A 72,089-nucleotide genomic window follows, 5' to 3' on the forward strand; every position below is an offset into this window, starting at 1 on the left:
AAATGCATATGACTTGGAGAGATAGAGTTTGAGATAGAAAGCATAGAGAGGTTAGGGTCCGATCACATTCACTTAGTTCAAAAGATTCAACCAGGAAGACATAGCTATAAGTGAATGCTGTAGAGGACAGAACATCAGTACATATATATCCATATAATCAACGCAGTGAAGATAATCATGAAGACATATTGAGAATGAAACCAAACCAATTGTGAAGACATTGAGAGGTAACACCATGAGAGAAACACTTCAAAATGGAACGTTTGGTGGTGGCGTTACCCACCGTATAGGAAGTATTAGACCCAGACACGGCGCACAATTATCGTGGCGCTCCGAAGTCAAATTCCACATTAATGTATTCACACTTAGAATGTATGTCTTCATTGTTTGAAGATATACGCTACTTCGTGTGTTGCACATCTAAGTCATCAATATGCTTAAGTGTTAGGATGTGTGCCTGATCACAGGACATTTGTGGATTCCAAGATATTTAGCTCACACCGTAACTTGCAAAATCTCTTCTCATCCAAGGGCTTTGTGAAGATATCTGCCAATTGCTCTTCAGTGTTGACGTGTATGATATCAATGTCTTCCTTCACAACATGATCTCTGAGAAAGTGATGACGAATTTCAATGTGCTTTGTCTTCGAGTGCTGAACTGGGTTGTTGGCAATCTTGATGGCGCTTTCGTTGTCGCAGTAAAGTGGCACTTGCTTCAGATGAATGCCATAATCCTTGAGTGTTTGCTTCATCCACAGAAGCTGAGCGCAGCAAGATCCAGCAGCAATGTATTCAGATTCAGCAGTGGAGAGTGATACACAGTTCTGCTTCTTTGAAGACCAACATACAAGTGATCGTCCCAGAAAGTGACATGTGCCTGATGTAGACTTGCGATCAACTTTGTCACCAGCATAATCAGCATCCGAAAATCCAACTAAATCAAACTCTGAGCCCTTTGGATACCATAATCCTAGAGTTGGGTTGTGAGCCAAATATCGAAGAATTCGCTTCACAGCTAAGTGATGCGACTCCTTTGGTGTCGCTTGAAATCGAGCACACATGCAAACACTAAGCATGATATCTGGCCTAGATGCACATAAATAAAGCAAAGACCCAATCATGGAGCGGTATACCTTTTGATCGAACTCTTTACCATTGTTGTCGGGACCCAGATGATGCTTGGCTGGCATTGGTGTTGTGAAGCCTTTGCAGTCTTGCATACCGAACTTCTTCAGGCACTCTTTAAGATATTTCTCTTGAGATATGAAGATGCCGTTGCGTTGTTGCCGTATTTGAAGACCGAGAAAGAACTTCAGCTCCCCCATCATGGACATCTGATATTGCTCTTGCATCATGTATCCAAACTCTTCACTATACTTCTGATTGGTGCAGCCGAAGATAATGTCATCCACATATATTTGGCACACAAACAGTTCATCATATGTCTTCGGGAAAAGAGTGGGATCCAGGGAACCAGGTATGAAGCCTTTGCTTTTCAGAAAGTACTTGAGTGTATCATACCAGGCCCTAGGGGCTTGTTTGAGGCCATACAGTGCCTTGTTGAGCTTGTATACCATATCAGGATGTTTTGGATTTTCAAAGCCAGGTGGTTGTGCAACATACACTTCTTCTTCAATCTTGCCATTGAGAAAGGCACTTTTCACATCCATCTGATAGAGAAGTATGTTATGATGATTTGCATAGGCCAGCAGTATGTGTATGGCTTCAAGCCTAGCCACAGGAGCAAATGTTTCATCGAAGTCAATGCCCTCCACTTGAGTATATCCTTGAGCAACTAGACGAGCTTTGTTTCTGACAACTTGACCATGCTCATCTTGCTTGGTGCGGTATATCCATTTGGTGCCTATTATGTTGTGCTTCCGTGGATCAGGACGCTTAACCAGTTCCCATACATTATTCAGCTCAAACTGTTGAAGCTCTTCTTGCATAGCTTGAATCCATTCAGGTTCCATGAAGGCTTCTTCAACTTTCTTGGGTTCTGATATTGAGACGAATGCGAAATGCCCACAGAAGTTTGTTAGCTGAGTTGCCCTTGACCGAGTGAGTGGACCAGGTGCATTGATGCTGTCCAGTATTTTGTCAATTTGTACTTCATTTGCAACACGAGGGTGTGTGGGGCGAAGACTTTGCTCTTGCTGATCTATGTGGTCATTTGAAGGTATATCTTCAGGCTGAGCATTGTCTTCATGTGGATCAGGTGCTGAGATGATAAGTTCTTCTTCAGGTTGAGCTTCAGAAGGTACAATTTCTCCAGTTCCCATAAGCTTGATTGATTCATTTGCTGGAACTTCATCTAGCACATTTGGCAATTGCTCTCTTTGTGATCCATTGGTTTCATCAAATCGCACATCCACTGTTTCAACCACTTTGTAGTGGAAGAGATTGAAGACTCTGTAGGAGTGCGAATCCTTTCCATATCCAAGCATGAAAACTTCATGTGCTTTTGGTGCAAACTTTGAGGTGTGGTGTGGGACCTTGATCCAGCATTTTGCGCCAAATACTCTGAAATAACTGACATTTGGCTTCTTGCCAGTTAGGAGTTCATAGGATGTCTTGTTCAGAAGCTTGTGAAGATAAACACGATTGATTGTATGGCATGCAGTATCAATGGCTTCAGTCCAGAATTTTCTTGGAGTCTTGTATTCATCTAGCATTGTTCTGGCCATCTCAATGAGTGTTCTGTTCTTGCGTTCGACGACGCCATTCTGCTGTGGCGTGTATGGAGCTGAGAATTCATGTGTGATGCCCAAGGTATCTAGATATGTATCAAGGCCAGTGTTCTTGAATTCAGTGCCATTGTCACTTCTGATGTGCTTTATCTTGGCGCCAAAATTGTTCATAGCTCGATTTGCGAAGCGTCTGAAGACATCCTGCACTTCAGTCTTGTAAAGGATTATGTGCACCCAAGTATATCTAGAATAATCATCAACAATTACGAAGCCATAGAGGCATGCAGAAGTAGTAAAAGTTGAGTAGTGAGTGGGACCGAAAAGATCCATGTGAAGCAGTTCGAAGGGTTGAGTAGTGGTCATGATTGTCTTCGAAGGATGTTTTGCCCTTGTCATCTTCCCTGCTTCACAGGCACCGCATAAGTGATCTTTCTTGAACTTGACGCCTTCGATGCCTATGACGTGCTTTTTCTTCGCAAGGGTGTGGAGGTTCCTCATGCCAGCATGCCCAAGCCTTCGATGCCAAAGCCAGCATTCTGAAGCTTTTGCAAGAAGACATACTGCAAGTTGTGGTCCTGCTGAGAAATCTACCACATACAAATCACCTTTCCTATACCCTTCAAACACTAGAGATTTGTCAGATTCCATTAGCACCAGGCAGCGATATTTGCCAAACATTACAATCATATTCAAATCGCAAAGCATTGAGACAGACATTAACTTGAAGCCAAGGGATTCAACAAGCATGACTTTATCCATGTGTTGATCCTTTGAGATTGCAACTCTACCTAGACCCAATACCTTACTTTTACCAGTGTCAGTGAATGTAATGTGGCTCTTGTCGGATGGACGTAAAGTTGAGTCCATAAGAAGGCTTCTTCTGCCAGTCATGTGATTTGTACACCCACTGTCAATAATCCATTCTGAAGACTTTGAAGTCGCTGGTATCGTACCCTACAGTGCAGTTAGGGGGATAGGCTTCACGAAGAGTGTTGTGAAGCATAAACATTTGACGAACCAGTGGGTTATGAAAACTTAGATCCAGATTAGGACTAATGGGGAGAGTAGCATGCGATTCAGGAACGAAGTACATAATGATGCCATTTGGGCAGTTTATCTTGCGCCCCACAAGATTTTTATGGTCCCCAGCAATAGCATCAGAAGATTTTGTTTTTGTGCTGGAGACCTTTCCCTGCAAAAAAAAGTTAAGCTTTCTTAACCACCCACATCTTCAAGGGTGGCTTAGAAGCTATGAGTCTAAGAGCAGCATCTGAGAATTTTGGCTTTGAAGCCTTAGCAAACAGTCTAGCAGGGGGACAATAATACTCATAGGCATAAGAAGAATAATTTTTGGTCATATGAATATGACGGTTCGATGAACCGCTCTCATATTCATATGCCTGAGTATGGTTTCCCTGCAAAACATTTGCGTTAGTGTGACTCAGGTGAGTCCTCTGTCTGTATGAAGCCTTTGGACCGAGGTTTGTCTTCTTCAAGTGAGGTGTCATGAAGACATTCACAGGAAGATTTTCCAGACATGTTTTCGGAACCCAGATCTTCTTCATAGCCGGTCCATTCCTGCAGTTAGTACCAATGTACCTGGCAAACACTTCACCATTCTGATTCTTAAATAGTTTATAGTTTGCATCAAAGGATTCATCAATGATAATTGGGTTAGCACAAGTGAAGCCAGATAAATTGGATGGATCTGCTGAAAGTTCCTTTGCAGCAACCCATGTAGTTTTGGGGTACTGCTCAGGTTTCCAGTAAGAGCCATCTGCATTGATTTTCCTCACAAACCCAACACCCTCTTTCCTAGGGTTTCGGTTCAGAATCTGCTTCTTAAGGACATCACATAATGTTTGATGCCCTTTCAGACTTTTGTACATCCCTGTTTCAAGCAATGTCTTCAACCTAGCATTCTCATCAGCAATAGCAGTGGTATCCTCAGCAGAGGGGTTAGTTGCCACATCAACAGTTGAAGATATTGGAACAGTAGTAGTAGTGGAACATTCAGCAACAAAATTAGCATTATTACGCTCAATGCATTTAAGACATGGTGGTTCAAATCCTTCCTGAGCGGGACTCATCTGTTCGGCGCGAAGTGACTCGTTTTCCTTTTGAAGATCTTCATGAGCCACCCTCAATTTCTCGAGTTCTTGCTTCCTTTGAAGATAGTCATAGGAAAGCTTTTCATGAGTTGTTGAGAGAGTATCATGACGATCTTCAAGTTCTTGATACTTAACGTGATGGTTTTTTATGTCTTCAATTAAGGATTCAGATCGAGTCATTTCAGCACCCAACAGATCATCGCTTCTGTCTAACAGTTTTTGAATATGTTCCATAGCTTTCTGTTGTTCAGTTGCAATTTTAGCAAGTGTTTTGTAGCTAGGTTTTGAATCACATTCAGAGTCATCGTCACTGGATGTTTCATAGCGAGTGGTGCGTGTGTTTACCTTGGCACCGCGTGCCATGAAGCAGTAGGTAGGAGTGGAGTCGTTCTTGTCATTTGCGTCGGTGTCGGTGATGCAATTATTGACTTCAGTGTTGAAGATGGACTTGGCGACGTATGCTGTAGCCAGACTCGCAGTGCCAGAATCAGACTCCTCCTCAGATTCCACCTCTGCCTCCTCAGATGCGGATTCCTCCTCTAAATCCATCTCCTTGCCTACAAACGCACGCGCCTTGCCAGATGAGCTCTTCTTGTGTGATGAAGACTTTGATGAAGACTTGGAAGAAGACTTTGAGTGTTTCTTCTTCTTCTTGTCGTCAGAATCATATTCCTTGCTCTTCTTCTTCCTTCTGTTCTCATTGTCCCACTGTGGACACTCAGAGATGAAGTGCCCAGTTTTCTTGCACTTGTGACATGTTTTCTTCTTGTAGTCATGAGCAGAAGCTTCATCATTCCTTGAGCTTGATCGTGAAGATTTTCTGAAGCCTTTCTTCTTGGTGAATTTTTGAAACTTCTTCACTAGCATTGCAAGTTCTCTTCCAATGTCTTCAGGATCATCAGAACTGCAGTCAGATTCTTCTTCAGATGAGGAGACAGCTTTTGCCTTCAAGGCACGAGTTCGCCCATAGTTTGGACCGTAGATATCTCTTTTCTCAGAAAGCTGAAACTCATGTGTGTTGAGCCTCTCAAGTATGTCAGACGGATCGAGTGTCTTGAAATCAGGACGTTCTTGAATCATCAGGGCCAGAATGTCAAACGAACTATCAAGTGATCTCAACAGCGTCTTGACGATTTCATGTTTGGTGATCTCAGTAGCGCCGAGGGCTTGAAGCTCATTTGTGATGTCAGTGAGCCGATCAAAGGTGTGCTGGACATTCTCATTGGCATTTCGTTTGAAGCGGTTGAAGAGATTGCGAAGGACACTGATTCTTTGATCTCTCTGGGTTGATATGCCTTCATTAACTTTGGAGAGCCAATCCCAGACCAGTTTGGATGTCTTCAAGGCACTCACACGGCCATACTGTCCTTTGGTCAGATGACCACAGATGATATTCTTGGCAGTAGAGTCCAGTTGAACGAACTTCTTGACATCAGCAGCAGTGACACCTTCTCCAGCCTTGGGAACGCCGTTTTCGACGACATACCATAGGTCGACGTCAATGGCTTCAAGATGCATGCGCATCTTATTCTTCCAGTAGGGATATTCAGTTCCATCGAAGACGGGACAAGCAGCGGAGACTTTGATTATCCCTGCAGTCGACATAGCTAAAACTCCAGGTGGTTAAACCGAATCACACAGAACAAGGGAGCACCTCGCTCTGATACCAATTGAAAGTGCGTTATATTGACTAGAGGGGGGTGAATAGGCGATTTTTATGAAAGTCTTCAAAACGTGAGAGTTGTGAAGACAAACAGTGAAGATCATGCCTATTACTATGCAGCGGAAGTTAGATTACACTAGGCCAGCCATGGTCATGTATTCAATAGAGTGAAAGCGCAATGACAAACAGCTTCAGTGTAATAAGGATCAGGTAGGAAGAAGTTATGAAGCCGAACGGATCATACATTCATGTTGTGAAGACAAAAGATAAAGCAAGCATGCAATGGCTTCACAATGAATAACTGTAAGTGAAAGGAAGTGAAGATCAAACCAGTGACACGTTGAAGACAATGATTTGTTGGACCAGTTCCAGTTGTTGTGACAACTGTACGTCTGGTTGGAGCGGCTAGGTATTTAAACCAAAGGACACACAGTCCCGGACACCCAGTCAAGGACACTTAGTCCAAGACACCCAGTCCTCACCGTTTTCTCCTTGAGCTAAGGTCACACAGACCTCGCCCAATCACTCAGGTAAGTCTTCAAGGTAGACTCCCAAACCTTCACAGACTTCGTTCACTGACAATCCACAATTTCTCTTGGATGCTCAGAACGCGACGCCTAACCGTCTGGAGGATGCACAGTCCTCAAGTGTAATAAGTCTTCAAATCACACAGACACGAAGACTTAAGTGATGCCCAATTTACTCCGGCTCTGGGTGGTTAGGGCTTTTCTCCTCACTGGGAATTTTTCTTTCAAAGGCTTCGAGGTGGGTTGCTCTCAAACGACAAAAGCCGTGCACTGAAATCTGTGCAGCCAACCGTTTATGGTTGTGGGGGGTGGACTATTTATAGCCACTTGGCAACCCGACCTGATCTGTCCGAAATGACCCTGGGTCACTAAGGAACTGACACGTGTACCAACGGTCGAATTTTGAACTCACACGGCAACTTTACTTGGGCGACAAGTAAAGCTGACTTGTCTGACTCTGGACAAGATTTTCTCTCAAAGTCTTCGCTCGAAGACATAGGATTTGAATTAGGCATCACTTCAGTCATTCTGACTGGTTCTCTTCGACCCCACTTAACAGTACGGTGGTTCCTATGACACAACATGAATGAAATAAAACTACGAAGGATCTAGGTCTTCGAGTTCCAAAAGCTTCATAGGGAGTCTTCTCATGTCATTGTCTTCAATATGAATATCTTCATAAACCACCATTGTCTTCAATGTCTTCGTACATTTTTAGGGGTCATCTCTGGTAGTAAAACCGAATCAATGAGGGACTTCTACCTGTGTTTTCCTGCAATTCTCACAAACACATTAGTCCCTCAGCTAGGTTTGCCGTCAATACTCCAAAACCAACTAGGGGTGGCACTAGATGCACTTACAATGACAAATGATCTACAATCTGGCTAGAAGGCATTATAAATGTCAATTAAATTACATAGTCATTTTGACTGATTGTATTCCTCTTCAATACCATCTAACAGGCTGTCTAATTTACAGTCCTGCTGGGAATACTTTGTGGCCAACTCTACTTGGCCGTATACTAAGCTTACATGGATCTCCTTCCCATCGGGCCCTACAGGACCGACCTCGGCCATGTGGTTGGGGTCAGCCTTTGCATACCGCGTCTTCACCATGGCCTAGGCCTCCCTTGCGCCTTGACGGCAGGCCGATATCTTTCACAATCGGAAGCACCGCCGTGCTCCCTTTAGCTTCTCCGCAAGCTCTCCAAGACCTTCGGGCATGGAGACAGATGGCCACAGGGCCTGGGCGACGCCTTGCATCGCCTGCCGAACTTGATCGAGCAGTTGCGAGAGCTCGGGAAGAAGGTCACCCATAGAACCGGGCATCTCCTCTGTAGGACGACCTGTTAGCACATCTACAGACATTTCTCTGTTAGTCGACTTCCCCGCCGAACTTTCTTTCAAAGGTTCGTTCAAGCACTTACTAAATATGTCGCGCCGAAGCCGCTGATTCTCCTTCACGGAGCTTGACTGCTGGGCATGAACATCTTTCAGCTCGACGCCCAGCTTGGTATTGGCATCTTGGAGATCGTTCTTCTCCCGCCTCACCTTTGTCAGCACCTTCTCACCAGCCTTTAGCTGGCGTAGGAGGTGTTGCCTTTCCGGATTCAATCCGGCGCCATCTGCAATTTCATTTGTCAGATTCGCACCCATGCCGTTCTTTGCAAAATACTTATCTTTCGAAGTGTATATTACCAGAGGGGGTCTCCTTGGGCTCCCCTGCCGCGGCTAGTGTGGCCTCAAGTTGGGCTTTGCACTCTCCCAGCTCCTTGGACAGTAGGGAATTCTTTTTTTGTAAGAACCTGCATAACAAATGATCCTTAAATCAGTTATTCTAACTGTTTCAAGTCTCGGGGGCTACTGGTATATATATATAATTACCAAAATTTTCTTACCCGTATGTCTTTTACATATTGCTCCGTGGCTCTGGCTAGACCATTTTGAGCGGCTTGAAGGCATCTCCACCTCAAAGTAACACCCCTTGGTACGCATCTCCTGACTTGAAGGCATCTAACACCCCTTGGGAGAAACAAGCGTCGCGAAGAATTGTCCGGCGACGCCTGTGGTTCATGGCACTCTCCACCTCAGAGTTGGTGGCAGATAACCCGTCCACATCCTCTGTCGGAGGAGCGTCTGGAGCACGCCTTGCGTTCGCCTCCGCCTTCGGACCAGGCTTTGGAGCTTGGCTGGTGGAGTCGCGATTGGCAGCCTCTCCGGATATAGTCCGGTGAGGTCTCTTTGTCCTGAAGAGAGCACGCATGTCAATGTGCCTCAAAGGTATAAAACATGGGATAAGGGGGCACGCCATACCTTTGCGCTGACGCCTCGGTCCGGACTACACTTCTTTTCTTCCCACGGTGCCCTGCGACCCCTCATTGGCTTGTCGCCGCAGGTTCGGCCTTCCGCCTTAAAAACCTCCCCTGCAAAGTTCGGTTGTAATCAGGAAACTGAAAACACGAGAGGGCGGACACCTATTCGGGGTACTGGGACTTTGATCTCAGTTACCTGGGGGGCCGGGATTAGCCCTGGGTAATCGGCCGTAATGGCCACTGAGGGAGTCCTGGATTAGGGGGTGTTCGGATAGCCGGACTATACCTTCAGCCGGACTCCTGCACTATGAAGATATAAGATAAAAGACTCCGTCCCGTGTCCGGAAGGGACTTTCCTTGGCGTGGAAGGCAAGCTTGGCGATACGGATATGTAGATCTCCTACCATTGTAACCGACTTTGTGTAACCCTAACCCTCTCCGGTGTCTATATAAACTGGAGGGTTTTAGTCCGTAGGACAACATACACAACAACAATCATACCATAGGCTAGCTTCTAGGGTTTAGCCTCTCCGATCTCGTGGTAGATCTACTCTTGTACTACCCATATCATCAATATTAATCAAGCAGGACGTAGGGTTTTACCTCCATCAAGAGGGCCCGAACCTGGGTAAAACTTCGTGTCCCTTGCCTCCTGTTACCATCCGGCCTAGACGCACAGTTCGGGACCCCCTACCCGAGATCCGCCAGTTTTGACACCGACATTGGTGCTTTCATTGAGAGTTCCTTTGTGTCATCGCCGTCAGGCTCGATGGCTCCTACGATCATCAATAGCAATGCAGTCCAGGGTGAGACCTTCCTCCCCAGACAGATCTTCGTCTTCGGCGGCTTCGCATTGCAGGCCAATTCACTTGGCCGTCTGGAGCAGATCGAAAGCTACGCCCCTGGCTGTCAGGTCAGATTTGGAAGTTTAAACTACAGGGCTGACATCCGCGAGGACTTGATCTTCGATGGATTCGAGCCACTTCCGAACGCGCCGCACTGTGCCGACGAGCATGATCTAGCTCTGCCGCCGAACAGTGCCCTGGAGGCCGCACCCGCATCAGATTCGACCCTTAATTCGGAGCCAACTACACCGATCGAGGATGGGCGGTTGGACGCCACCTCGGGGGCTGAGATCCCAACGGCGATTGAGCCGAACACTAGCCCCGTACTCTGCGAGACTCGTGACTCCAAGGAGTCGGACTCCTCTCCGAACTCCGAACCCTCCGCACCCCTGCCGATCGAATCCGATTGGGCACCGATCATGGAGTTTACTGCCGCGGACATCTTTCAGCACTCGCCTTTCGGCGATATCCTGAAGACACTGAAGTCTCTCTCTTTATCAGGAGAGCCCTGGCCGGACTACGGTCAGCAAGGTTGGGATACGGACGTTGAAGAAATTCAAAGCCCACCCACCACCCACTTTGTAGCCACTATCAACGACTTAACCGACATGCTCGACTTCGACTCCGAAGATATCGACGGTATGGACACCGATGAAGGAGATGATGAAGAACCAGCGCCTACCAGGCCCTGGAAAGCCACCTCGTCATATGACACTTACATGGTGGACACCCCAAAAGAAGGAGATGGCGATGGAACAGCGGAGGATGACCCCTCCAAGAAACAGCCTAAGCGCTGGCGTCAGCGGCGCCGCTCAAAATCCCGCCAAAACAAATACGGTGATTCCAGCACGGGAGATAATAATACTCCGAAAAGTGCCGAAGAAAACCCCCTCCAGCCAGATTTAGCACAGGAGGATGGAGAAACCAGCCCTCATGAGAGAGCGGCAGACAGAGAGGTCGAGGACGATAATTATATGCCTCCCTCCGAAGACGAGGCAAGCCTCGACGACGACGAATTCGTCGTGCCAGAGGATCCCGTCGAGCAAGAGCGTTTTCAACGCAGGCTTATGGCCATGACAAGAAGCCTCAAGAAAAAATAGCAACAACTTAGAGCTGATCAAGATTTGCTAGTCGACAGATGGACTGAAGTCCTTACGGCCGAAGAGCATAAACTGGAACGCCCCTCCAAGAGCTACCCAAAGCGCAGGTTGCTACCCCGATTAGAGGAGGAAGCACTTGATGCGGCCGACCGGCCACCTCGTGGCCGCAACAGAGAGGCCTCTCGGCCCTCCACTCAAGCCGCACCACGTACCAAGGCACGTGAATATGCGCCGGACTTACGAGATATGTTGGAGGACAAGGCAAGGCAAACAAGATCGATCTACGGATCGCGGCGGTGCCCCACGGCTCGAGACGGTAACCGTCACGCCGGCCACAAATTCGGCAGGGCCAAACATAGTAGACAAAGCTCATTGGAGCTACGTCATGATATAGCACAGTACAGAGGCGCCGCACACCCACGATGCTTCACAGACGAAATAATGGATCATCAAGTCCCCGAGGGTTTCAAACCCGTAAACATCGAATCATATGATGGCACAACAGATCCTGCGGTATGGATCGAGGATTATCTCCTTCATATCCACATGGCCCGCGGCGATGATTTCCACGCCATCAAATATATACCTCCCACTCAAGCTTAAAGGACCAGCTCGGCATTGGCTTAACAGCTTGCCAACAGGATCAATCAGTTATTGGGAGGACCTAGAAGCCGCATTCCTCAACAATTTCCAGGGCACTTATGTGTGACCCCCAGACGCCGATGACCTAAGTCACGTAATTCAGCAGCCAGAGGAATCGTCCAGGCAATTCTGGACACGGTTCCTAAGAAAGAAAAATCAAATAGTCGACTGTCCGGACGCTGAGGCCCTAGCAGCCTTCAAGCACAATATCCGTGACGAGTGGCTGGCCCGGCACCTTGGACAAGAAAAGCCGAAATCTATGGCAGCACTCACGACACTCATGACCCGCTTTTGCGTGGGAGAAGACAGCTGGCTTGCTCGTAGCAATAGTATGACCAAGAACCCTGGTAATTCGGACACCAGGGACAGTAGTGGCAGGTCGCGTCGCAACAAGCAGAAGCGCCGCATTAACAGCGACAATGCTGAGGATACGATAGTTAATGCCGGATTCAGAGGCTCTAAATCCGGTCAGCGGAAAAAGCCATTCAAAAGGAATCCTAGGGGCCCATCCAGTTTGGACCGAATACTCGACCGCTTGTGCCAGATACATGGCACCCCCGAAAACCGGCCAATCACACCAACAGGGATTGTTGGGTGTTCAAGCAGGCAGGCAAGTTAAACGCCGAAAATGAAGACAAGGGGCTGCATAGCGATGACGACGAGGAGCCTCGGCCGCCGAACAACAGTGGACAGAAGGGTTTTCCCCCACAAGTGCGGACGGTGAACATGATATACGCAACGCACGTCCCCAAAAGGGAGCGGAAGCGCGCGTTAAGGGAAGTACACGCGGTAGAGCCAGTCGCCCCAAAGTTCAACCCATGGTCCTCCTGCCCGATCACCTTTGATCGAAGGGACCATCCCACTAGCATCCGTCATGGCGGATTCGCCGCATTGGTTCTAGACCCAATTATTGACGGATTTCATCTCACTAGAGTCCTTATGGACGGCGGCATCAGCCTGAACCTGCTTTACCAGGATACAGTGCGGAAAATGGGCATAGATCCCTCGAGGATTAAGGCCACCAAAACGACCTTTAAAGGCGTAATACCAGGTGTAGAGGCCAACTGTACAGGCTCAGTCACACTTGAAGTGGTCTTCGGATCTCCGGATAATTTCCGAAGCGAGGAGTTAATCTTCGACATAGTCCCGTTCCACAGTGGTTATCACGCACTGCTCGGGCGAACCACATTCTCCAAGTTCAATGCAGTACCGCACTACGCATACCTTAAGCTCAAGATGCCAGGCCCTCGAGGACTAATTACGGTCAATGGAAACACTGAATGCTCCCTCCGAATGGAGGAGCACACGGCGGCCCTTGCAGCGGAAGTACAAAGCAGCCTCTCCAAGCAGTTCTCCAGTCCGGCCACTAAACGACCGAACACCGTCAAGCGCGCCTGGAGTAACCTAGAACAAGACCGCCTGGCACGATCCGAGCAGGCGTAGCAATGCGGCCCCAACCCCAACCCTCGCAAAAAGGCGACGCCAGTACTTCGCGTACATAACTACGCTCTAGAGATACCATGGGTAGAGGGGGAGGGGCACCATCATGGCACGCCCGAAACACGGCTTAAACCGTACCAGGGGCTGCCGATTTTTTAATTTTCTCTTACTTTCAGGACTCCATCCTTCGGAAGGCTTGTTTGGCAGTTCAATTGTCGCACAAACGATGCAAGAACCAAGGAAGCAGACAAGCCACGCCGCATTATGGAACTCCCAGGTGGTCTCTATCACGAGCAGTATACCTGTTCCACATACTATTCCGCAGCTTGCCCCTGGAACGGACATGTTAACTAGTCCAACCTTTCACATATCACATTATTTGTATCGTTCTGCTTTGATCGTAGCCCTTTTTAATAAACAATGCAAAGCTTTCGTCTAATTTTTCATTACCTTTTTTCTTTATATATGTTCCTTAATGACATGTTGCACCCGTACACGTTGGTACGGCCAAAATACGCCAGGGGCTTTAGTACCCCTCAATATGGTGTGAGAAGTCCGAACACTTTAACAAGTGCGGCACCCCAAACTTATAGCATTATATGCATTGGCTCCGAATCATGTGTTGGGTCAATAGTTGGGTTTGCCCGGCTCCTATGTTTTGGTGCCTTACGTTCCACTATATCGGCTAAGGTAGCACTAGGAGAACCACTACGATTGTGCCCCAGTTGAGCTGGGCTGAGCACCTCAGTGGAGAAAGCTAAAACTGACTGTCATGATGAAGCAAGAGCTGGTCGATGTTCGAGAGGTTGTTCGAGTCCCTAAAGACTTATGCCGCTTGGGGCGAGGAGCCGGCTCTGTCCGGCCAAGGCGTGGATAGCGCCCCGAACTCAGTCTTCCGAATACCAGGGGCTTCGCTGAAATTTAAAATTATAGAACTCTATGGCTAGGTGAGAGGTATCACGCATTATAGTCCGATTGCCTTGTTCGTTGGGCTGAGCGCCTCCCTCGAAGGACCCAAACATGGGGAAAAGAGCACTCAGGTTTATCCCCGAACACCCCAGCACTAGCGGCACGGGGGTAGAAGCCGACGACTTGCCATCTCTCAGAATTGATAAGCAGCCGCACAGAAGTTAATATTTTAAATTCAACAGCATTGCTTAGCGCATATGAACAAGTTTTCAGCGCACAAGACAAAACGAGCAAGTTTCACTCAAAAATTACATCCCTAGAACATTCATCCGCCACAAGGGAGGCACCCTTCAGAACATCCTTATAGTAATTCTCGGGCTTGCGATGCTCTTTCCCCGGCGGTGGCTCGTCCTTCACAAGCTTCTCAGCATCCAGCTTGCCCCAGTGCACCTTAGCACGGGCAAGGGCCCGACGGGCACCTTCAATGCAGACGGAGCACTTGATGACTTCGAGCCTTGGACAGGCCTCCACCAGCCGCCGCACCATCCCGAAATAGCTCCCAGGCAGAGCCCCTCCAGGCCACAGCTGAACAATGATGCCCTTCATGGCCTGTTCGGCCGCCTTGTGAAGCTTGACCAGTTGCTTCAGCTGGTCGCTCAGGGGCACGGGGTGTCCGGCCTTAGCATACTGAGACCATAACACCTTCTCTGTCGAGATGCCCTCCTCGGCTCGATACAATGCGGCGGCATCGGACACACTTCGGGGAAGATCTGCGAACGCTCCTGGAGAGCTCCGGATTCGGGTAAGTAACAAGTAACTCACGTTTATGTGTTTGCTTTGCATAAAGAATGCCTTACCCGCCGCTATCTTCTTCACCTCATCCAACTCCTGGAGGGTCTTCTGGGATTCGGCCTTGGCAGACTTGGCATTTTCAATAGCCACCGCGAGCTCGGACGCTCGCGTCTTTGAATCAAGCTCCAAATTCTCATGTTTTTCCATGAGAGCCTGGAGCTCTTGCCGTACCTTGCCAACCTTGGCCTCATACTTATCCCGCTCAGTGCGCTCCGAGGCCGCCCTCTTCTCGGCCTCGACCAGCGCTTGCTTAAGGGTCGCCACCTCAGACGTGGCCCCTACAATAGCCACGATAATCCTGTCATTCTTTGCAATTGCACCTTTTTATATATATTTAAAAAACAAGGTATTTCTTACCTTCATTGTCCTCGAGCTACTTCTTGGCACGCCCGGGCTCTTGCTCGGACCGCTCGAGGTTCTGCTTTAGCGTGTCCACTTCCGCAGTCAGTGCGGCAGACGTAAGCAGAGAAGCCTGCATACACATATTGACTCATTTTTGTTAGACTCCTGCGAATTTTATTTGATCCTCTATTCGGCTTTTCTTTCCGAATGCCAAACAGAGCATCAGGGGCTACTGTCTATGCGGTAATATTATTTACTCATTCTTTACTTACCTCAAAGCCTGTTAAAAGGCTAGTACAAGCTTCAGTCAGTCCGCTGTTGGCAGAAAGGAACCTTCTGGACCACCGCACTCATAATGGTGCGGTGCTCCTCGTCGATGGAGGCGCCTTGGAGCGCCTCCAACATATTGTCCGGCGCCTCTGGTTGGACGGGGGCCACCGGCATGGTAGGCTTGCTCCTCTTGGAAGGAGGTCCCCCGCCGGACTCTGGAACCTTTGAAGGTTCCGGAGCAGTGTCCGGCCTAGAGCCAGACTTGGAGCCCTGGGGGGTCTCATCCCCTTTACTCCCGGAGTCCGGGAGGTCGCCTTGCGGCACCTCCAGGACCACCTCCTCCCAGCTTGGAACCTATTGGGACAACACTTCGGTGTCGTCCGTAGGGCGGGGGGAGGAAGCCGCCGGAAGCGAGTTCACATCCGACGAGTCCAGTGAACCGCTCGACGACACGTCGAGCCGGTCTTTGGGTGGGCTGCATAAACATATTCGACGTAAGGGAAAGCTGTGCAATAAATGAATACTATGAATTACTCAGGTATCCGGATACTTATGATTTTGCCAGGGGCTTGGCCCTGGGCTGCCACCGCTCTCTGCCGTCGTCGGCGTCGGTGGAGTAGTCCGGAGGAAGGGTTTTCCCCTTCTTGGACCCTCCGGCCTCTCCAGAGAGGGCGGCCTTCCTTTTCTTCTCTCCTCCCGCTGGAGGGGGATAGGTCTCTTCTTCTTCCTCCTCGTCTTCACGGGAGGAATGCGCCTCGGAACCGTCGGATGATGGATCCGACACTTCCTGGCGCCGGGCACTCTTTTGAGTCCCTGTGGCCTTTTTCGCGGCCTTCTTCTCCGGCACCACGGAGGGTGCCGGAACCAGTAGCTTCGCCAAGCGAGCGTCCGCTGGGCCTTCGGGCAAAGTAGCCGGACAGTTGATCTGTCCAGACGTCACCTGCCAGTCCTGTCAGAGGTAAGGGAGCTTAGATCATGCATGGAGTCAGACTATGAAAAACTGATACCCTATAAAAGGAAAAAACACCTTACCGCATGAGCGTGACGCTGCATACTGAATCTGCGATCCTCGGTAGCGGATGCGGGGGCCTCGGCGCCCTTGAAAAGCACCTTCCAGGCATCTTCGTATGTCGTGTCGAAGAGCCTGCTCAGAGTTTGGTGCCGCGCCGGGTCGAACTCCCACAGGTTGAAAGCCCGTTGTTGACATGGGAGGATTAGGCGGATGAGCATAACCTAGACTACGTTGACAAGTTTGAGCTTCTTGTCCACCAGGGTTTGGATGCATGTTTGGAGTCCGGTCAGCTCTCCTTTCTTACCCCACGACAGGCCCGTCTCCTTCTAGGAGGTGAGCCGCGTAGGGGGTCCGGACCGAAACTTGGGGAGTGCGGACTTGGGCGCTGGAGCTCGAGTGCGCAAGAATGGATAGGCGAAGGAGGAAGAAGGCGTAGGTGAAAAGGTGGATCCTTATCCCCTTATATGGGTGGACGCAACTACATGTCCCCACCAGCTTGGTAAAAATCGCTTATCTCCAAGCACCGTAATCAATGGTGCGGTTGGGTTACCCACGCCCGTATTGATGAGAATCCCGGGATAAGGGGACACGATCTCAGCTTTAACAAGACGTGCCAAGGAAACCGCCTCGCATGACGCGCTAAGGTGGGATAATGAAACGACTCAGATAAAGGCCTGGCCGTGGTGTGTCACGCTACAGAATACGTCAGCAGATTAGATTGGTGTAAATATTATTCTCTCTATAGCAATATGTGGAAACTTATTTTTGCAGAGCCGGACACTATGTTTGTGTTCAAAATCTTCTATGAAGTATTTGGAGGAGGAACCCGCCTTGCAATGCCGAAGACAATCTGCACGCCGGACTCGTCGTCATTGAAGCCTGGTTCAGGGGCTACTGAGGGAGTCCTGGATTAGGGGGTGTGCGGATAGCCAGACTATACCTTCAGCCGGACTCCTGGACTATGAAGATATAAGATAAAAGACTCCGTCCCGTGTCCGGAAGGGACTTTCCTTGGCGTGGAAGGCAAGCTTGGCGATACGGATATGTAGATCTCCAACCATTGTAACCGACTTTGTGTAACCCTAACCCTCTCCGGTGTCTATATGAACCAGAGGGTTTTAGTTCGTAGGACAACATACACAACAACAATCATACCATAGGATAGCTTCTAGGGTTTAGCCTCTCCGATCTCGTGGTAGATCTACTCTTGTACTACCCATATCATCAATATTAATCAAGCAGGACGTAGGGTTTTACCTCCATCGAGAGGGCCCGAACCTGGGTAAAACTTCGTGTCCCTTGCCTCTTGTTACCATCCGGCCTAGACGCACAGTTCGGTACCCCCTACCCGAGATCCGCCGGTTTTGACACCGACAGCCACCAAGGCGTTGTCCTTGCTCAATTGATGGAACACTCCATCAATCAGCTCCACAGATATGTCCGGATCCTCTTGAGAGGCCGAGTCGAGGGACCGTCCTGGGTCCTCGGGTTGTGGAGGAGGGCTGCTTATTTCCTTAACAGCCCAGCGCAGTTCCTGCGTTGAAGTTGTCAGACTGAATATTTAACAATGGGAATATAAAACGGATGGGCAAGTAAATACGACCGCTTACCCAGCTTGGGGGATTGTGCATGGAGAATGCACCATGTGGGTTGACGCGGAGAAATTCCTCCTCTTCTCCCTTATACAAGGTGGACAAGATCTTTAGTAGAGCGGCAGCTGAATCCAGCCCCTTATGGCCGTAGCGGGTGGCGTCGTCCTCCCCGTTGAACTCCCACATGGGGTGGCTTCTATACTGAAGCGGTTGCACCCCCCGCATAATAAATTCGGCCGTAACCCCAATCATGGTTAGTCCGGAATGGGCTAACAATCTTATTCGGCCCATCAGATAAATGATGTCCCTTTCACTTTCCCTCTGAGGGCTCCGCGGACGCCAGCTTAGGCGCTTCTTTAAGGGAGCATTGTCGAATTCAGGGAGGCCGATCCGGACAGGATCCGGCAGCGGGACGTCTTCTATATAAAACCATTCTGAGGGCCAGTCTTCGGACGCCTTCTTTGGGGTTCCGGACAGATATCCGGTCCCGGCGATGCACCTCACTTCGGCTCCGCCCGCTTGATACATTGACCCCTCCTTAGAGCGGGGCACAAGGCAGAATAACCTTTTCCATAGCCCGAAATGAGCCTCGATACCCAAAAACAGCTCGCAGAGGGCTACGAAGCCCGCGATATGCAATACGGAGGCAGGCGTGAGATTGTGTAGCTGGAGGCCATAGAACTCCAGGAGCCCCCGGAGAAATGGATGGATTGGAAATCCAAGACCCCTTATTAAATAAGGGACGAGGCACACCCGCTCTCCTTTGGAGGGATTAGGGGCACTCTCCGCTTGCTCTCCGCCATTATAGATGGCAAGGCCAGCTCGAACCGGGACCATATAGGCCGGGGGGAGAAATCCCTTGGTCTGGAGCGTCACTAGCTCGCTATGCGGGATGGAGCATCTCTCCCAATATCCAGGCTCAGGGTTGGAAGGGCGAGGGGAGGAGTCGTGACGGCTGGCCATGGTGGAATGGACCTTTGTCGGATGCGCTCTGATGAACACTCGCGAAGGGGGAAAGATGTGGTTTGGATCTAAATCCTCGTCCCCTTAATAGGTCAGCTCGTTTACGCGGCTAGGGGTGTGAATGTAAAAATGCTTAGACTTTTCTTATTCGTTTGACACGTGGGAAGCGACCATTATTGGGCGTAGAAGCCAAGGAGCGCAACATCTACAAGAAACCGGACTTTATTCAATAGGTACACGGAATTTGGAGGAGAACCCGCCTTGCAATGCCGAAGACAAACTGCGCACTGGACTCATCGTCATTGAAGCCTGGTTCGGGGGCTACTGAGGGAGTCATGGATTAGGGGGTGTCCGGATGGCCGGACTATACCTTTGGCCGGACTCCTGGACTATGAAGATACAAGATTGAAGACTCCGTCCCGTGTCCGGAAGGGACTTTCCTTGGTGTGGAAGGCAAGCTTGGCGATACGGATATGTAGATCTCCTACCATTGTAACCGACTTTGTGTAACCCTAGCCCTCTCCGGTGTCTATATAAACCGGAGGGTTTTAGTCCGTAGAACAACATATAGAACAACAATCATACCATAGGCTAGCTTCTAGGGTTTAGCCTCCCCGATCTAGTGGTAGATCTACTCTTGTACTACCCATATCATCAATATTAATGAAGCAGGACGTAGGGTTTTACCTCCATCGAGAGGCCCGAACCTGGGTAAAACTTCGTGTCCCTTGCCTCCTGTTACCATCCGGCCTAGACGCACAGTTCAGGACCCCCTACCCGAGATCCGCCGGTTTTGACACCGACAATGACCACGTAGTAGTCTTGTAATAAAACACTACCGAGTCCATGTGGGGAACCATCATCGAGGATATAGAAGTCGTTATATAAGCCCTGGGTCTTAAGAAGGAGCTTCTTTTGCTTGAACAAATCAATCAGTGGCTTGGGGTACTAGGAGATGCACATGGAATGGAGGTAGCGAGCCTGTCAAACCATAGCATACTTCGCACGTGTATGACTGACTTGGGATGATTCCAGAGGAAGCAACATTGACTTTCTCGAATTCATGGCGGCAACTTGCGTCAAATGCACATGTATTCTAGGAGGTCACTTCTTTCATCCGAACATATTCTTCATGAACGGAACATGAAGATAATGCTTATAAAAGTTTCCAATACTACTTAGATGTTCGACATGAATCATGGACAAGATAAGAATGTTGTCGATGGGCTCAACAACAGTTCATCCAGGTTCCCATGAACATGGAATTCCACGACTATGTGAACAAGGTGATAGCATTGGTCAGACCAAAGAATGTAATGGTGTATGCCCGAGGAATCAACCTCGAGTAAGACAACATTACGAACATCGTTGGTTCTGATTTGATTTGAGGATAGCCCACACTCAAATCAAAGTTTGGACAAGACAATAGATCCAACAACTCATGACGAGGACCAATCGATGAAGATATGATCTTTCTTCAACACACACACACACAAAAGATAACCCTTAACACGAACTAAGTCAGACAAGCTTTTATCTTCCAACTCTCCAAGTTGTTGTTTGGCTTAACCAACTAGCTCAGGGGGTATCCCACATAGATCTTGGAGAATGGGCGGTTTGGAGGAAAACCAACATGATCATGAACTCAACATAGCGGTCAGGTGACAACCTGGTAATACTTCCGAGAAGATAACCGGAACGTCACGAACCACCGATATGTTACTAAGCTCAAGATCAATCTTGCATTTCAGGGCAAGACGATATGATCAAGGGAGCGAGGGATTGACACAATCCTAACACATTGATCGAAGAGTGCACTAGGAAATATGGACTAGGTAGCAAGATCAATCTTAGAATGGTAGTTCAATAACCAACACACTAAGAATGAGAATATTGTCCATTTACTACCAAGCAACGAGTTGCTCGGAGTATTGATTTCACACATCACGATTCACTTGTCGGCATTCCGGTTACAATAAAACAGGAACCGAGAAATGGATAATGATGGCGAGAAGTATCACTTCGTCAAGAATTCATAAGAGGTGGTGCAATTCTCATGGCAATCCTGACATAAAGGGGGTAATACTCCGAGGTAGAGTAGAACAAAAGTTGGATTGGCATTTTGATCTACGGAATACAACTACATTGACCAATCCAAGAAATGGATGAGGTTCTGGAGTTTGTTTCTCCTAGTCATTCCAGAATAGAATGGCTTGACGGACCACAGGAATAATAGGCATCAATGAACACGAATGCACAACTATTCCTGACTATCAATTGATAGACTAGGGTCGGAATACAGCTGAGGAGGGTCAACTCAAGGAACATATAACTTTCTGAGTTGTGGATGCATGGATTAGTATGTCGAACCAAGTTCAACATGTTTCTTCCGGATAACCCATGCAGAGAGGTAGAACTGGCAGAGTCACAATTATGAATGGAGAACTCCTCAAGAGTACTCTGATTGTGATCTTTTGGCTCAAATAACTTCTGCCATATTGGCTTATGGTATTGGAAGAACGATATACCACATACCTCGAGGGCTATCACAAGGTTACTAATATCTTAAGGGAACTAGCAAATACTAACAACATGAAGTAGGGTGAATCTCGGGTTCAAAACCCAGGAGTAGAGTACCTACTAACTAAATAACATCACGAGATGCTTTCGAGAATGGTGGCTAGAATCATCACACTGGTAACACCAAACATGGCTAGATTACTAACTCTAAGATACCCTAGTGTCATAATAACAACTCCAACATATATGTCGAGGCAATAGAGTACCTCAACTCACCGATTAGTGTGCTTAATCTGGCCCAAAAGGACATCAGGAACGGAAGGAAGGGATTTGCAGATGCATCAGACTATTTAGAAACCCGGGATGACTCGGACAGCATAACGGTTGTAAATGCTCAAAATGATTTGAGACATCATGCAAAATGGTGGCATAACCACTCAACATCACGATATCAAGGCTCTGAGGCCAGCTATGAACATATGGAAGTAGTAGGAACTGAACTGAGGCTTGAACTCAACAATCCTAGGTAACTACGGTTTAGTAACACGTCATCCTGAGAGATAGAAGAGAATCCTAGTTCTTAATCCCCGTAGAAAAGAAGAGGTTGACTCAGATCAGAAGGGCATAAGGTAAAGGAGTAAAAAGAGCCTTACGTTCCCATCCACAATCAATTCCCTTATATAACTAAAGCATTTCTAGACACGACTTCGACCAGCTTGGCTTGGTAATCCTACAGGGAGTCAGGCTCTGATACCAAAGCTGTTAGGACCCCGATTCCAAGTCACATTGATCTAGCCGGTAACACCTCATATCACTTTGCGGCCTCACGCACGGTATTCCCACGGGTGTCGCCTTACCATGGCCCGGGACCGTTTGCGCCTTTTGGCTCACGTATATGATGGTGTCGCTAGCATCCATATGACGGAGAACTTAGGCCGACATGACTAGTCGTGAACCCAAAGTGGCACTAACTTACGAGCATGTCGGTCAGCAGCGTGCGAATCCGGGCTGTAGCACTGGGCTAACAGGACTCCGGTGAACCGGGCTGTAGCAGGCTAGGAAGGACTCCGGATGTCACCGCGTGACATTTCCCCGAAGGGACAGACACAGGAATGAAGTGAATCACATGCCGGCCAGTCAAGTGTTCCGGAGCAGTAGTGCTGGGCTAGCAGGACTCCGGTGAACTGGGCTGTAGCGGACTACTATGACTCATGGAAGCACAAGACTACATTTCTCCATAAGAGAGGCTACCAAGGATGAACAACTAGATTGTCGGATCCCACACATACCAAGCATTTCAATCATACACACAATATGCTCGATATGTGTAAATACAACATGGCATCACAACATAACTCTACGACTCAAAGTATTTATTCATTAGGCTCCGAGGAGCGAGATATTACAAACATGGGTCTCATGACCCAACATTCAGAGCATACAAGTCAAAGCACACGCGGAAGCTTGACATGTCTGAGTACAGACATCTACAAATGAAAAAGACTGAGAAACCTGACTATCTACAAGATCCTGTCGAGGGCACAAGATAGTAACTGAGGTATCAAGCTAAACGTCGAAGTCCACATAGAACTACTAGCGAGACTGAAGTCTCTCTGCAAAAACATAAAATAAGCAAACGTGAGTACAAATGTACCCAGTCAGACTTACATCATAACTAACTACATATGTATCGGTATCAACAAAGGGGTGGTGGAGTTTGACTGCAGCAAGCCAGCTTTGACTCAGTGCCTATCCTGAACTACGACTGCAAGTAACTCTTTTGAGGTGGCGCACACGAGTCCACATATTCACCATATCAATACACCACTATGGATCCGCTCCCGTCTCCCTACGAGAAGGCCATCCATAGCACTCACGCTTATCTGGCGTATGTTAGAGTATCCACTTTCACTTGTCTATGAACTATGAAAGGGGTACAAGTTTCCATATCCGAGGAATCCGGCTATTCGAATAGATAATGATAACCCTGCAGGGGTGTACTTCTTCACACACGCTCTTGCCACTTACCACCATGTACACATCGTGTATCTCGGCAACCTTCAAGCGGAAGCCTAGCGAGGGAGTCGGCCATGACCTGACTAACCAACAAGTCTCTAGTCCAGGTTTATCGCCTATTCGGGTTCCATCCGCAAGGAGATCCGGCCGGGGTGTCGCTCACGGCCCCAAATGATGTGTGCAGGGTTCCCAAGCCCACCATCTGGGTGCCACTTGGTACACCGTGCCACTGTGCCTAGTCTGTCCCAAGCCCACCTGAACCGGGTGCCACTTGGTAGACTACTAACACTACCTATAAACACCAGAAACTAGTTGCAACTCCTGGACAGAGGTCGAGTTGATTAATAAGTCGAGAGGGGTCGAGTTACCGGAACCCAATGTGTGGTACTAACTGTTCATGGATCACAAACACAGAACTCAGTTCCTGAGGACGGCTGCAATGAGACAACCCACCATGTACTCCTACATGGCCTCTCACCGCTACCTTTACCAAATCGTGTTCACACACTTAGATCTCAACAGTAGGACATGTTCACCACGTTCCAATTCATTCCCGATGAATCTAACCTGACTCAACTCTAAGCAGTAGCAGGCATGACAACAAGCATGAATGAGTAGGCACATCAGGGCTCAAACAAATCCTACTCATGCTAGTGGGTTTCATCTATTTACTGTGGCAATGACAGGTCATGCAGAGGGAAGGGGTTCAGCTACCTCAACATGTAATAGTTGAATCATTGTTGTCCTAGTGCAGTAAAAGAGAGCAGGAGCGAGAGAGTGGGATTGTATCGGAATGAACAAGGGGGTTTTGCTTGCCTGGCACTTCTGAAGATGATATAACTCTTCATCGGTGTCATCGAACTCATCGTCGGAATGAACGTCTACCGAGAGGGAACAACCACCGGCAAACACAAAATGAACCGCAATCAATGCAATTCACATACATATGAATGATATGTCATATTAAGGTACTGAATTGACCTAGTGCAATAGTTAGTCATATTCATTGAAGTGGAATTCAAACCTATAGCAAATTCCAACTCCAAAACCAATTACCACTTATTCCATAATCATGATTTTTCCTATTCAGTGAGGTTAACTTGTTCAAACATGCATGAAAATACCATATTCAGATTCTTTGGATTTTTCTGATAATTTTTCATATATAACTTATTTCATTTGGAGTTACGGTTGATTTTATATGATTTTTAGAAGTTTAAAACATTTTCTGGAATTTCCTGGATTAAATTAAACCCAAAAAATAGCTTATTGCGTCAGCACTGCGTGATGCTGACCTCAGCAGGTCAACAGAACGGGTCCAGGTCAAACCTAACCAGTGGGTCCCACTGGTCAGTCTCACAGTGCTGGCTCGAGTCATAGATAGGTGGGACCAGTCAACGGTGACGTCAGCGGGTCAACTGACGTGTGGGGTCCACATTGGTTAGGTTAAAGTTTAACAGGGGTTTACCCCGAGGTTAACTAGGGGTGGGTGGGGCCGGTCTGTCAGTGGCACAGGGCGAGATTAACACGCTAATTAGCCTCAAGCTAATGACGACCACGTCAGCTGCTGATGTTTAGCCGCCGGCGACCAAATCCGCGGTGGAGGAAGTTGAGATTTCACTGCAGGGCCCTAGTTGGCGCGCGGGGAGCATCTACATGAAGCTGGGGGGCTGCCGCGTCGAGTAGTGGTGGTGTTTGGGCTCGGGATGGTCGGAAAAGACACCGGCGACGACGTTGGCCGCTGCCGGAGCTCGGGCGAGCTCGGGGTCGTCGCTAGGAGGCACGGCAGGAGGTGCGGAGCGGTGCTGCGGGATCCTGGATACGCGGCGAGTGCGGTGAAGCGCTCGGTTGCGAGCTCGCGCGGCTGTGGCCACGCCATGGCCGGCGGCGAGATGCTTCGATCATGGTTGGGGATCGGGGCTAGAGAACGTGCGGAGGTGAGGGGACAGGGGAAAAAGAAGGAGGAGCTCACGGCGGATCCGTAGGGATGGTTAGCGGGCTCGGGGATGCACCGGAGCGAGCGCAGCGGCGAGGGGGATCTCCGGCGACCGACGACGAAGATGATGAAGATGACGACGATGCAGGGCCTCCGGCGAGGCGCGGATCGGTGGGGAGGAAGACGGAGTCGAGGCGAAGCTCGTGGGCACGTCGGAGAAGCGAGGGGGAGGCGGTGGCTGCGGCAGCAACAAGCGGCGGCGGCGGACGTGCTCGGGCAAACGGGAGAGGGAGCACCAGGGGAGAGGAGAGAGCTCGAGGGATAGTGAGAGAGGGTCCAGGGTCGCGTGGCGTCGAGGAGGGGCTTCGAGGCATCCGGTGAGGCAGGCGAGCAGGGAGGAGGCGTGGCACCTCGCGCGTGCGTGCGCTGTCTCCCTCCTCTGCCTACTGGCAGAGGTAGGTGATGACTGGCACGGCCAGATGGGCCGGCCCAGTCCAGGTAAGTGGCCTCTGGCCATTCTCTCTCTCCCTTTTATATTTAGTTTCTGTTTTCTATTTATTTTGCTCTGTTTTGATTTAGTAATAATACTAAACCATTTTTGTTGCTTCTGAAATTATTTGTGGATGCAATATGGACTAGCCCAAAGCCCCACAAAAAGTTTCAGAATTATTGGAGCAATAAAAATATTTATAGGATTTATTTGCTCCAACTCAAATACATTAGTGGATTAATTCAAAGCCCAAATAATTCCCTAAAAATGTTCACTATTTTTGGCTTGGATCAAAGCCCTTGCCAAAATTATCAAACATTAATTATGGCATTTTTGGGTTCATTGAAAAATATTCTTTTGGTTGATCCTAGTTTTCAAAGGAGTGCTAGGGTTTGTTAATCCCCATTTCAGGTTTAAGGAAAGATTTCCATGATGCATCGATGCAAATCCAACTATTGCACACAATTAATCTAGGTCTGTGACATAACTTTCACAATAATATACATATTGTAGGAGTACTAGCAAGATGCCCGTGCGTTGCACGGAAGAACAAGATCTTGTGGGACAAAAGGATGAACGAGGGAAATCCTTATCTGCAAATGTGGAGAGGAGTGCGGGTAAATTTTCATAGTTTCCTTCCTATCCGTTAAATATAGATTGGACGGCCTATATTGTAGGATTGGACACATATTTCTACATCTACGGGAACCTACGAAAGGGTTAACGTAAATTGCCTCTCTCTCTCCTCCCCTGATTTTCATGGTGGTGGGCCCCTCCCTCCCCCCAATCTACAATCAACAGCTCACACATTTCACATTGTGTTAATTACGTAACTGGGATTACATAGGTGTTGCATTACTCGTCCTAAAAAACCGAACTAAGCCAACCTCCTAGCATATCGCGCGGGAAAAGACCCGGCCGCGCCGTTTTAGTCGGGATTACCGGATTACTAGCAGTAGTATCGATGGATCGCGCGAAGCAACAAATTTTTTTTGAGGGGGCGAAGCACCTAGTTTAAAAGGAAAAAATGTGGTACACTCACAGCACTCCTGTCGCGGTCGCATTGCACCCCACACACGTTCGGTCTTACACATGGCTCACGCAAACGGAACGCGCTTCGGCTTGCCTCTTCACTGACACGTGGGACTGCACTTGGAGAAACCGACCATGCGCCAAACTTCCCCCGCCCACCGCGCGAAAATCCTCCCCCCCCCACACCCAAAAATTCCCCCCAAATCCGATTCAACCGCCCTTCGGCCAACTAGCCAATAATATTCCCCAAACACCCTCCCCCCTGTCCCCCTCCACTACATTCGCTCCGCCAAAGACGCCCTCCCTGCCGCGCCGATACGTCGGCGCCGCGGTTCGACGATCCTCTCGCTCCCATAGTACGCTCTCGTAGGCTGCCGTCCTCTAGCCGCGCCGCCACCTCTGGCTACGTTCTTGTGGAGGTGCACGGCGGTCAGCGTCGCCACCTCTAGCGACGTTCGTGTGGAGATGCACGGCGGTCAGATTCTCCCACGGTACGCGCATTCTAGACTGAGGCCCCGTTTATGTCGGTGTAGCGTTGAATGTTAGCTGATAGACGCTGTTAATCTCACTGTTTGCCGAAGTAGTTTACTGTCAATATGCTCTGCTTATGAAGCTTCCTTGCCCTGTTCTGCACTCAATCTGCTTAGCTGAGATGGCATGCCAAGGCCGAGTAGTTGATAAAATATCCTGCCATATATTTATTGTGACGTAGATTGCCATGGTCTAGTAGCCAATCTGTTAGCTGAAATAGCTCTACACCATTTTATACACAATATTTGTTGCTGTGATGGCCTTCGATAGTTCGATGGCTGTGTGCTCGGCCTCATTGACTGCTGAAACAGCCTGCCATAATTTGGCACTCAAATCTATTTGCTGAATTAGCTTTACATATATTTCGTTACTTAGATCTGCTCGTCCAAATATCTTACCATAGCTTTAGATATCGACCTAGGTATTTTTTTTCTGGACTTCATAAAAAAACATATATGTTTTTCATGTAATGTCTAGTAGAAGAACTAATTTGTATGTCTAACAGATGGACAGGACTTGGATAACTTCTGCTCGAAGATTCTCCGCTGCATATGTCGAGGAGGTTGAAAACTTCATGAACTTTATCAGAGCTGAGTACGGTGGTCCGAAATCAGATGTGCTCTGCCCGTGTAGCAGTTGTATGAATTCAGTTACAAGACCCCAGTCAACTGTGCAAAATCATCTACACTTGTATGGGATGTCGGTCACATATACTAGGTGGGTTCATCATGGTGAAGCTATGAACGTCAATGTTATTGACTACGTGGAAGCAGCAGATCACCATCTTGATCTGCCTGATGCTCAGGTGGAAGAGGAGGAGGAGGTGGTGGTGGCGGAGCCAGTGAGTTTGACCAACATTGAAACAATGCTACGAAATGCTCGTGCATTCCGTGAACTTTCACCTGCAGAAGAAAAACGGTGGGCCCGCATGTTGGAACAATGCAACGTTGTTGTCACCCCAGGAAATAAGCTGTCAGTATTCTCAGCTATGGTCACCTTTCTTCAGGTGAAGACATCTGAGCGAATGACCAACAAATCATTCGATGCGATGTTGGCTGCTTTCAGCGAATCTTTCCCAGATGCGTCTGAGCTGCCACACACCTACAGTAAAATGAAGAATTTCCTTCGTGCAGTTGGAATTGGATATGATATGATCCATGTTTGTAAGAATAATTGTGTTCTATTCCGGAAGGATTATGCCAACGTAAGTGAATGCCCGAAATGCAAATCATCAAGATGGATAGATGGCGATGCTGTGAAGAGGATTCCTCATAATGTTCTGAGACATTTTCCAATTACACCAAGATTGCAGAGGTTGTTTCATGATGTTGAAACAAGAGAGGATGTACCGTGGCATTCTAGGAACCAGGAGTACAGAGATCAGAATGTAATGAGCCATCCATCTCATGGTAGTGAGTGGAAAAGCTTCAATGAGAAACACAAAGAGTTTGCTGCTGACCCGAGAAACATTAGACTTGGCTTAGCTTCAGATGGATTTAACCCATTTGGCCACCAGAGCGCCACATATAGCATGTGGCCAGTGCTTGTTATCCCTTACAACATGCCTCCAAATGTCTGCACCGAAGAATCAAACTACATGATGGCCTTGCTCATCCCAGGTCCAAAAAGTCCTGGAAAGGATTTTGATTTGTTCATGGAGCCTCTTGTGGAGGAACTTCAACAGCTATGGAAGGGTGTTCTCACTCGAGACCTATATAGCAGCCCACCAGCTGATTTCTTTCTGCGTGCTGTTATAATTTGGTGCATCCATGATTATCCGGCTTTGGGCACTATGTCAGGGCGAACGACACATGGTTACAATGCATGTGTTTGCTGTGACGGGAATCCGCTGTCATACGCAATACTTAGCAAGATCTGTTACATTGGACACCGCCGTTTCCTTGCCAAGGACAAGCCGCATCCTAGAAAATACCGAAGACATGTGTTCAATGCAAAGCATGAAAACCGTGATGCGCCAAAGAGGCTCACCGTCGATGAGTTGCAAGTGGAATTAGAGAAGGTCAGACATATTACACTAGGAAACCATCCTGGTATAGCGGGAAAAGGAAGCGTGGCAGGGTAGAAGAGAGATTATTGTTTACCCGCAGGTCCACTTTGTGGGACTTGGAGTATTGGAAAGATTTGGATCGAAGGCATAATCTTGATGTGATGCACATCGAGAAAAATATATGTGACAGCATTATCGGCACACTTCTTAATATTGAAGGCAAGACGAAAGATACCTTAAAATCTAGGATTGATTTGACACACCTGGGTATCAGAAAGGATTTGCAGGTGCAAGATGAAGGTAAAACACGGGATATGGCACCAGTTGTGTACGTCTTGGACAAGGTAAAAAGAAAAGAATTCTGTGAGGTCCTGTCACGTGTGAGATTCCCACATGGATTTGCTTCCAACCCTGAAAGGAGAGTCAGTGCAGATGGAAACAAGGTACAAGGGTTGAAAACTCATGACTGCCACGTCCTACTTTAAAGGGTTTTACCTATTATCCTTAGAGGATTGGGCCGCCCTGACTTATATAGAGCAGTTGCAGAGTTGGGACAATTCTTCAGGGAACTCTGTAGTAGGAATATCAGGATAGATGCTTTGGAGCGTCTTAGAGACAATATACCAACTATCCTATGCGACCTTGAGAAGATATATCCTCCAGCCTTCTTTGATGTGATGGTGCATTTGGCTGTTCATCTACCTGATGAGGCACTACTTAGAGGTCCAGTACAGTATGGATGGATGTACCCTATTGAAAGGCGGCTAGGCCCTTTCAAGGGCTATGTTAGGAACAGAGCTAGACCCAAGGGTTCCATTGCAGAGGCCTACATTGCTACAGAAGCATTGACATTCTGCTCAAAATACATTGAAACAGCTGATCAGCTTAGCAAAGAGGTGGGTGAAGACAATCCCGGGCTCAATGTTTTTAATTATTCTGTTCGAGTTACAGGGAAGAGTCGACAAGAGGACAAACCTAAAGATTTGGACAAAATGGTTTGGTATGTGTTGAATAACTGTCCTGAGATACTACCTTATCTCAAGTAAGTGCAGTACTACAGCTTATACATCGTAATCTACTAAACTTGCAGCACATTCTTATATATTTAGATGTTTGACGCGATCAGTATGTTGTGCAGCATCTACAAAGAGGAATTACTGCCGCAAAATCCAAGAAACATTGACAAACTGGTTATGGAAGGATTTGCGAAATGGTTCAAGAACCATGTAAGCTTTTGAAGTACACTGTCAGTTTTTTAATATATTGAGCACATAAGATGATCAGCTTGTCTATTTTCTAACCATAGGTTAAGATGTGGGAGGATGGGCAGGCAGTTGATGATGCCCTTTACTCACTAGAAATGGGTCCTGATACTCGGGTAGGACATTATGAATCTTGCGTTGTTGGAGATGTGCGCTACAGCACCCTTGCACGAGGCGAAGGCAGGAAGACACAAAACAGTGCCATTATGAGCACGGATACATACGACAAAGAGACAACTGAAATGTATGCTAACATAACAGACATTATTCAGTTGTAGTATATCTCCAGTTTCAAGGATCATCGGTGTGTGGTTTTGTTGTGCTGTCATTGGTATAACCTGTTTTCCAGGATCACAAAACCCAGAGCTGATGATTATTTCAAATCCATCAATGTCAACACTACACCACAACACTGATGCAATGGCATGTAATCTGCCGGGAGAAATCACTTTAAAGGGCAGGCAAACTGCCGGGAGAACATTTCTCCCGGCAGATAGAACTGCCACGAGAACGGCTGCCGGGGATTACTTCTCCCGGCAGATAAACTCTTCCTGGCAGTTTTTCTGCCCTTGCCCTTCTATTTCCCGGCAGTATGTTTTCTCCCGGCAGATTTGTCAAAACACATGAAATTTCAATTACCGGCAGTCCATTTGCCTGCAGAAGCCTTTTCACCTGGCAGCATTTATGCCAGCAGGTACATTTCACTACCAAATTAATCTAGGCATCCCAAATATAATATCCATTCATTATCTTCAAACAATCATGAAATATTACATAATTTATACATACACATTAATCACAGTAGCACATACATCTCATCCATACACTTCAATCAGAGTAACATATAGGCCTCGTCCAGAAAACCTTAAACATCATCAGATAAACATAATATCCATATATACATAAGGAGGTTCTGCCACAAAAGGTACAGTACATATATGTTAAATGTGCCACAACCAAACTGAAGTATTGCCACAAAAGGAGAAAGTACATATGTTTCTGGGGGTGCCACAACCAAAATGAGCATATAGTGGCTTAACCAGCAAAATGAGCAGAGCAAGTGTCCAGGTTCAACAAACAAAGCATATTACATAACCACTCAGCAACTTAATCATAGGTTTTCCAAATCATCAGCGTCTTCAAGATCTTCCTAATCTCCGTCAACATCTATAGTAAACCTGCAACAGATAGGAAATTCGAAATGTAGCTCTCGTTTCAGATTTTTTAAGTAACAACATGCGGCAGTTTAACTACTCGACAAAAATAGAATTATTGTAAATGTACAGCACTTCATCATCACATCAAGCAATGATCAAGCAGGAATTGTTTGAAGTGCACATACAGAAATCTTCCATGCGCAAATAAGCAAAACAAGAACTTGTACAATGAGTGGTGAAGCCACGTACAAGCTGGGTAGTCCCAACTTTTTGGTGAAACTAGCATGTATGTTTAGAAATGTTAAACAAATTTGCACAAATTCATATACTTAGCAGTTTTGCACCGCTAGTGCAAAACCTGCTCAGTTCAAAACAAATTAGAACTTAATAGTGAAAGCTATGACTAAAACTCTATACAGTACTATATACAACAGATTGTTGGACTCTGTACAAATAGGCAAAACTCTATGCAGTACTATATATTGAACAAATAGGCAAAACTCCATACAAATAGGCATGAATGTATACTGTACGTACATAGTACACTGAGAAGTACAAATAGGCAGGGGAGGGGACACGTCAATCCAAATACTTCAGGAAATGCAGCAGCAATACCCATCATAAAGAATCTGTTTTGTCACACGAAAAAAAACGCAACCAGGAAAAATTTGCCAGAGTAGGAAGAGCAAGGAGCTGCCAGTATAGCTAGATATTAACAAATTAGAATCTGCCAAAAATCAGTACTGTACAGAGTTGAGGGCATGAAAATTTTCATTTTGTAAACTTCGGTACTTTCCAGAGTACAGGTTGCTTCAGTACTGTAACAGTAGTGGAGTTTAGAATCTGGTTGTCATTTAAACTCGTAAGTACTAAAATATTTCCTATAGTACAATACTGAAATACATTTATATAGTACTGAAAAACATCAGTACTGTACTATTTCCTATATGAAATATTTCATAAAAGGTACGCAACCAGGAACAATATTTTGTAAACTTCAGTACTGTACTATAGGAAATATTTACAGAGTTGAGGGCATGAAAAATTCTTGGAAACATGGATATTACCTCCTCAGCTTGCTTGTGGTTGCATTCCTGCTTTCGCCATGGGCTTGTCCACTTCCAACTGCATATATAGGATAGGATAGAAAGAAGGCTTTTTAAGCAACTAGCCATGATAGTCATTGGTAAATTCAATCTGAAGAACAAAAGCTCACATGCTTCATATCCACCCCCATATTCCCCTTCATGTCCACATCCACCTTCATGTCCATCTTCATGCCGATATCCCCGTCAATATATGCTTGTGTGTTTCTAGCTTTATCCATCCAACTCTTGTCCATTCTTGACCAGTTTCACTATAATTGCCTAACATACGAAAGAAAGTGTACGTCTATTAATGGTGAATATCTAGTAGCAAAATGCATACCATTCTTATCTAGTACATGTAAAGGGATATACAATATAGACCAAGAATAAAATCTAGCATAGTAGAAATAGTGAATTGAAACATCTCATTTCATGAAATGCCAACACTAAAATAGTAGTAGGAATATCATGGGAATAGCAAATAAAAATCACGGTTGATTAAGAAGCAGAGGATGTGGTGCTGCTCTGGCGATGAAGCAAAGGACCTACATGGCACTACTTGGGCAAGGAAGTAGAGGTGAGCAGGGGCGGAGCTGGAGCAAATGTTACCCTGATGCACCACTTTAACATGGTGTAAGATTTCAAGTAACGACAATAGTAAATAAAAGTGTGTTTTATAACTTATACCTGACATAATAGAAGACTAATTAAATACAAAACATAGCCCTCAAATGCTTAGAATAACAAGGAAACAACGAATAAAATTACTTGAAAATGATGCCTTCCATTTCGAAACTCCAAAATACGTCATCACATACTAAGATTGAATATCCTACAATATAAAAAGAATAAAATTAAATTTTTCAGTGGAACAAAGAAGAATGGTGAAATGAAAATATTTAAGTAGCTAAATTCAAGCCGGGCTCTTAATTCTTGAAACCAATATTTTTAGTCCCAAACTCTCAAATATTTAAAGATTATTTTCTCTTAGCTGGCAATGTTCATTAGCCAAGTACTTTCTTCTTACCGAATATTTCAAATTAGGATGTTCATGTTTTATCAATTTCCTTTTGCCCTTATCAAAATGGATCTCCTCTTCCCAATTCAATTCTTTCGGAGATCTTGTGATAATGCTTTACTTTTGAATAAGGACATGCCCATGGTATATGTAAATTTGACTAGCAAACTTCCACGTGGGACATGAAAATTTTGACAACTACAAATTCCAATGCCTATGTTCGGCCAAAACCCATTGATTTAAATGGAGTCGTAGCAGCCAAATGTGGGATGCCCAGAACATTTACTATGCAAAGGAAAACGAAAGGACAAATGTATATATGCCAGGCAGTGAATATATCCTTTGCCTTTTTTGGAATCTATTGACTGCAAATTCATACAAATAATTACAAGGATTGAGAATAATTATTGAAAAGAATTAGACAAGAGGCAAGGGCGTTACCCAGACAGAACTAGAATTGGCTGCAATCTGAAGTGTAGACGAACGATTGGACAAAGTAGATCATGTTCTTGCCGAGATCGATTCATGAAGCCGGCGTAGTCGCATCGATCGACACGGCCACTCCTGCGCATGGCGTCGCCTCGATCGGCCGCTCCCACTTTTCGGCGAGGAGTGGGGATTGGAAACCGCTGCGTGGCTGCGCACAGATAATGGATAGCCAGGCGTGGAGAGGCCATACTAAGCGTACGACCCAATTGTGGGCTGTGGGCTGCGGACGTGTGCGCGCGTAGGCCGTCATGCGGCTGCGATCGTGGACCCTGATGCACCACTTCACCTCAACCCTGATGCCCAAGCCTTTTTCAGTATGACATGTACTAGTAAATATGAAATTATACCCGTATTCTTGTGCCTCGGGGTCGGCCCATTGGGCTCCGCCCCTGGATGTGAGGCAGCACTGCTTCAAGCTAGGAGGTAGATGAGGCGCTACCTAGAGGAGACAACATTCTGGAGGCGCCTTGCCTGAAGGAGAGGAGGACCAAATACATTAATAAGATACAAATCGAAGGACAAAATCAAGGGTGCAACCATGATAAACTAAATAATGCAAGCAACATGCTAATGCTTTTACACAGTTTGATGTGACATTAATATGAACAATGAGCAAACATCAAATCTACAACAGACTGCAGTTGACACGACCACATATATTTTAACTACTGTGGTTACTAATGTTCCAGTAGATACCGATGATATAAGGGCGCTCTTGGTCCGTGGGTTGTCTCATGGTGTTGTTTCTTCACTAATAATGCAAAATGCTTATTTGAGTAACTATAAAGTACATAAACACTCCCAACGGATCAGTACAAGCAAAAAATTAGCAAGATAAATTGCATCTATTTTAAGTACAAGAGGACTCCCAACAGATTGATACAAGGAAAAATTAGCAACAAAAACTTGCTTGAACAGTATACCAATCTCTAGTGGAGGTGTCACCGATGGAGAAGGTGCAGCTGCAAAGGAGCTCAATAAGGAGGCGGTGCCACTTGAGGACCTCCTTGGTGCTCGGTTGAGCTTGTGCGGAGGGCCTGCTCAGGGGAGGAGGTCTGCAGAGGAGGATGGTGGTGAGGGACGACAGCGGAGGAGGATGGTCGCTGGCTGAGTGCTTGGGGTTGACGGCACGGCTCTGAAGCGATAGTCGCCGATGAAGTGCTTGGGGGCGATGGCTCGAGCTCTGACTTTGTTGGGTGCTCATGGGGGTCCTGGTGGAGGGCACAACAGTGGGGTGTGGTTGGGGCGACGGAGGAGTTGCGATGGTGTGGGGCGACGGCGTGCTCCGGGTAGAGGTCGCCGTAGTGTGATGGGGACTATGGCGGCGGCGGTGGTTGGGGACGTTGGCGGCGGTGGCCGCGGTGGTTGGGGACGGCGGTGGCGGTTGGGGGCGGCGGAGGCAGCAGCTATGGGATCTGATGCTTGGGGCGGCGGCGGCTGCAATGGGTTAGGGTTCGTGGATTTGGGGGAAGGAGTGGTCTAGTGGTTTTTTAGGGAAAGGAGTGGTCTGGTGTGGTGAAGTCGTGAAGGGCCGGCGTGCGCGTTAACTTCTTTGTCAGGCCAAAATGTTAGTCATTCTCGCGCGCTTTTTTCTCGCTAGCGTGGGCTTCAGGCCCGCCTCGTGCCAAAGACGGTCCCCGGCAGTATATGGGCCGGGTTCTGGGTGTCCCGGCAGACTGTGTGCCCTAAATTATACCGGCAGTTTGAGCGCTGTTGTCGCTCAAGTTCTCCCGGCAGTTTGCCTGCCCTAACATACTTGTACCGGCAGACACTAATGTCCCGGCAGTTTATTTGCCCTTAAACTGGTATTTCTCCCAGCGGTTAATTGCCCCTAAACAAGTGTTGTGGTGTAGTGCAAGGCGGCGTACCAGACCAATGAGCCTTTTATTTTGGCAAATCAAGCAACACAGATATTTTTCCTGGAAGACACATTTGCACGTAGCGATGACTGGAGAGTATTGCAAAGGTTTGAGCAGAGGAATTCGTTTAATGAAGTTGCACAACAAGATGATGCTTACACTGCTCTTGATGTACAAGATAACACAGATGTTCCTAATATCTTTGAGAACCATCACGTCAATGACGCCAGCAAAAAGATTGCCTGTCGTGCTATGGACATACAAGAGTTGATCAAGAAGAAGCCAACGTTCTAGGACGTTGAGGACGAAGAAGAAGATGGCACCATGGGGAATTACGATTCAGACTGATACACATGGCGAAGATGTTGACGCTGCTATTGTGGATGATGATTACATTGCTTTTGTCGTATTTGCCTGTCAGAAGACGTTTTTTATCTACTATGTGAATTTGTGTTTGCTATGACAACTGAAACCTGATGAACATGTTGTTTAGTATTTCTCTGTGAGAACATCACTTGTTATGTATGCTGATTTGTGTTTGGTGATTGTATGACAACTAAAACATGATGACATTGTTGTTTAGTTGTACTCATATCTGGATGTGAAACTTGAATTTGATGACATAGTTTGTTGTTGGACTGCAATTTGCTCGACGTCTTCGAATGAGAACAAAGCTGACCCGACAGGGCCTCTGCTATTTATTTATTTATATGAGCAAAAGGGGATACCCCCTGATTTCCGTTAATAGAAATCATTAGATGTTCACAACACTACGCCCAGCCTGCTCCACATGTTTCATTCATTACTAGTTTCAGCAAAGTGCTCATGTCGTAGCCACTGAATACATCACGAGTGCTACATACACTGCTAATAAAGAGATAATCATCCTATAGAGCACATCGATTTTGCCCATTATCTTCACAAGCTCTTTCATCTCCTCATTGTTGTCAAGGCCGTTCAGCAGCTGTTGCTTGGCCATGATCAGAGGAACTGCATCTTTAAGCTTCTGCTCTGCATCTTCCTCTTCTGTCGTTCCTTCAGTTACTTGTCCAACACCCCAACCTGCTGGTATTGGGATTCCTCGGCTAACCAAATAATCAGCGTAGTTGCATTCCCCCACATAAGCAACTTCCCAGAGATACAAATCACACGAATCTTCCCTTTTCTGCACGAATCAAATTGGTAGATCATCAACCAAACTATTAAAAAAACAGCAACTAAAAGCAGCAGAACAACACTTAAACATATTATTACCCCATGATTCGGGCATTTGTAGAAGACTCGGCCAGGGTTGCGGATTGTGGTTGAGACGCGACGGATGACTCTGCGTGATTTGCAGCAATGGCACCACACCAACGGCAACGGGTTGCGATGAGCAATCGGCTGCGGTGCACATGCCGGCGAGGGTGTGATGAGACCCACAGACGATGGTACGGGTTGCGACTTGGCGCATATCTGGTTGTTGCCTGCTGAAGAGCAGGTGGACGAGCAGCTAGCAGACATGGTTACTGCGGCCAGAGCTTCTGATGCTAGGCAGAGTAAGTAGAGAAGAGGAGAAGCGAACGTTGGATATGTCAGTTTCATTACTTGCAGAGTAGCATAGCACCATATATAGTCATAGTCTAGGTTTGGATTCGAACCAGCTACAGGAGCATGTCTTTCTTTTTTCTAAAACTCGGCAACGTCTCATTACTGGTACACTAGCTTGTTCTGTACGCCTTCCCAAGTCTTTGATTTTCTTTCCCTTTTTGTGCGAGGAAGGAAGGAGGATAAAATTGAGAGTTCTTGGGACTCGAACCCAAGACCCCTCGGTTGAAAACCAAGGGTGCTAGTCACTTATGTGGCGAACGTTCCCTGTGAGGAGGATGGTAGACGAACGCATTTTCCTCGCAGTTTTCTTCCTATATATAAAAAAGTATGCTACTTGGTGTCCGCTTAGTCAACAAAACGATTGTGCCAACCTTGACCGTTGGATTGACATTCAACGTCTGTCGCGTTTCTTCAGTCTCTTCTTCCTCGAGCCGCCAAAGCCAAACCAGCGCCGGCGGGACCGCTTGCTCCCGCCTCCCACGGCTGGCTGTGATCTGCCCCGGCTCCTGTTCGTTCCGGTCCAAGGCCTCACCATCGTCCTCCGCCTTGGTTCGCTCGCCGCGGCGCCGCCCTCCGGTGTTGTCAACATGGTCAACAACCGAGAGGAATAAGGAGATGACTGTACATGGTGAGGATGACAGTAGGGACCCAGCAGCGCGCGTAGTAATTTTGTTTTTTCGGGACGGAGAAGGGTATCAACTGGGTTGTGCGGGACCCGTGGCCCGTCTAGCCCAGGCTTTTATTTCATATGTTTAGCACATGGCCATCCCAGTTTGTTTTTTTTCCTTTCTGAAAATTGCTAGCCAGCTATTTTGTTTTTTGCAGAATAACCAACGTAGGCCTACTTGCTTTTCTACGCCCTGGTGGGCCGGAAATCTTTCAAGACGAGGAGGGATGCATTTTGCCCAGAAAATGGGCTATAAGTAATAATAAATGGGCTGTAAAATGAAAAAATACAGCAAACAGACAATTAGTTCCAAAATATTGTTTTCTTTCGGATTATGATATTTTAAATTTCATTGTTTTTGTGCGGGTAAAATTTCATTGAATTTAAATTAAGGTATATTTAGATTTAAAATTAATTTGAATCTGGCTAGAAATTTCGGCTGTATGCTGTTTGGGACAGATTTGGGGGCTGACTTGTGGGTCTACTAGGTTGACGTGTACTTTGGCTTTGTCAACTTAGTGCACAAACGATTCTAGCAGCAGTGACCGTTGGATGTTAATCCAACGGCCGTGCTGCTTCTTCAATATCTTATCTTCTTGCTCCAGCCGCCCAAACCAACTCCGGGGGGACTGCCTGCTCCCGCCTCCCGTGGCCGGCTGTGCTGTCGCACAGGTCGCACCGCCCCACCCTACTTCATTGCTGGCCAGGCCATTCCTCTACTCACCCACACCTCCTGTTATTTTCCAGCGACGGCAGCCGGACCAGTAAACCCTCGTACTCCCCACCGCGTGGGCAACCATTGCCGAGTCTTCCCCGTCTCTGTGTCATTGCCTTCCTAGGCCTTGCCGTCGTCCATCGCCATGCTGCTCTCGGCGCGGCCTCGTCAACTTGGTCAACGAACGACATCCATCGGTCGTGGACTGTACGCGCAAAATAATGATTCCTCCACCTGACAACTGGGACCCACCGGAAGGGCCTCTGTATTTCACGAAAAAAACGTTCGCCCCGCTGACATGTCGGACCCACCAGCTATATCTTCGCACGCACGGAAGTGCCTCCTTATTACGCACAAAAAAATGAATACCCCCTGCTAGCAGGGACCCACCATAGTGGGAGGATGACTTGTGGGCCAACAAAGTTGACGGGGACGGAGGGCTTTGTCAACTTAGTCAATATGAACGATTCTAGCTCTAGTGACCGTACGATGTCCATCCAACGGCCATAGTGCTTCTTGAACCTCTGGTCTTCTTGCTCCAGCCGCCCAAAGCAGCGCCGGTCGTGCCGCATGCTCCTGCCTCCCGTGGCCGGCTGTGCTGCCGCGGAGGCCTCACCGCCCCCTACTATTCCCATCGCTGGCCAGGCCCTGCGGCGATGACAGCCTCACACCGCAGCCGAACCAGTGAACCCTCGTACCCCTCTCCGCGCGGGCTTCCATTGCCGCGTCTTCCCCGGCTCCGCGCCGTCCCCTTCCTAGGCCTCGCCGTCGTCCATCGCCGTGGTGCTCTCCGTGCAGCATGGTCAACGTGGTCAAGGAACGACTTCCATCGGAAGAGTACTGTACGTGGAGAGGCTGCCAGCTGGGTCCACGGCCACAGCCCAGTGTTTTTGTGATTTGCCAAGTAAGTCGCTATGTCAGGCCTGTTGCGCTGCAAATCTTTCAAGACGAGGAGAGCTTTCATTCGGCTGGCCGAGAAAATGGCCCATCAGTAATGAGAAATGGGTTGTACATTTTTAAAACACATCAAACCGGCAATTATTTTCAAATATCTTTTTTCATTTCAAGATTTTAAATTACATTAATTTTTATGCGTGGAGAATTTGTTGGATTTTATATTGGTATACATTTATTTTTAAAATCAGTTTGAATGTGAGTCGAAATTTCGGGATTAAAAATAGTTCGGACCGCACCGAAATATGCAAAATTTCTTATAATTTTTTAACCGTGGCCACAATTTGGGCTGTAATGCTAACATAAAGAATATGGGCTCCAAAAAAACCTTAAGAATTAGCAAATGGGCTGAAAATTATTAGAAATAATGGCAGATGGGCTGTATGCTGTTTTCCACATATTTGAGGCTTTCCTAAAAAAAGGTTGACGCACAAGCAGTGACTGTTGGATGTCCATCCAATGGCCATCGTGCTTCTTCAATCTCTGCTCTTCCTTCTCCAGTCGCTCAAACAAGCGCCGGCGGTACTGCCTGCTCCCTCCTCCCCGCGGCCGGCTGTGCTGCCGCGCAGGCCTCACCGCCCCGCTGTACTCCCATCGCTGGCCTAGCCATCCCTCTACTCACCCACACCTGCTGTTATTCCCCGGCGACGGCAGACAAACCAGTAAACCCTTGTACAGTCATACTCCCCTCCGCGTGGGAAACAACTGCCGAGTCTTCCCTGCCTCTATATCGTTCCCTTCCTAGGCCTCGCCGTCGTCCACTGCCCTGGTGCTCTCGGCGCGGCCTGGTCAACGTGGTCAACGACCGACATGCATCTGAAGTGGACTGTACGTGGAGAGGCCGACAGCTGGGTCCACGGCCGCAAGCAAGGAAATGCCTCCTTATTACGCGCAAAATAATGATTCATCCACCTTACATCAGGGACCCACCGAAAGGGCCTCTGTATTTCGTGAAAAAAACGTTACCGCCGCTGACAGCTCGGACCCACCAGCTATATCTTCGCACGCAAGGAAGTGCCTCCTTATTACGCACAAAAAAATACTCCCCCTGTTACCCGGGACCCAGTATAGTGGCAGGCTGACTTGTGGGCCTACTAAGTTGACAGGGACGGAGGGCTTTGTCCACTTAGTCAATATGCACGATTCCAACTCCAGTGACCGTACGATGTCCATCAAATGGCCGTAGTGCTTCTTCAACCTCTGGGCTTCTTGCTCCAGCCGCCCAAACCAGCGCCGGTCGTGCCTCGTGCTCCTGCCTCCCGTGGCCGGCTGCGATGCGGCGGAGGCCTCACCGCACCCTACTACTCCCACCGCTGGCCAAGCCATCCCTCTACTCACCCACACCCCCTGTTACTCTACGGCGAAGGCAGCCTCACACCGCACACTACTAGGGAAAAGCCTAGCAGCAGCGCGGGTTTTCGGCCTTTTAGTAGCGTGGGGGCCGGCGCTACTAATAAGGCGCTACAGCTAACGTATAGCAGTAGCGCTGGTCCACCCGCGCTACTGCTACACAAGTGTTGCAGCAGTGCGCTTAAAGGAACCTCGCTGCTGCTAATAGCTATAGCGCGCTTCCCCTGTGCGCGCTACTGCTACAACCGCGCTGCTACTAACTTTTCTCCACTCGCTACTGCTAATTTTAGTAGTTTTTTTGTTTTTTCGGCATATTTGTTTTGTATTTGAACAGGCTTTATAGAAGAATCTTTAGCACATACAAATGTCATCATGATACACATACAAATGCCTGCGAGACCACAAATGTAATCATAGCATATACATACAAATAGCCTCGTCATAATCATCATCCAACACAAAGTGGTATCTTGTCATCATCTCGAAAATAGTGATACATGCAAGTCTCGAATACTTGCAACTACAACGTCATCCATCTAAACAAAGGTATACGCGAGAAGAGCTATCACTATGAGTGAGAGCGGAACTATGCAGTACATGAGATGGCGGTTACGAGTCCTCTCTCGCGCTAGCGTGAACCTCAAGTAACTAGCTTCTCCTTCTTGTCTGCTTTTGAAGCTTTATGGCTGGCGTCCAAGAACCCATTCACTTGCGCCTGACACTCATGCCACTCGTTGTACACCCCCGAAACCTTCCCTTTGTACACGACATAGCAGTTCCATCTCGCCATCAAGAAACTAGGTACCTGTTAGAGATGCATGTTCATGAAGAGGATGTACAATCATATATATGCAACAAAATATACTAGAGAACACCGAAAAAGAAAGGGTTAGCAACTAGATGCAACATACAGTACGCACATTAATTAACTAGAGGTACGCAGGTCATCGTACGCAAACTAACAAAGTAGCGTTACACAAGTTCGGCAGGGATCGTGGACATCACAAAGTTGCATCGCTACAAATAGTATACAAGTTCAACCGACACATATCATCATCATCGGCATCATAAATCACTAGAAGTTCCATCCTTCCATATCATCGAGGATGGACCCTAGCTTCTTGAATGGCGTGAGGTCTAGACGTTGCATGCCTATGCGAGTTCGTACGTCAGCTCGCGATATAGTGCCGTGGTGGAACATCCCCTTCTCATCGACGACTTCTTTTCATGATGATCGTCGCAATGTCGCTTTGGATGCGAAAGAAGTCATCTCTAAGTTTATAATCCGCTTCTCCATGACATTCTAGCCACTTGTGGATATGATCATCATTTCTGCTTCTCATGCGAAGCTTTTGGTGATCCGTGTTGAACTGAATCATGAGATGGAGGATGTACAATCCATCCTTCTTGCTTGGTTTTGGGACTTGGATGCAGGAGAAGTTAGTTTTATGCGCGAAACCCATCTTCTTGTTCCTTTGTTTCCTGATCTGCATGTGGCCACCTCTAAAGCTGAAGCCTTGGAGAGCATCATCTAGAATATTCATTATGTGGGTGTAGTCTTTTTTCTCGTAGTCTTTGGAAGGGTCAAAATACACAGTGTGGGAGACTTGCGGATAAAGAACGATAAGGACGGCGCGCCCATTGCTGCGGGGAAAAGACACCTCAAATTATTCCCCATAGAGAGAGAAGGAATGATTGAAATGTATGAAAGGGTTGTTCGAAACTGACTTACTTTGGATGATAATTTCCCGGTCCTTATTCTGTACCATGAAGTTTTGGAGGTAGTCCCTAGCAGTTTCACGCTCAAAGTCGCCGAGACTCAAGAAATACTCGTGCATGTAGTACGAATCCGCCACACAGATTTGCGAGACTTCTTCACTCTTCATGACAGAGCTCATATGTAGCGCAAAAAGGCGGACGATTGTAAAATCGAGCCGCCTGGTCAGAATCATCTCAAAGATATGGTCAAACCGCAGGAAGAATACCTCCGCGGGCCGTGTCTCGACGTAGCACTTCCCCTCAGGCACACGAGCCGTGTATGTCGGATATCCTGGATCCTTTGAGGCTAGTAGGCTTTCCTCAGTCGACAGCACATGGTCGTGTAGTCTCCTGAGATCCCCTGATAGTGCCTCCAGCAGTTTCGGCGGTAGCATCGGCTCGCCCGTGAGATGGAACATGGCCGCACCTTTCACGGGTACACGCTCTTCAGAATGCATCGTTTGGCTGCTATGTGCTCTGGCTTGTTTGGAGGCCGCTATCTTCCCCAATCTCTTTCTCTCCTTTTTCTTGGGCACACCTTCTAGACCCTTCCTTAACCCCTGCCCCAGTGTTCCCGGGCTAAGTACTATACGACCCTCGCGCTGGGATAGTTGAGCCTGTGTTGAGGCGGCATCTTCAGGCGTGTCCTGTGAGGATTTCATGAAGAGAGACTTTTTGCAATCCCTGCTATAACCTTCCTGCCCGGGCATATCATCCATATCCTCATTAGCAAGCTGATAGCCCGATTCGTCATATGGTTGACTCATCAATTCTATGTCACAGTCATACGCGTTTGTATTGAGGAAATCCATAGGGTCGACCTCCGTCTCATCATCCATTCTCTGTTCTACAGGACAAATTACATCAGCCAGCACTATTGCACCCCCTTCATCATGTCGTCCGCCGCTCTCACCCGGCACTACATGAGCTGGTAATTGCGTAGGCAGGGTGGTGGTCTCCACACATGCTTGTTGATGTGTGGTTATTGGTGTGCTCTTGGCCGGCTCCAGACGAATAAGATTCTTCGGCCATAGCAGCACCCAACCCTTGCAGCTTCCAATCCGCGGCGGGGTCTTGTCATCCGCTCCCACATGCTGTACTGGAGGAGGCAAATCCTCGTGCCCCGATTTCACACTGGACAAGCTAACCCTGAAGTGCCCAGCAGGGATCAGCTGGTTGTGGAATGTGGGTTGCAAGGGGTCCATTATCATCCCCTTTCCCACGTCCACCTTCTGGCCTTTGATCAAGTAGAGTATGGTGCACAGGGTTTCTTTCGCCTGCAAACACATATGTCTGTGGCGTAAAACATCCGAAAGGCAACAAAAATGGAATATTATATGTATATGGTGGTGGGACATGTAATTACCGTGATGGTGTCGAGCTCAGCCAAAGACGAAGGCCCACCGAGCACGCCAGAGACTGAGGACGGGCTGCTATGAGCGGGAGCGGCTGCGAGAGGAGGCCCGGTTGCGTGGGCAAGTGATGGTGCGGTGATGTTGTTGTTCATGGAGTTGCTCCCGTTGAAACTGGGCAACGGGAAATCATGTACCGTCTTGTCTGGATTTTCCTTCGTCCAGTTGATGATAACTGGAACCAAGTTAGTAGCGAAATCATTTCTGCAGGCAGTTACAGCTACATTGACTGCCTGCTGTAACAACTCATATTTGTCCTCGGCTGCTTTTTTCGCGTCCTCAGCTACTTTTTTCTCGACCGCAAGCTTCACCTTCGCGTCGATGTCCGCCTGACTAAAGTTCTTTTTCTGCTTCTTGGCCTCCGGTCCCTCGTTGTAAAACACCTTCAACGTGGCGCCATCTCCAGCGCCGTGCACATGACCATATTGCGGCCGCTGGCCCAAAGGGAGTCCCTTAAGTTCGTTCAAGGCCCGGTTGAGAGGGGTGTCCCACTTGGGCCTCATCGGAGAAGTAGGGTTTTCGGCTGCAAGCTGGTGTTGCTTCTCCAGTAGTCTAATCAATTTCCTCATGATCTTGTCCATGTAAAAAACCTTTTTCTCCTTGTCCCACTTGTAGCGGGCCCTGATGAAGTCATGCTCCAAGGGGTTGGTGAACTTCGCGAAGGGGTCTGGGAGACCCGCGGCTTCACGTTCCGCGTCCTCCTTATCCCATATGGGCCTTTTACCGAGGTAGCCACGGCTTCTGAGGCGATGCTTCCCCGTGTTCCTTTGCTGAAGGCTCTTGAATTTCGCAGCCTTAGCCTTGGCGTCCTCGGTAGCGCAAGTGTCCTTGAACTTTTCGAACTCCTCTTCCGGAAGTGTCGGATTTTCCTTCAGAATCTTGGACAGGGGTTCCTCAGCCTCAATAGCTCGTTTCACCCTCGATTTCCAGGAGGCCAAATCATTGCTGAACATGCCCATGGCGTGATTGTTAATCTTTTTCATCTTCGGATCATCCCATGGTTGTTCTATGTTATCATCCCGATCAGGGAACTTGAATCTCTTGTGCAACTTCGTTAGGAGCAACTGCGTCAAATGTTCTTTACTCCTTAAGTCATCGTCATTGATGCTCGCGCATTCCCGTAGGATGCATCCTACTTGGTTCCCATAGCACTTGCGAGGTTCTTCCGGCTCTAACGGCTCAAACTTGCCAGGTGCCATCTTTGTGATCACAAGTCGTCCAATCCCTAGTTTGTTAGGTTTTCGTATCCTCTGCTTCTTATGCCTCTTTTTGGTACCGGCATCGGCGCCGGTATCTTCCCCGACGGTACCTTCCCCACCGATCTCGGCGCCGCCATCGGTGCCGGCGCCGTCGGTGTCGGTGCCGGCGTCAGTACCATCATCGAGGCGGACCTGCAAACCTTGCTTAGCAGTCAAAAAGTCAAGGTAGTCTTGTTCACCCTCATAGTCCATCTCGTCTGCATCTTGGACAGAAGGCCCAGTTTCTTCGTTGTTCGACATGTTTCCTATGATTAAGTGTCCTCATTTATTTCTAAAAGTATGAATAAATGAGAAATGAGATAAAAAAGAAATCTATGTGCCAGCACTCGATATGCCAACTATGTAGCACAAATCATGCCTTTATTCACGGGAAATTTCGGCATGACCTTTGCTAAAAAATGGACATATCGAGCGCCTGAAATTCACCGGAACGGAAATGAATCAACATTCCGGCGTAACATAGGCAACTCGGATCATTTACCAAAACATGACATGTCCAAAACATGACATATCCACATATCACATGTCCAATTCAAATTTGCATATAAATTTAGCAAATTTTGAAACCTATCTAAATTCATAACTAAGTAGACAACCTAATTAACATAACTAAAACCTAAGTAAATTAACCCTAGCTAGCAGAGAGAGAGGGGGGGTGGTTTACAGAGGGTGCAGGGCGAGGAGGTAGGCCGACGACGGCCGAGGTTGGGCGGGGAGAAAGCAGAGGAGGGAGGCGAGGGCCGACGGGTCGGGGGCGAGCGCCGGCGCCGGGGGCGAGCGCGCCTGGGTCGGGGGTGGCGGGGTCGGGGGCGAGCGCGCCGGGGTCGGGCGCGGCGGGGTCGGGGGCGGCGGGGTCGGGGGCGAGCGCGCCGAGGTCGGGGGCGGGCGCGGCGGTGCGACGGGGCCGGGGAAGAGAGAGTGGGGATTTGGGGGAAAAGAGGCGGGATGAAGCAGGGAGAGGGAGAATTTTGGGTTAAGTTGACGTAGCAGTAGCGTATTTACACGAAACGCGCTACTACTATATATTACGAGCAGCTATAGCGATTTTCTGCAGCAACCGCTACTGCTACTTTGACTAGCTGTAGCTCTTTTTCACTAAAGCGCTACTGCTATAACCAGTTTCCCGTTTTTCTTTTCCTCAGCATAATAGGAACATATATATTACATCATTGGACCCTTGCATAATAATGGCTAAGTGTGTATACAAAATAGGAACACATATATATTACATCATTGGACCCATGCATAATAATGGCTAATTAAGTGTGTATACAAAATAGGAACATATATTTCCATTTTGCAAAAGCATGAAATATTAATCACACCTCTATCTCGAGATCGAGCACACGGTGGAGATGATGATGTAGGGAGGTCAAAAGTACACAAAGCTCTTCTTGACAAACAAAGATCTAGTTAGGGGGCAAATAGGTCACTTAACTAAATGCTACATCTACCTAGCTAGCTAATTTGGGAGGAGAAAACTTCAACTAGTGGAGGGGGGAGGAAAAAGAGAAAGGAGATGAATTAATGGAGGTGGTGTAGTTATAGCTACGAGTAATGAAGAGAGAGAAAGGTAGGTAGAAGAGGGAGAGTAATGGGGGGGAAGTATTGAGGAAGAAGAAGAGTGAGAGAGGGAGGATGTGGGAGGTAGGGGAAAGGGAGGAGAGGAGATGGGGAGGGGAGGTGGAAAAGGTGGTGGGTGCTGCGTCTTAGCAGTAGCGCGGGAGAGAAAGCACGCTGCTGCTAAGAGCGTAGCAACAACGCGCTTTCCTGTCATGCGCTACTGCTAAACGGGCCAACCCTGTGCACAATTTCAAAATTAGCAGCAGTGAGGTGACAAAAAAGCACGCTGCTACTATGGCATTAGCAGCAGCGCGCTCACTAGCGCCGCGCTACTGGTAAACTTATGTCGTTGTGTACTGTCGGTGGATTTTTGTAGCAGCATGGTTTAAGAGTCATGCGCTACTGCTAAGTTTGCACCAGTAGCGAGCTTTCCGTAGCCGCACTGCTACTACTTAGCAGCAGCGCCTGTTTTTATGCCGCGCTGTTGCTAAGATTCTGTGTATAAGGTTTTCCCTAGTAGTGGCAGCGAACTAGTGCCCTCATACTCCTCTACGCATGGGCATCCACTGCCGCATCTTCCCCGGCTCCGCGTCGTCCCCTTCCTAGGCCTCGTCGTCGTCCACCGCCCTGGTGCTCTCGGCGCGACGTGGTCAACGTGTTCAAGGAACGGCTTCCATCAGACGTGGACTGTACGTGGAGAGGCTGACAGCTGGGTCCACGACCGCAGCAAGGAAGTGCCTCCTTATTACGTGCAAAATAATTATTCCTCCACCTGACAGCGGGGACCCACCAGACGGGCCACCATATTTCGCCCCCCTGTCTGCTGGGACCCACCAGCTACATCTTCACAGGCAAAGAAGTGCCTGACAGTCGGGACCCGCCTGGTCAAAGCATACGTAGCATTGTCATTCTGGTCGCGAACGTGTACGTACATACTGATCGATGTAGAGGTGCGCATGTGTCGTAGTATAGGAGTGCATGTAGCATGTACACGTACGTACAGCGGCCAGGGTGCAAGAAACAAAATACGACCACGTATGTGTACATACGGGCGGGGTCTCGAACGCCTACTCGCGCATACGTATGGCCAGGGCTCGTGTACATTGCTGGGTCGGAATGGAGAAACAGCGTCGTCATCGTGTTCATGGGGAGGCAACGGAATGCATCGTGTTCATGGGGAGGCAACGGAATGCGTCGTGTTCATCGGGAGGTCTTGGACGGAACAGGCGACGGAAACGAGGCCTGGCGTACCGCAGAACGAAGGAAACGGCCTTGTGTTCGCCCGGCCACGTTCGAAACGGGATCCTGTTCATCAGGAGGGGTATGGCATACCGCAAAACGGAGGAAACGGACCTCCTACGGTCGAAACGGGGGTCCTGTTAATCGGGAGGGGTGTGGCGTACCGCAAAACGGACGATACGGACTTGTGTTGGAGCGCTACGGTCGAAACGGGGGTCCTGTTCATCGGGAGGGGTGTGGCGTACCGAAAAACGGAACTCCATGGGATACTGTTCATCTCCACCGTCGACCCACTCCAGCCTCCACGAGCTACTGTTCATCCACCGTCGACCTCCTCCAGCCTCCACCTGCGACTGTTCATCCACGGGCTCCTGTTCATCCAGCCTCCACCGCGCGCTACTCCACCGGCTACTGTTCAACCAGCCCTCTCCACGGGCTCCTGTTCAACCACCCCTCCACGGGCTACTGGTCATCCTACCCTCCACCGTCTACTGTTCATCCAGCCCTCCACGGGGTCCTGTTCATCCATCCCCAACCGGCTCGATCGATCGGGGTCCTGTTCATCCAGAGGCAACACCACGGGGTCCTGTTCATCTACCCCCACCGGGAACTGTTCATCCAACCCCCCTGCAATGCTCACTGTTCATCCAGAGGCAACATCGATCGGCTTCAGTTAGCAGCAGTAGCAAAGGAATCGCTCGATCAGGTTCAGTTAACAGCCATCGATCGATCGCTCGGGTTCAGTAACGCGTAGCCTGCAGTGCAATCGCTCGGGTTCAGTTAGAGCCCAACGCCTCGCTCGGGTTCAGTTAGAGCCAATGCCTCGCACACACCTACGTACGTGTACGAGAGAAGAGCGCATCACTCGGCCCCTGACCTCCCGCCGTAACCGGGAACTCCCCGAAATTTTCCTCCCCTCGCTTCTACTATGGTTTTTTCCATCATGGACGGCCCAAAGAATGTCATGCAGCTGCCTCCGGCCCGCCAAGGACGAAAAGCCCATTTTCTGTCATGATTTTTTGTCATAGAAGTAGGAGCCCACCACATCTATGATGATACCAGGTTTTGTCACAATTATCATCATAGAAGTGTCATATGTATGATAGAAAAAAAATTGTTCGGCCCAAAATGTCACGGATGTGTCTTTTTTTTGTAGTGAATATCATATTCCTACTGGAGTTATGAAGACTAAGCAGCGTGAATTTCTCGCGCTCGTCCAAGGAAATCAGTCGGTGGCCGAATATCTGCAAAAATTCAATCATTTGGCTCGTTACTCTCTTTATGACGTGGCCACCGAAGAAAGGAGAATTGACAGATTTCTTGGAGGTCTAAATCCACAACTCCGGTGTACTCTCAGTATGCTTGATTTCACAGACTTCCAAACACTGGTGAACAAGGCTTTCATTGCTGAACGGGAGCACAAGCTTATAGCAGATAATAGGCGTGTTAACAACGACAAAAAGCGAAAGTTTGAGCCAAAGAAGGATGGGCAACCAGTGTAAAAGGCTCATACCTGGCAATAGACTCAGGTGGAATACAAGCCAAATTGGCAGCAGAATGTTAATAAGACCACCACTCAAGTCAAGAATATTGTGACCAATCCAATACATGAGGAGCGTCAGCGCAATAATTCTTGTTTCAATTGCGGGCAGCACGGACATTATGCCAAACAGTGCCCCAAGAACAACAAGATGAATGCCCTAAGTAGGCCACAAGTCAACTTTATGGAGTCGTGGCCAACCCAGCAAAACTTCACCGGGCACGTGCATCATATCTCCGCCGATGAAGCCCAAGAGAAGCCAGAAGTCGTCATTGGTATGTTTTGTGTTAATGACATACCTGCCATAATTTTATTTGACTCTGGGGCTTCCCATTCTTTTATTTCTTGGAGTTTTCCTGCCCAAAACAATTTTCCTTGCACAATTTTGGGCAAAAATATGCTGGTACAAACCCCGGGATCTATAACTGCGCAACCCGAGAAGTCACTTTGACCAGTCTGAATGGGCAGCTTACCAAATTCTACGCTCGCAAGAATATACCCAAGCCAGAATTAGTTTGCACCACTCTGGCTGAATTGGAATTTATTCCTGTGGTCAGTGAGTACCCTGATGTGTTTCCGGAAGAACTGCCGGGCATGCCACCAGATCGGGAACTGGAGTTTGTAATAGATCTTGTGCCCGGAACCACACCGTTATACAAGAAGTATTACCGGATGCCCTCATCAGAATTAGTGGAGCTAAAGAAACAGCTTGACGAATTACTCCAGAAATGTTATATTCGTCCCAGCTCTTCACCATGGGGATCACCTGCTATTTTCGTGGGCAAAAAGGATGGTAGTCTCCGTATGTGCATAGATTACCGCCAGCTGAATGAGGTCACCATCAAAAATAAATATCCGCTGCCTAGGATTGATGATCTGTTTGATCAGCTTAGTGGGGCTAAGGTATTCTCTAAAATCGATTTATGGACCGGATATCATCAGCTCAAGATTGAAAAGGAAGATATTCCTAAGACCGCATTCACTACTCGGTACGGTCTTTACGAATATGCCGTGATGTCTTTTGGTCTCACCAATGCCCTTGCTTTCTTCATGCATATGATGAACAAAGTATTTTTGGACTTCCTCGACAAATTTGTGGTAGTCTTCATCGATGACATCCTCATTTACTCCAAGGGTGAAGAAGAGCACAAGGATCACCTCCGAGCAGTACTACAACGGCTCCCCATGACCATCAGCTATATGCCAAGTTCAGTAAGTGTGAATTTTGGCTCAAGAAAGTTGGATTTCTCGGACATGTACTATCCGTCGAAGGTATAGCCATGGACCCGAGCAAAGTAAAGGATGTGCTCGATTGGGTACCGCCCACGACTGTGATGCAGATCTGGAGTTTCCTTGGATTAGCTGGATACTATCATCGTTTTATTGAAGGGTTTTCCAAAATTGCTAAACCCATGAAGGAGCTTCTCAAAAAGGATACGAAGTTTAAGTGGACAGAGGATTGTGAGAAGAGTTTTAATGAGCTGAAGATACATCTGACAACCGCACCTGTATTGACTCTTCCAGACATTTATCGCAGTTTTGATGTGTACTGCGATGCCTCCAGACAAGGTATTGGTTGCGTGCTGATGCAAGATAGCAAGGTAGTAGCATATGCATCGCGATAGCTACGACCCCATGAGGGAAATTATCCTACTCATGATTTGGAATTGGCTGTGGTGGTTCATGCATTAAAAATTTGGAGACACTACCTCATTGGAAAAAGGTGCCAAATTTTTACCGACCACAAAAGTCTCAAGTACATATTCACTCAGCCAGATTTAAATCTCCGTCAGCAAAGATGGCTAGAGTTGGTCAAGGATTATGACCTTGGAATAAATTACCATCTAGGAAACGCCAACATCGTTGCCAATGCGCTCAGTCGAAAGCCCGTCAGCTTAAATGTCATATTAAAATCATTGCCTACCGAACTTCAAGAGGAGATCACTCAGCTCAACTTGGTCATCGTGGATGCTGGCCTCGCGAATATTTTGGAAGTTACCCCCACACTTGAGATGGAAATCCGTAAGGCCCGGCCAGCTGACGCCAAGCTACAAAGGCGCACCAAGGGCCAGATGGCAAAGCAGGCCCCTGACGTCTCCAAGGACAAATTCGGTACCCTCCGATTCCGTGGATGAATTTGTGCGCCAAATCAACCGGACTTGAAGAAGAAAATCCTGCCAGAAGCACACGAATCCTCATATTCCATTCACCCGGGAGGTACGAAAATGTATGAGGATCTCAGACAAATATTCTGGTGGGAGGGAATCAAGAAAGACATTGCCTATTTAGTAGCCTGTTGCGACATATGCAACAAGGTGAAAGTCGAGCATCATAAGCCAGCCGGACTCCTCCAACCGCTGCCAGTTTCACAGTGGAAATGGGATGACGTTTGTATGGATTTCATCACAGGATTGCCTAGGACTCAGCGAGGCAAGGATGCAATCTGGGTTATAGTAGACACCCTAACCAAGGTTGCTCACTTCATTCCGATCAGTATCAGATACAGAGCAAATGAACTTGCACAGCTGTATGTATCCAGGATAGTCAGTCTGCATGGAGTACCCCGAACTATCACTTCTGACCGAGGTTCTTTGTTTACCTCCGCTTTTTGGTCCCGTCTCTATTGATACGTCTCCAACGTATCTATAATTTTTGATTGCTCCATGCTATATTATCTACTGATTTGGACTATATTGGGCTTTATTTTCCACTTTTATATTATTTTTGGGACTAACCTATTAACCGGAGGCCCAACCCAGAATTGCTGTTTTTTTTGCCTATTTCAGTGTTTCGAAGAAACGGAATATCAAACAGAGTCCAAACAGAATGAAACCTTCAGGAACGTGATTTTCTCACCGAACGTGATCCAGGAGACTTGGACCCTACGCCAAGGCATCAAAGAGGCGGTCACGAGGGTGGGCCCCCCCTAGGGCGCGCCCCCTGCCTTGTGGGCCCCTCGGAGCTCCACTGACGTACTTCTTCCTCCTATATATACCTACGTACCCCCAAACGATCAGAAGGGGAGCTAAAAACCTAATTCCACCGCCGCAACTTTCTGTATCCACGAGATCCCATCTTGGGGCCTGTTCTGGAGCTCCGCCGGAGAGGGCCGTCATCACGGAGGGCTTCTACATCATCGTAGCCCCTCCGATGAAGTGTGAGATGTTTACCTCAGACCTTCGGCTCCATAGTTAGTAGCTAGATGGCTTCTTCTCTCTTTTTGGATCTCAATACAAAGTTCTCCCCCCCCTCTCTCGTGGAGATCTATTCGATGTAATCTTCCTTTTGCGGTGTGTTTGTTGAGACCGATGAATTGTGGGTTTATGATCAAGTCTATCTATGAATAATATTTGAATCTTCTCTAAATTCCTTTATGTATGATTGGTTATCTTTGCAAGTCTCTTCGAATTATCCATTTGGTTTGGCCAACTAGACTGGTAGTTCTTGCCATGGGAGAAGTGCTTAGCTTTGGGTTCGATCTTGTGGTGTCCTTTCCCAGTGACAGAAGGGGCATCAAGGCACGTATTGTATCGTTGCCATCGAGGATAACAAGATGGGGTTTATTTCATATTGCATGAATTTATCTCTCTACATCATGTCATCTTGCGTAAAGCGTTACTCTGTTTTTAACTTAATACTCTAGATGCATGATAGATAGCGGTGATGAGTGGAGGAATAGTAGTAGATGCAGAATCGTTCCGGTCTACTTGTCACGGACGTGATGCCTATATACATGATCATGCCTAGATATTTTCATAACTATGCTCAATTCTGTCAATTGCTCAACAGTAATTTGTTCACCCACCGTAGAATACTTATGCTCTTGAGAGAAGCCACTAGTGAACCTATGGCCCCCGGGTCTATTCATATCAATCTCCATCACTTTAATTTTGCTTTGCTTTTTTACTTTGCCTTTTACTTTTTACTTTTCATCTCTATATCAAAAATACCAAAAATATTATATCTATCAGATCTCACTCTCGTAAGTGACTGTGAAGGGATTGACAACCCCTAATCGCGTTGGTTGTGAGTAGCTATCGTTTTGTGCAGGTACGAGGGACTTGAGCGTGGCCTCCTACTGGATTGATACCTTGGTTCTCAAAAATTGAGGGAAATACTTACGCTACTCTGTTGCATCATCCCTTCCTCTTCGGGGAAATCCAACATAAGCTCAAGAGGTAGCAAGAAGAATTTCTGGCACCATTGCCGGGGAGTCTATGCAAAAAGTCAACATACCAAGTACCCATCACAATCCCTATCTCTCGCATTACATTATTTGCCATTTTCCTCTTGTTTTCCTCTCCCCCACTTCACCCTTGTCATTTTATTCGCCCTCTCCTTCTCCTTCTCCTTCTCTTTCTCTGTTTGCCTTTTTCTCTCTTGTCTTTTGTTTGCTCGTGTGTTGGATTGCTTGCTTGTCACTATGTCTAAAGTTGGGGAAGTTATCGCCAATATGGGCGAAAACAATGTCATAGAAAATTCTAATTCTCCGGCTGAAGAACCCCCTACCTATCATACAAAAAGATTTCGAATCGGTAGTGGTAATATTATTGGAAAAGGAGTCATCCAAGATTTTTTTACTTGTGCCGGTGCTTTGCCCTCTATGGGCGGTTCTATTCTTCATAGAACTAGTAGTCTTGCAGATGCTATTGTCATGCTTATCGTTGAACTTGAAAGGCAATTTATGCATATGCACCCATCTATACAAAGAATTTTCTTAGAATTTTCTAATATCGAACATTCTTCTGTTAAGCATGCCGCTACTATATTTTTGGCTCATGAATTCAGATATATAATAAAAGAAGCCAAAGAAATCGTTGCGCACTATAGGGTGGACGCTGGTCGTCCTCCCATAGAATCTATCCTCTTTGATCAAGAAGAAATTATGCGCTTTCAATCTCTTGACTATGTTGCTTTCAATGAAAACCTTAGAAAAAAGGTGTCAATCAATATTTTAATTTATAGAATCTCTGAACTTAATGATGATTTGGCTATTTGAAACAATGAGCTAAGATGCTCTCTTGAGTTTAGGCTCACAAGGTTCTGTCAAAAGAATGCTTATAATGATGAATTGGTTGTGCAATACGAAGGGCCGAAAGAGGAACCTATACCTCCTAAAATTGATCTTGGGGACCTCTGTCCTATTAAATTTAGCCCTTTTGATTAATTTTTCTTGCCTCAAAGAAAACTTGCTTCTGAACATAGAGAATATGAAATGAGTTTCACCGATCTATCTTATTACTATGGCAATACCTTGATCTATCCTCGCTTTTATGCCTTGCTAGGGGCGTTAAACGATAGCGCATGTTGGGAGGCAACCCAATTTTATTTTTATTCCTTGCTTTTTGCTCCTGTTTAGTAATAAATAAATTATTTAGACTCTGTTTTGGTTGTGTTTTTTGTGTTTAATTAGTGTTTAACCGTTGGGAACACTTGGGGAAAGTCTTGTTGAACTTGCTGTAAAAAACAGAAACTTTAGCGCTCACAAGAACTGCTGTAATTTTTATTTGGAAAGTGCTATTTAGTTAATTCTTTTTGCAGATGATTAATAGCTAAATTCCTCACGTCCAGAAATTTATTTTAGAATTTTTGGGGTTCCAGATCTTGCGCTAGCTACAGATTACTATAGACTGTTCTGTTCTTGACAGATTCTGTTTTTCGTGTGTTGTTTGCTTATTTTGATGAATCTATGGCTAGTAAAATAGTTTATAATCCATAGAGGAGTTGGAATACATTAGGTTTAACACCAATATAAATAAAGAATTATTTCATTACAGTACCTTGAAGTGGTCTTTTGTTTTCTTTCGCTAACGGAGCTCACGAGTTTTCTACCTTAAGTTTTGTGTTGTGAAGTTTTCAAGTTTTGGGTATGGATTTGATGGATTATGGAACAAGGAGTGGCAAGACCCTAAGCTTGGGGATGCCCATGGAACCCCCAAGATAATCTAAGGACACCTAAAAGCCAAAGCTTGGGGATGCCCCGGAAGGCATCCCCTCTTTCGTCCACTTCTATCGGTAACTTTACTTGGAGCTATATTTTTATGCACCACATGATATGTGTTTTGCTTGGAGCGTCTTGTATTATTTGTGTCTTTGTTTGTTAGTGTTCCACAATCATCCTTGCTGTACACACCTTTTGAGAGAGCCATACATGAATTAGAATTTGATAGAATACTCTATGTGCTTCACTTATATCTTTTGAGCTATGTAGTTTTGCTCTATGTGCTTCACTTATATCTTTTGAGCTAAGTAGTTTTTCTCTATGTGCTTCACTTATATCTTTTGAGCGCTATAATTTTGCTCTATGTGCTTCACTTAGATCTTTTAGAGCACGGTGGTGGATTTGTTTTAAAGAAACTATTGATCTCTCATGCTTCACTTAAATTATTTTGAGAGTCTCTTAATAGCATGGTAATTTGCTTAATAATAATATGCTTGGTATTCAAGATTTGTGAAACTTTCTTTTGAGTGTGTTGAATACTAAGAAAAGATTGAAGCATGATAATTGTTTTGAGATATGGGGGTGATAATATTAAATTCATGCTAGTTGAGTAGTTGTGAATTTGAGAAATACTTGTGTTGAAGCTTGTGATTCCCGTAGCATGCACGTATGGTGAACAGTTATGTGATGAAGTCGGAGCATGATTTATTTATTGATTGTCTTCCTTATGAGTGGCGGTCGGGGACGAGCGATGGTCTTTTCCTACCAATCTATCCCCCTAGGAGCATGCGCGTAATACTTTGCTTTGACTGGTCATCTGTCTGTGAATCCTCCTCTGAGGAGCTATCGGTAACCAGCAAGACATGCGCTTCGTCAGATAGCATTGTCTGCTCTGAAGACCTTGTTTCCATTCCAGAATTTTCCATGACCGTGCCGAATGGCTGATGCACAGGAAGAGTAATTGAATGTACTAAAATTGTTGACCAATTTAAGTCATAATAAAAAAATTATGGCATGATATAATTCACACATAAGATGACTGGCTAACCAGGGTGGCATTGCAAAATTCACATATATGATGCCTGGCTAGACAAGATGGCATTGCATGACTCACATATACGATAAAGAAACTAAAGAGATGGCATTGACACAAAGCATGTCTAAACTAAGCAGATGACATCTTTAATGTATACAGTAAGCAATGCAAGGCACCATATGCATGATATTACCAACATCAGCATGCCAAGTTAGAGCGAAGACCTCATGGGGTAAATAGGAGTGGTCTTCTCCTTCTGAATCCCCCTCAGAACAGTTATCTTCCTCTTGATTATGATCCGAAATGGGTGGAGGGGGCTGCCTTTGCGCCCACCATGGAACGACGTATGCATGAAATTTTATTGCCACGCAAGGCTCGTCTCTTTTGCTCTACATGATCAGTTCCATTGTGTAAAATAACTGGCATGCATAGGAATAAAACATAGTGAGATTATGTAAGGAGTGCATGCACAAATACAGAGTGATGGTAGCAAACTGTGGATAGACCCAAAACCAATGATAGCAGGCAGATAATAGCTTTAGTTAAAAAATACAGATAATGGCTCCTTTAATGTTTGTTTGCACCCAACATGAAACTCATAGTAGACACCGGAGATTAACCAGATAGTAGACAAATAGTACTGATTGTTGCTCCAATATGTACCCGACAACCATTTAAAAACTCAAGTTTCAGCATTAGTTTGGACCTGACTCGGAGTCTAATAGGTGAACACGACGATAATGTAGCATGTCATCATATTAAGCGACGCATAAGTAAGCAGACACGGAAGAGTGCGACCTCTCTTGCGGACCCGTGTAGTCCTCAAGGTCATCTGCTCAGTTGATGATGGTAATGCAGTTGCCGTGGCTGCCGGCGGCGGGGAAGAAGATCTGAGGCGGCGAAAGACAGTCTGGAGAGCGGATCCCTGCTGTGGTGAACCCTTCCGTCGTTGGAGCAGCTGAGCTGGGGTGGAACACAGCGTCGCAGGAGCACAACAAACCACACAAGGTTTTCTTTGACACATATCTGTAACAGAAGTAATTGAGTAAGGGCTTGTTTGAATTTGAGGATTCTAACAATGCAGGGATAGGAAATAGACAGGAATAGGATAGGAATGCACGTGCAAAACAGAGAATTTAAAAACACAGGATTTCTGCCAATCTGGGTGTTTGATTCACAACAATTGGAAGATCACAGGATGCAAAAAAAGCATGGTGAGATTAAGTCAAACCACAAGAAAATGTACAGTTATAATGCTATTATGCTACTATCTCTTAGTCTTGTGCTTGATGAATAGGAATATGAAAAGGAGGAGAAGTGGAAATTAGAATTCCTACATGTTTTCTTGCAAGGAGACACTAAAGGAACAAATCCTACAGTTTTCCTTTGCTCCATTCCTTTGCACCAAATTCATGAAAAGTAGTACCATAGGAAACTTTTCAATTCTGATGTTTTTCATTCACTTTTCCTTTCAAGCACTGGTGATTCTAGTAGGCAGGCTTGAGACAGGAAAATCCTACACTAAAACAATGTTTTTGTGCTACTTCTATTACTTTGGACCCAGGCCACTGCCATACTAGCTCAACTCCCAGGCCCATCGACAAATGCACAGCTCAAACGCGCAGAGATAAATAATGATGGCGTTCAAGAGAGTCCATCACGGATAGCTAAGTTGCCTGGTACCTCACTGCTTGTCATATACTAGGATAAAATAATCGTATTTCCCGTTACTACGAGTGCTCAGTGGACAATATATATAACATGTAGAGTAAAAACGAGATGCAACAAGTGTACAACCTCTTTGGCGAAGCCATGTCGATCTCAGCGTGATTGGGTTGGCCGGTGAGGATGTTCCGGCTGACTTGGCTGTCGGAGGAGGGGAAGAAGATCTTAGGCGTCTGGAGATGGATCCCGAGGTACTGCTCCGCTGTGATGGAGGGTTTCGTCGTTGGAGCAGCTCCGGTGAGTTGTACGACGCCGAGGCTGAAGCAGGACAAGAGAGACAACGAACAACGTTAACCTGAGTGGAATTCTAATAGCATCTCCAATACATGACGTAAAATACATAACCACAAAGTGCTAGATGTAAAATACATCAGCCGCTCATCTCTGAACTTAATTGTCGAAACTGAACTTAACAGTCGAAACTAATATTAACTGTCGAAACTGAATTTTGCTGTCGAAACTGAACGCACTAGCAAGGTGAGGCTACACGTCGGTCGAATGACTTTTTCATCTTTGGTCAGTCGATTTTGCAGCCGTTGGATACTAAATCAAGGGCCTCCAGTTCATCTTCAACCTCCACCCCCTGAGCCGCCAGCCACCACCGGCCAAACAGCAGCCCCCCGCCGCCCGCGGCTGGCGGTGCGCCGCCCCGCCCGCCCCGAAAACACTCCCCACCGCTGGTCCGCCGCCGCCCCGGCCATCCCTCTAGGCCCCCCATGCCGAGCTTTTCCTCCAGAGATCCCCACGCCACCGCCCCGCCAATGCCCCGCCACAGGCGGCGACCACCGCCCCCATCCTGAACCCTAAGATAGAGAGTGGGGTACCTCTCCGGCGAGCGCCCCTCCCCGTTGCGCCTGGTTCTTCCTTCACCCCGGCGAGCCCCCCCCCCCACCCCTGAAAATCGACTGACCCAAAAGTCGATTCAATCGACTGAAATGTAGCTAAATCGGAGCAGCATCGCAAGCAAGAGCAAGAGCGAGAGCAGCAGTGCGAGCAAGAGCAATAGCAAGAGCAGACCAAGCAGGGGACCGAGAGCAAGAGCAGAGCAGCAGCGCGAGCGAGAGCTAAAGCAGCAGTAGCTCCTTCTGATGTGGACGTTGCCGCTGAGGGAGCGACGCCGTGGAGGAAGTGGCCGGCGATGCCGCCGTGGATGGAGTCGCGCCGTGTCGGCTCGGTACCGAGCACCGGCAGCACCGTGAGATCGAGTCAAGAAGAAAATGCAGCGATTAGTGTACAACCTCTTTGGTGGCGCTGATTAGGCCGTAGCTTCATCTGAGGAAACGGTGATGATGACGCTCTTCCGGTGGTGCAGGTGAAGACGGCGGTGTGGGAATTGAGGTGGCGCGAAAGACGAGGGGAACGTCGGGGCAGCTCCTTGGAGGTGGAGGACGGGGTGACTGAACCGGCGGGACGATGAGATCGATGACGGATCCTCATCCGGTACGGTGGATGAGGGACATCGAGGTGTTGTTGTGGACGACGTCGTCGGGGAAGAGGCTCCGGCTAGGTGGCGGATGGAGCAGGGTGTGGGGTTTCATCACGGGTTTTCGCGGCCTCGGTGTACGAATGGGTGGGCGGATGGGATGGCAGTGGGGAACCATGGCTTAGAGACATGCTTGTCCAAAATGTGGGGTAAGTTACGAAAGTACCCCCACCGATTTGAGGCGGTTCTTTCGGTTCAGGGGTACCACGGGCATTTCGCGTGTCGGGATTTCATAGGAGGTGGGAGTTTTCACGTGCGTTGTAATTTCGGAATAGCAAGGCGTGGATTGAGATGGAGGGAGTTGTCAGAGCACAACGAGACGAAGATATATCTTAAATATTTTAGGCTAACAAGGCGCGGGTTGAAGAGGCGTGAGTTTCGCAGCACGATAGACAGAGACGCTAGCTTGAATTTTCGGCATAACAAGGCACGGCTTGAAATTTCAGAAGAACAAGCTTAACGTGTACCCCAAAAAAGACAATTTGCACCTCAACACGCACAACACACACACAAACACCATTTAGACTAGAGTAAGGTACACGTGCATTGCACGCATGAGATTTGGCAACCAAATTATGAATAAATACCACATTATAGCATGCAAGCTTTGAGTCATATATGCATGATGTAGATGTTCGTTTAATTCTTATAGTCCATTTCATTCAAAATCATCTAGTTTTTATAAGAAAGCTAATCTATTTTAAGATTCATGGAATTGTGCGTCATAAGACATAAAGTAAAAACAAATAATGGCAAATCATGTAGAAAAACATTTGGGCAATTCTGATACGAAAGATTCTAGAACAAATAAGAAGTGCTTGTGTTTTGATGTTTGTGCATTATGCTTAAGTTCAACCATGGAGTCTTCTAGATTATACATGTGGCGAAATCTGGTGGAATCTAGATGATATCCAACGGCTAGTAGTGCTCAAATTTTCCATCTTTGGACCATCGGATTCGCCTCATCCGACGACCATCTTTCAAAGTTAAAGTTACCCGCACACAATATAAAAATATATAACATATAATATATATAGGGGTATAGATATAGATATGTGATGCGAAAGCCGCCCATCATCTCCAATTAGAATAGTGTGTCCATGCACGGATGCGACGTGGCCAAATGATGTCTGCCATCGGTATCTCAAATTCAAATCAGTCTGACCTTGTTCAATGTGTATACATTACAACATGCTCGTTTCCAAACCACACCGCGCAGATCTCCATTATATTCATGCATGCATGGGTTTCAAACATCAGGATCTCTTATTCAAAAATTTGAATTCAACTTTACATTGATTATGACCTCACCTATTCTGTTACACCCACACAGTAGTCTTCTCTTTATAATTGTACCACTAACTTTCTCTCGTGCATGCATGCACACACACTACCAGTCGGCATTATCCATCGCACGCATGCAATCTTTTTCTTCAGGTCGGTCTGCCATGAAGGCACACACCCACACACATCCCCCTCTCCATCATATCGGGCATTCTTTATCTCTCACGCGTGCATGCGCAACGATCGATGTTCCTCTATGTATGTGTGTATATAGCTAGGTCTTTCATAGTTTTCCACACAAACCGATCAATCGATATATCCAGTGAGGTCTCACCCTCTTTCCCACGTCCACATCGATCAATCTATACCTCTCTATATAGGATGAACATATATAGCTAATACACCCACATTAATTATATATCCAACGTCCCCCTCTCATCATACATGCCTTCCACTTCATCTCTCAAACGCGTGCACAATGCCGGAGACAGGGGGAAGTAAGGGCCCTGCCCCCCTCCCCCCCTAACATCACTATATATCGAGGCTAATATGAATGTGATCATTAGACAATTGCTGCTAAAAATGGTTTAAGTTCATGAATTGACCCTCCTCGTAAAGGATTAGCAATGCTTGGCCCCCTAGCTCATTTATTTTTCATGGCTCCGCCACTACGCGCAACAGCGCACGTGTTCGCCCCCTCTCTCTAAATATCGATCTCGCACTTGTGCATTCCTTCATAGTCTCCCTCCACTCGGCCCCTCGCACCATCTTCTAGCCCCCCACCAGATTTTGCCACATGTACAATCTAGCAGACTCCATGGTTGAACTTAAGCATAATGCACAAACCTCAAAACAACAGTGGTTCTCTTTTGTTCTAGAATCTTCCGTATCATAACTGCCCAAACTTTTTTCTAGTTGAATTGCCATTATTTGTTTTTACTTTATGCTTTACAACGCACAATTCCATGAATCATAAAATAGATTAAGGGCTTCTCTGATTCAAAGGATTCTCAAAGGAATTTTGGAGGATTCTAATCATTAGGAATTTTTCCTATCTTGGTTGTTTGATTCGTAGGATTGTAAACCATAGGAATTTTTCCATATGATTCATTTGCACTAGATTTCATAGGAAACATCCCATCCACTCAAACCTCTTTGAAAGAATTCTGCGTTTTTTCTATGCACAATCAAACACTCGTACAATCCTGTAGGATTCAAGACGACATTCCACTATAATCCCATGTTTTTCCTATTTCTGCGTTCTTAGCTTTTTTACAAAAACTAATTGATTTTGAATGAGATGAACTATAAGAATTAAACGAAGGGCTACATCAGGCATATATGACTCAGAGCTTACATGCTATAGTGTAGTATTTATTCATAATTTGGTTGCAAAATCTGATGCGTGCAATGCACGTGTACCTTAGTAGTACTTCGAGTATCTGCAAAACACGTAAATTAGAATACCAATGGCACGCTACATGGTGTCTCTCTTACAGTTCATGAAGCCACGTGGCACATGTGGACGCGTTGTCGCGACCTCCTTGCGTGGATTGATGACAGTGGCGTGCTGCTGGTTCTAGAAGAATGTACTCGTCCTCCCTTAGCCATACTGGCGGTACATGCACAAAGCGAAGATGTGCACGCACGCCACGCACGCACTCATTCCCTCGCACGCACACGCGGGTACACGGGCGGACGCAATTTTGTACCAAGATCCACCCCATGTGATAATTTGACGCGTGTAAAGTCGTTCACTTCATTGATGGTCAATTAATACAGCGCATGCAAATTGAGTGGACGTGAGGGCGGAAGAAAGACATTATTACTCCACTGCGCGCATGCGAGTAGTTAAATCGTGGGTTGCTGGTAGTACTTCCATTGGTATCCTTCGTATTTTGTGCCATTTTTTGACAGTAACATAATATTTACGCATTTGAGCAGTGTAGTACTTGAAATTTATGTTCTGCTAAACACATCGGGAGCCATTTCGGGCCTCGAAACGAAAACCATCAATTAATCTTTACCTTGTTCCCATCACATTCGAAAGCCTGCTCACACCTACTAGTACGTACCAAACCTGAACGTGTTCCCACTATGCAGGTATTAGTACTAGTGCTAGTACTTAGGTTATAAAAAGGGGAACTACCTGACCGAAAATTACTCTACCTTTCCTCCTCATAAGTGCTTCTTCTTCGTCCGTCGTTGCCATGGCCGGTGAGCAGAGCTCTAGGTCGGGAACTACTCGTAACAAGGCAGCGGCAACCAAGACTGCGGAAAAAAAGAGGGCTCGCCGTCATGCAGAGACCTCGAAAGATCTCTCACGGGCAGGCGATGGCTCCCAGGAGCGCCCTAGCCGTGCAGGTGAACATGCCGAGCCGGCGGAGCTGGAGCCGTTATCCCTCGACGGCATGCCCGATCAGCTCAATAAGCACCTCAATAAGCAGAAGGAGTTCATCCAAGGCTAGATGGACTTGCTGAAGGAGAGCCTCGATGACATGCCCCCTGAGCTCAATCAGCAGGGGGAGCTGATCGCCGGCTTGGTGATGCTGCTGAAGAAGAGCATTGCCTCGGAGAAGAAGGCGACCGGCGAAATCCTGCGACTTCAGGAGGACAAGGCGAAGCTCTGCCATGAGATCGACCTGTTGAAGGAGAAGAACGCTGGCTGGAAGAAGCTACATGAGAATAGTAGTTCCTCGATGAAGATGCTGCAGGCCCTCGTCATGGAACAGAAGGAGGAGTTGGCGAAGCTCCGTATCGAGCACCCGGCTGCTGTCAAGGTACGTATTGCGGCCGTGGAACATATGATGAAGGCTCGCGTCGAGAAATCCCGCGTCATGGACAGAATGAAGAAGATGGCGGAGGAGACGCGCAAGGAGATGGAGGTCGTGGAGGCGATGAAGAAGCAGTTACGACTCCACGGTGAATTAGATCATTTGGGGTGATAATCTTCCTTCTTATTTTGCTCCTGTGTTTCATCTTTTGCTTCGGGTGTTTCGCCGCACGTGTCACGTTCTCTGCGAGGCATGAATAGAACAATGGTTTTTTTGAGGGAATGAATAGAACAATGCTAACAATGAGATGACTAGCAAATTAGATCATTTTTTATCGCCATATGGCACTGGACTGCCATGTTTCGTGCTCCTCCGTCGCAGTACTACTCCAGTGGAAAACTTGAGTATACCGCACAGTTCTTTGCTCCTCCTCGATCAGGTCATCGGCGCATTTATACGAGCAGTCAAATCACAAGTCCCCGCCTTCCAGCAGTAATGAGCCGTCAAATCACAGAGGCCCTCGCCTCTCGTGAAACCGACCAAGCTAGACTGCCCCGCCCTCTAGCCTTTTAAAAAATGTATACTTTTGTACAGCAGTAGTACCGATGGATTGCGCATGGAGCAAAACTTGAAATTAAAAAAACAGGTGGTACATATAGAGAGCGCTCGTCGCCAAATTATGCATATAGTACTATTAAAAAGGCTAGTCACAATAATGGTGTCCAGCACAACCCACCCCTCAAATAAAACTAAGAGGGTGCTTGGATACGTTTTAGTCCCATGACTAAAAGTAGTGGGACTAAAACATGCTAGCCTCACCCATGCTTGGATACAAATACTAAAAAGGCTAAATCAAGTTAATGAGCATTTATTATCCTCCAAACCCTCCAATCCAGAACTCGTCTGTGTTAAAGGAGAGGATTTGAATGAGTAGAGAGAGGACTAATCCACATTTTAGTAGGGGTACCCCTGACTAAAAAAAATTTAGTCTCAAGACTAGTTTTAGCCCCTCTTTAGTCAGGGATGCTTGGAACTTTAGCCTTTTAAAGAGACTATTTTTAGTCAGACTAAAATAAGTCCCTTGGATCCAAGCACCCTCTAAGCATCCTGAAATTCTTTGACAAAACTAAGCACCCTGAAATTCTTTGACAACTAAACTGCTGGCTATATGATGTTGGCCATATATATTGTACGTATATAATGTGAAGAAACGAGTGGTAGTACTATACCAACTAAAAGATCAAATGTAAGAAATACTAGTATGTACATACTAAAGAGTTAAGGTAACAAGAAGAAACATAACATAGTTCTGCTGGGGGCTCAGCACAACACACCCCTCAAATTAAATTAAGCACACCTAAAATTAAACTTTGCAACTATTCCGGTAGACACTGCATTAGAACCACCATGAGCAATGACACTGCCACCTTACTCGGAATCCTCATCCATGTCCTCGACTTTGTCCTTGTCCCTCTTCCTCTTGGCCAATACTTCTTTGCTTGAACCGCACACTTGGTTGTAGCTCTTCATCCAACCATTATAGATATTGAAGCAAAGGTAGCCATCCATTGCAGCGTAGTGGATGTGGTCTATATCTAGTACATTCTGCTACCATGCATGACGATGAAACATGTATGGAGGTTTCTCCATTTTACCGTACGAAGGATGAACCATGGCTCCTACCAGGGTCAGCATTGAAGGCTGACGAGAGGACACCAGCCGATTCTTCTAGAGGTCGAAGGTGTTGCCTACAATGAGGCCTATCCGATGCAGGACTTCTTTGTCGTTACCAAAGTCTACAGTAATGAATTTGACTAGGTTGCTCTCGAGGAAGTCCTTAAAATCCTGGCACTCAACGTTTTCATGGCATATGTGGTAGACCAAGCATAAGTCATGCACGCAAACCTGGATCATGGCGGGCTTCTTCCTCTCTTCGTCCTTTAGATCCTTCTCTCGTCCCAGGACTGTGGTGTACTCAACATCTAGCCCAGCGACCCACTCATCATCTGAGTCTTCGAACATGCGTCTGAAGCGAGAAAGGCATCCTTTCACCGTCGCGGAAGAACGGGTGTAGATGACGTTGAACTCATCGCCGGTGATGGTTCTAACCTTGTACTCACCGCCGATCGTGGAGATTTGGGACGCCATGGATTTGGGAGGGGGGTTGCGATTAGTGGAACTGCCGTAATGTGAATGGACACGACGACTAGGAGCGAACCGTCGTAGTATTGAAGGACGTGAGGGGACGAGTAGGAGCGAACTGCCAGCGTGCGAACGACAGGGTAGTGGCTTTCCATTCTCCCATGATACGGGCTTCCGAGAGCCCTTGGATCTGAGATCGAACGGTTGCATGGCTTGATTCTAGACCTATGGGTGAATATCCTATCCTGGAGGGTTATTCTGCAAATTTTTAGCAACTTAGCATGCGATCGTTTGATCTCAGATCCAAGGGCTGCCAGCAGCTCGTATCATGGTCGTGCCTACCACGACCGTCGCGTCGCTCGCGTGGTCGCGCCCTTGGAGATTTAACATGGTGCGTTAGGCTATCTGATGTAAGCATGTCATACATAGTCATCACTTAGTCACTCATACTACAACAAGGTTGGCTATAAGGTTGGCTATAAGTGTATTTTTTTACTCCTCTCCATCTCTTTCTTCGTACTCCCTCCGTCCCATAATATAAGAATGTTTTTGACACTAGTGTAGTGCCAAAAACGTTCTTATATTATGGGACATAGGGAGTACTAGTATTTATTGCATTTGCCAAGGAGTGACCTCTTCCAATGAAATGGTGTTGCTAAGTTTGCTTCATTTAATTAGCTATAGACTCAAAATTGTATTTTCACCTAGGTACACGCGCTTAGCACCGTTTCTTCCTTGGGTCACGAAACTAGTCTCTCTCTGCTTGATTAACTTGCCACATCAGACTTTATGCCTATGTGGCAAGCTTAAGCGCCTGTAGAAGCAAGTAAAAGTAAGTACAATAGTGTGCTTTACATGGCATTTTTGCATATGTGGAGGAAAGAGAGGCAAGGAAAAAGTGGAGAAGTGGGCTCTAATGCAAGAGCCGGCCTCTACTACATGGTGGAGCATTGGGAGAGGCACCTGTATGGAGGTGAAGGAAATTTGCCCTAGAGGCAATAATAAAGTTATTATTTATTTCCTTATATCATGATAAATGTTTATTATTCATGCTAGAATTGTATTAACCGGAAACGTAATACATGTGTGAATACATAGACAAACAGAGTGTCACCAGTATGCCTCTACTTGACTAGCTCGTTGATCAAAGATGGTTATGTTTCCTAACCATAGACATGAGTTGTCATTTGATTAACGGGATCACATCATTAGGAGAATGATGTGATTGACTTGACCCATTCCGTTAGCATAGCACTTGATCGCTTAGTTTGTTGATATTGCTTTCTTCATGACTTATACATGTTCCTATGACTATGAGATTATGCAACTCCCGTTTACCGGAGGAACACTTTGTGTGCTACCAAACGTCACAACGTAACTGGTTGATTATAAAGGTGCTCTACAGGTGTCTCGGAAGGTACTTGTTGGGTTGGCGTATTTCAAGATTAGGATTTGTCACTCCGATTGCCGGAGAGGTATCTTTGGGCCCACTCGGTAATGCACATCACTATAAGCCTTGCAAGCATTGCAACTAATGAGTTAGTTGCGGGATGATGTGTTACGGAATGAGTAAAGAGACTTGCCGGCAACAAGATTGAACTAGGTATTGAGATATCGACGATTGAATCTCGGGCAAGTAACATACCGATGACAAAGGGAACAATGTATGTTGTTATGCGGTTTAACCGATAAAGATCTTCGTAGAATATGTAGGAGCCAATATGAGCATCCAGGTTCCACTATTGGTTATTGACAGGAGACGTGTCTCGGTCATGTCTACATAGTTCTCGAACCGTAGGGTCCGCACACTTAAAGTTCGATGACAGTTATATTATGAGTTTATGTGGTTTGATGTACCGAAGGAGTTCGGAGTCCCGGATGAGATCGGGGACATGACGAGGAGTCTCGAAATGGTCGAGACGTAAAGATCGATATATTGGACGACTATATTCGGACATCGGAAAGGTTCCAAGTGATTCAGGTATTTTTCGGAAGTACCGGGGAGTTACGGGAATTCGTATTGGGCCTTAATGGGCCATACGGGAAAGGAGAGAAAGGCCTCAAAGGATGGCCACACCCCTCCCCATGGGCTGGTCCGAATTGGACTAGGGAGAGGGGCGCCCCCTTCCTTCCTTCTCCTTTTCCTTCCATTTCCTTCCCTCCTACTCCTACTAGTTGGAAGGGCTCCTAGTTCTACTAGGAAAGGGGGAATCCTACTCCCGGTGGGAGTAGGACTCCCCTAGGGCGCGCCATAGAGTGTGCCGGCCCTCCCCTCCTCCACTCCTTTATATACGGGGGTAGGGGCACCCCAAAGACACAACAATTGATCTCTTGATCTCTTAGCCGTGTGCGGTGCCCCCCTCCACCATAATCCACCTCGATCATATCGTAGTTGTGCTTAGGTGAAGCCCTGCGTCGGTAGAACATCATCATCGTCACCACGCCGTTGTGCTGATGAAACTCTCCCTCAACACTCGGCTGGATCGGATTTCGAGGGACGTCATCGAGTTGAACGTGTGCAGAACTCGGAGGTGCCGTGCGTTCGGTACTTGATCGGTCAGATCATGAAGACGTACGACTACATCAACCGTGTTTTGCTAACGCTTCCGCTTTCGATCTACGAGGGTACGTGGACAACACTCTCCCCTCTCATTGCTATGCATCACCATGATCTTGCATGTGCGTAGGAAATTTTTGAAATTACTATCTTCCCCAACAGTGGCATCCGAGCCAGGTTTTATGCGTTGATGTAATATGCATGAGTAGAACACAAGTGAGTTGTGGGCGATATAAGTCATACTGCTTACCAGCATGTCACACTTTGGTTCGGCGGTATTGTTAGATGAAGCGGCCTAGACCGACATTACGTGTACGCTTATGCGAGACTGGTTCTACCGATGTGCTTAGCACACAGGTGGCTGGCGAGTGTCAGTTTCTCCAACTTTAGTTGAACCGAGTGTGGCTATGCCCGGTCCTTGCGAAGGTTAAAACAGCACCAACTTGACAAACTATCATTGTGGTTTTGATGCGTAGGTAAGAACGGTTCTTACTCAGCCCGTAGCAGCCACGTAAAACTTGCAACAACAAAGTAGAGAACGTCTAACTTGTTTTTGCAGGGCATGTTGTGATGTGATATGGTCAAGACGTGATGATATATAAGTTGTTGTATAAGATGATCATGTTTTGTTGAAGTTATCGGCAACTGGCAGAAGCCTTATGGTTGTCTCTTTATTGCATAAGATGCAAGCGCCAAATAATTGCTTTACTTTATCGCTATGCGATAGCAATAGTTGCAAGAGCAATAGTTGTCGAGACGACCATGTGACGACACATTGATATAGATCAAGATGATGGAGATCATGGTGTCATGCCGGTGACGATGGAGATCATGACAGTACTTTGGAGATGGAGATCAAAGGCACAAGATGATCATGGCCATATCATGTCACATATTATGATTGCATATGATGTTTATCTTTTATGCATCTTATTTTGCTTAGTTCGACGGTAGCTTTATAAGATGATCCCTTACTAAAATTTCAAGGTATAAGTGTTCTCACTGATTATGCACCATTGCCAAAGTTTGTCGTGCCTAGACACCACGTGATGATCGGGTGTGATAAGCTCTACGTCCATCTACAACGGGTGCAAGCCAGTTTTGCACATGCAGAATACTCAGGTTAAACTTGACGAGCCTAGCATATGCAGATATGGCCTCGGAACACTGGAGACCGAAAGGTCGAGCGTGAATCATATAGTAGATATGATCAACATAATGATGTTCACCATTGAAAACTACTCCATTTCACGTGATGATCGGTTATGGTTTAGTTGATTTGGATCACATGATCACTTAGAAGATTAGAGGGATGTCTTTCTAAGTGGGAGTTCTTAAGTAATATGATTAATTGAACTTAAATTTATCATGAACTTAGTCCTGGTAGTATTAGCATATCTATGTTATAGATCAATAGCTCGTGTTGTTGCTTCCCTATGTTTTATATATGTTCCTAGAGAAAACTATGTTGAAAGATGTTAGTAGCAATGATGCGGATTGGATCCGTGATCTGAGGTTTATCCTCATTGCTGCACAGAAGAATTATGTCCTTGATGCACCGCTAGGTGACAGACCTATTGCAGGAGCAGATGCAGACGTTATGAATGTTTGGCTAGCTCAATATGATGACTACTCGATAGTTTAGTGCACCATGCTTAACAGCTTAGAATCGGGACTTCAAAGACGTTTTGAACGTCATGGATCATATGGATGTTCCAGGAGTTGAAGTTAATATTTCAAGCAAATACCCGAGTTGAGAGATATGAAGTCTCCAACAAGTTCTATAGCTAAAAGATGGAGGAGAATAGCTCAAGCAGTGAGCATGTGTTCAGATTGTCTGGGTACTACAATCGCTTGAATCAAGCGGGAGTTAATCTTCCAGATAAGATAGTGATTGACAGAGTTCTCTAGTCACCATCACCAAGTTGCTAGAACTTTGTGATGAACTATAATATGCAGGGGATAACGGAAACGATTCCCATGCTCTTCATGATGCTGAAATCGACGAAGGTAGAAATCAAGAAAAGCATCAAATGTTGATGGTTAACAAAGACCACTAGTTTCAAGAAAAGGGCAAAGGGAAAGAAAGGGAACTTCAAGAAGAATGGCAAGCAAGTTGCTTCTCAAGTGAAGAAGCCCAAGTCTGGTCCTAAGCCTGAGACTAAGTGCTTCGACTGCAAAGAGACTGGTCACTGGAAGCGGAACTGCCCCAAGTATTTGGCAGATAAGAAGGATGGCAAAGTGAACAAAGGTATATTTGATATACAGATTGTTGATGTGTATTTGACTAGTGTTCGTAGCAACCCCTCGGTATTTCATACTGACTCAGTTGCTAAGAGTAGTAACTCGAAACGGGAGTTGCAGAATGAACAGAGACTAGTTAAGGGTGAAGTGACGATGTGTGTTGGAAGTGGTTCCAAGATTG

General features: G+C 46.9%; 1 long non-coding RNA gene across 4 annotated transcripts; it reads right to left on the reverse strand.

Moving 5' to 3' along the window:
• Positions 1 to 31,922: 31,922 nt before the first annotated feature.
• On the reverse strand, positions 31,923 to 36,320 carry LOC125531615 (uncharacterized). Of its 4 annotated transcripts, none has more exons than XR_015609925.1 (7): positions 35,740 to 36,320; positions 35,256 to 35,287; positions 34,769 to 35,109; positions 34,078 to 34,141; positions 33,438 to 33,588; positions 33,289 to 33,346; positions 31,923 to 32,242 (listed from the first exon to the last, which is right to left on the reverse strand). It is a non-coding gene; the product is annotated as an uncharacterized LOC125531615 (long non-coding RNA). The 4 variants fall into 4 exon arrangements; XR_007293372.2 differs by having other exon boundaries at positions 34,769 to 35,085; positions 35,164 to 35,287; XR_007293368.2 differs by having other exon boundaries at positions 34,769 to 35,287.
• Positions 36,321 to 72,089: the final 35,769 nt, after the last annotated feature.

This window comes from Triticum urartu, chromosome 1A (assembly GCF_056163025.1).
Source record: "Triticum urartu cultivar PI428250 chromosome 1A, HENAU_Tu73, whole genome shotgun sequence".
Taxonomy (NCBI): domain Eukaryota; kingdom Viridiplantae; phylum Streptophyta; class Magnoliopsida; order Poales; family Poaceae; genus Triticum; species Triticum urartu.